At 37.9% G+C, this 72089-nt stretch overlaps 2 protein-coding genes, 1 long non-coding RNA gene and 1 pseudogene across 3 annotated transcripts in view; 3 read left to right on the top strand and 1 right to left on the bottom strand.

Moving 5' to 3' along the window:
• Positions 1 to 23301: 23301 nt before the first annotated feature.
• LOC126709978 (uncharacterized) lies at positions 23302 to 25603 on the top strand. The gene is made up of 3 exons (XR_007649545.1): positions 23302 to 23976; positions 24076 to 24544; positions 25394 to 25603. It is a non-coding gene; the product is annotated as an uncharacterized LOC126709978 (long non-coding RNA).
• A 1213-nt stretch (positions 25604 to 26816) lies between these two features.
• LOC126708405 (uncharacterized) lies at positions 26817 to 35041 on the bottom strand (annotated as a pseudogene).
• Positions 35042 to 57083: 22042 nt separating this feature from the next.
• LOC126710616 (uncharacterized) lies at positions 57084 to 58953 on the top strand. The gene is made up of 5 exons (XM_050411169.1): positions 57084 to 57263; positions 57428 to 57466; positions 57706 to 57828; positions 58031 to 58123; positions 58729 to 58953. Exons 1-5 carry the CDS (start codon positions 57120 to 57122, stop codon positions 58864 to 58866), a joined length of 537 nt encoding a protein of 178 aa, XP_050267126.1. The 5' UTR covers positions 57084 to 57119; the 3' UTR covers positions 58867 to 58953.
• A 7002-nt stretch (positions 58954 to 65955) lies between these two features.
• Positions 65956 to 72089, top strand: part of LOC126710615 (uncharacterized) — an 8777-nt gene continuing 2643 nt past the window's right edge. Inside the window, exons 1-7 of the mRNA XM_050411168.1 lie at positions 65956 to 66401; positions 67853 to 67937; positions 68943 to 68994; positions 69084 to 69104; positions 69203 to 69256; positions 70906 to 70956; positions 71868 to 71930. Of these exons, the coding sequence (XP_050267125.1) occupies positions 66308 to 66401; positions 67853 to 67937; positions 68943 to 68994; positions 69084 to 69104; positions 69203 to 69256; positions 70906 to 70956; positions 71868 to 71930 (420 nt within the window). The 5' untranslated portion in view covers positions 65956 to 66307. The remainder of the gene's footprint in view (positions 66402 to 67852; positions 67938 to 68942; positions 68995 to 69083; positions 69105 to 69202; positions 69257 to 70905; positions 70957 to 71867; positions 71931 to 72089) is intronic.

The raw sequence follows: 72089 nt of genomic DNA, 5'->3' as shown, positions 1-72089 counted from the left end.
AGGCTGCCCTCATCACCACGACGCAAGTCAAAGGTGTTACCTGTTGAAGATAAAAAAGAAGATAACACAGAATCACATGCAAAGCCAGGACCAAATTCACGAGGGGATCTCCAATATAAGCTCCCTGCTTGGTCAAACAACTCCACAAGATTAAGGCCACCACCCTTCAAGCTAATCCAGCGAAAAATAATGGGAAAAGCATCAGTAGAATTGCCACAAAGACCCTTCACTATGTCGGGGGATCCTTGGAATTTGTCCTTCACAAACTTCAAATTTCTACACTTAGCCAAGGTAGCTGCAGAACGGTCCCACATAAAAATTTGAAGAATGGCACAATGAAGAGATGAAGTAATCACATAGCAAGAGTCACCCTCACCCTCGTCTCCATGAAGCTGGTCCAGTTGAGAATAAACATGACCCAAAAACAGAGGGGCCAAAGGATACTGGGTACCCCGAGCCAACTTGATTGCCAGCGGAAAAAATGAAGACTTAACTCCGTACCCAGGGAACTCACTGAATAAGAATTTACTAAGCCAAAAAGCCAGGAAACCGGCCCACCTCACTTCCTTATCCTTTTCACGAGAGAGGGTCATCACCCATCTCCCCATCCTAGCCGGTTTACCACCAGGAGAGGCGGAGCGGCCACCAAAATGACCAAATAATTTCTCTTCCACCACGAGATCCTCACCAGAAAGATCAATATCAAAGGGATTTTCTTCACCAAACACCGGGAGGAGGAAGTTATTAACCACATCCTCCAAGGTGATTGTCAATTCACCAGTAGAAAAGAAAAAAGTATGAAGGGAAGGACACCAACGACGTACCAGATGCCTGAGCCCTTTGGCGTCTCTGAAACCCTCAAGGTTTCTGGAAATAGCCACTGCCTTTAGGATGCCGGCGCGCTCCAAACGACCCACGAACTCAGCATCAGACAGTTCTTTGTCTACCCATATAGGCCAACCCTGAATCTTGCCCGGAACAAAATCAAAGAAAATAGGAACCGCCTCTCGGATTCCTTGTCTGATCTGGAGATCAAAAATCTCTCTAGGGTCAGGAACCTGAGCGGAACCAGCGAAACCCGTTTGGCCAGAAAATAACCAAACGTGAGGGGATGGAGGAGCCTCACCATGAGATATATGGGGAAAAAATAAACTGAGAGAATACCAAGGATCCCGTAAAGGGAAGGCCGGACGTTCAGCAACCTCGCGGGAATCGCTCGGAGCAGAACCAGAAGAACCTTCCCCCTCAGAAGGACTGGGGGTGCGCTCTCTCCTCTTGCGAGAAGAAGAAGAAGCCATGGAAACAGCACACACTCTGAGAAGAAGAGAGATTGAAAGTGCGAAGAAGGGAAGACCAGAGTAACAGAGAAGAAAAAAACTCAGGGAATGGAAAAAAAGTTCAGAGAAGCAAAATGATAAGGTGAAACGGCTACAATAAAGGCGCAAGTAGCAGTTGGGAAAAACAGTTTATGAAAAGACGCGCCAGTTGCAAAAAATTTAATTTGAAGAGGGGGTTAATCAGCAGTTATTAATGAGAAGCAATGGGAAACGAGATAAGTGGGTAGAAGAGTTTTATCTCAAATACTCAACTGCCACGTCCCGTGTAAAGAGGAAGCTGTGAAAAGTAATAATTGTAAAAGAACACAACACGCAAAAAGGAGGCGACCAAAAGCAGCTTAAGAGAGCTGGGATCCCACAAAAACCTAAGGAAACCTAAATCACTCACGCGTGGGCTTCAGGCAACCCACGAGCTCGGGGGGCTAAATGTTGAGGTCTAAAAAAATCACAGCAAAAATAAGCCCAAGAAAGAATAAGCTAAGCCCAAGAAAGAGTGAGTTAAGCCCAGAAGAAAAAAAGACCAAGTCCAAAGGTATTATACTAAAGGCCCTGAGGATCCCGAAGCCCAGAAAAGGAAAAGCAACCAAAAAAGAAAAAGAGAAAACATCACAGCAAAGTATAAGGCGCAAGGATCCCCGGGCACCATTAATGAGCGCGAAGAAAAAAAAAGAAGACCAGGACAGATCGATAGAAAGAAAAACGAGAAAAAAAAGCAAAAGGGCGACCCTTCATGGCACAGACAGAAAAGGCGTCGGGGAACCAAAAACAAGGAAGAAGAATGTTAACAAAAACGATTTCAAAAGAGCAGAACAGGATTCCGCCCAAATAGGAAAGAAACGGAGAAGTAAAAGACACCAGAAGTGAGGATGCCGAGAAGGGCATACCTCAGCACACCCCAAAGAGGATGGCCAACCAGAAACTTTCGAAGGAATCAGAACCAAGAGAAGGAAAGAATGAGAAAAAACGGAAAAGGGGACTTACCGAGATGATGAGGACAGAACATACTCTGTTCACAAAAGACCAAAACAGGGGAACCAACGGTTCCCCAAGAAGCCCAGAAAAACTCCACTATAAAAAGGGGAGGAGGGGTTGTGAAGAGGGCAGCGAGAAAAAGAAAGGAACAATAGAATAGAGGAGATTCACCAGAAAAATCATCAGAAAGTTTAGGCAGAAAGAAAAATACTAAAGGGAAAGACAAATACTGCTTCCCGATATCCTGTAAAAGCAACTATGGCACATACTCGGATCCAACAAGAATCAAACTTCGCAAGTTTTGAAGGCTGAAATAGCCATTCAAGGCTGCAATTTTTGAGCTTGATTGGACCTTGTATCACGTCCTAGTAAGCTTGCTGTAATCAAAACAGATAATGTTTTAATGAAATATTGTCCCCAGGATCCCCACAGTACTTCTTTTTATTGCCTTGCTAATCCTGTTTGATCTTTCTTTCTGAACTTACGTTGTTAATTTTGGCACTCCTCGATATCCTTGTTTATTTGTTAGGAATATTTCTCTGTATTCGCTTGATTCTTAAACAGCCATTTAGCTGCGGTGAATCAAGGCCCAGTCCACCAAATCCCCCTTTTCTTTTTCACTCAGGCTCGGGATCCTTGGGCCTGAGTATCCCGAAAAAGACACTTTCACAATTACAGGCTCAACCTTGAAAATCTATGTATCACACAGTTTGCTGACTTGCTACAGAGAACCAGAAGGACGGTGCAAACCATGAGGACAAAAAGGCTGCCCGCATCCCAAGCTATGACAGCATCAGTAGGAGAAAAAAGGAAGAGACCAGATGGGAAGGTGTTCGAGGAACCACCAGTGATCCCATGTACAGCTGAAGAGTTAAGCCATGTCTTAGACAAATGGATCAGAGATGGGGTTGTTAGGCCATTCACTGTGTCCAGGCCACCAACTGAAGAAGAAAGGAAGAATCCTTTATTTTGCAGAATCCATAATTATGTCAAGCACTCCACCAAGGATTGCTGGACCCTTCGCAGACTCTTCCACAAAAAGTTGAGAGAAGGAACCCTGGAGCTTACTCAGAAGGAGCTAGAAGTGCAGAGGAACCCCTTGCCTAACCACAAAGGAAAAGGGGTGGTAGCAGTAGTAATACATGGGAACCCGGCAGAAGCAGGAGAATCTGAAGGATCCTTCCACCCGAGCACAGTCAGAACCCTCCAGAAGAATCCTAAGTTTAGGTCACTATTCAATCAATTAGGATTCGGACCAAAAGCAAGAAGAGTGGCCACAGAGTCTCTCATGAGCATAGCAGCAGATTCAGGGATGGAATGCTTTACAGCAGAGTCACATGCTAGTCGAGCTTTCCTGGAGACAACCAATGCAATAACCTTCACTGATGAAGACATGGAGATTGAGCACCCAGACCACCGTAGACCCCTTTATCTAATGGCCACCATAAACGGCGTTCAAGTCAGAAGAGCACTGGTGGATACGGGGGCATCACACAATCTCATAGCCATGAGTACCTTGGAAGCTGTTGGCTTAGTTGACAGAAGGATCCTGGGGGCTCCCATGGAAATAACAGGATTTGGAGGATCGGTGGAATCAACAGAAGGATACGTGCAGCTAGCCTTAAGGGTAGGGTCAATAGTAGCCCTGACAAGGTTTCATGTGATTAATGCAGAAGTTTCTTATCATGTGTTGCTGGGACGCCCGTGGCTTCATAAACATCACCCAATTCCATCCACGTTCCATCAATGCATTAAAGGGAGACTGAATGGGAGGCCCATAAGGATCCCTGCCAACCATAATCCTTTCAGTCAGGGAGAAGTGAACTTTGCAGAAACGATGTTTTATGATGAATTGGAGCCAGATGTTGAGGACCCCGCCCCGGGATCCCCAGGGGCACCTATCCTAGAAGAAGAAGAAGGAGGGAGGGGCACCCGTAACCTGAGGAACTTTCCGGAAAGAAAAAGACAAAAAAGGAAGCCCAGCTCTTCAGGATCCCAAGAATGTGTGGTGGTGCAGGAACCTGGGGGGAGGCTAATTTATCGTTTGTGAAGGTGCGCGGGACACGAATGCATTGTGCAAGAAGGTCCCGAACCACGAAGCTGCATGATGGCCCAAGAAGAAATTCCAGAAGAACCAGTTAAGGAGGCCCAGATTCAGCCTGAGGAAGAATTAAAGGAAATAGACTTGGGAACAGAACCGGGATCCCGAAAGCCTGTCTTCATTAGCAGTCAATTGGTGGCACAAGAAAGGGAACAACTGGTAACCTTGCTTCAAAAATACAGAGATGTGTTCGCATGGACCTATGATGAGATGCCTAGTTTAGACCCAGGATTGGTAGTCCATTCTCTTAATGTGGAACCAGGGATGAGGCCAGTAGTTCAACCGGCTAGGGTCTTCTATACTGAGGTAGAAGCTCAACTAGTTCAAGAGGTCAAAAAATTGCTAACAGCTGGTTTTATCAAACCCATCCAACACCCAAAATGGCTTTCCAACATTGTACCTGTGAAGAAGAAAAACGGTCAGATCCGTTGCTGTGTAGACTTTCGCAACTTGAACAAGGCATGTCCTAAAGATGAATTCCCCTTGCCTAATATCGACCTCCTTGTAGATTCAGTTGCAGGAAGCTCAATGTTCTCATTTATGGATGGGTATAGTGGGTACAACCAAATCCGCATGGCAGCCAAAGATGCAGAGAAAACGGCATTCAGAACTCCGATTGGGAACTTTTACTACACTGTAATGCCCTTTGGCCTCACAAATGCGGGGGCTACGTATCAGTGAACCATGACAGCCATTTTCCATGACATGATGCATGAGGAGATGGAAGATTATGTAGATGATATTGTGGTCAAGTCAAAAACCAGAACAGGACATTTCCAAGTACTTGAGCAAGTCTTTGAAAGATGCAGGAAGTATAAGTTACGTATGAACCCCATGAAGTGCGCCTTTGGAGTGTCTGCTGGAAAGTTCCTTGGGTTCCTAGTACATCACAAAGGCATAAGTGTGGATCCGGCCAAGGCCACAGCTATCGCAACAATGAGAAGACCAACTACTGTTAAGGAACTCAAAAGCTTCCTGGGAAGGGTCTCCTATATTAGGAGATTTGTGCCTGGTTTAGCCTCAGCTACAGTAGGCCTATCCAAACTGTTGAAAAAGGGGAACGAATTTACCTGGGGGACCGAGCAGCAGGAAGCTTTTCAAAGAATTCAGGGCATCATGAATCATCTGCCCACCCTCCAGGCACCAGTACGTGGGCGACCTCTATTGCTATACTTAGCATCAAACTCCCAGGCAATAGGAGCTTTGCTGGCACAAGAAGATGACCAAGGAAATGAGCAGCTTGTATATTATGTAAGCAGAACACTCAAGGATACCGAGACCAGGTACCCTAGAATAAAGAAAGCCTGCCTAGTTATCATTTATGCATCCCAAAGGCTAAAGAGGTACTTCTCAGCTCACCAAATCCTCTTGGTAACCAAGTCCCACCCCATAAAAGCACTCCTGCACCAGCCCCTTCTTACGGGAAGGGTAGCACAATGGCTAGTGTTGCTCTCTCAATATGATATAGGTATAAGAACTCCCAAGGCTGTCAAGAGCCAGGCCATAGCAGATTTGCTAGCTCAATTCCCAGGGAAGGAGGAAAGCCCGCTGAGCGAAGAAATCCCTGGTGAGGTAGCAGTGATGGAGATCCCAAGGAAGAAATGGACCATGAGGTTTGACGGGTCGGCTACAGCAATTTCAAATGGGATAGGAATTGTACTAAGCTATGAAAATGGGGATACCATGCCCTTGTCTTTCAAGCTTGGTTTCTCATGCTCTAATAATGCAGCTGAATATGAGGCATACTTAACTGGGTTGACTATAGCACTCAGCATAGGAGTGAAACATATGAGAGTGTTGGGAGATTCCAATCTTGTAGTCTCCTAAGTGAAAGGTGACTTCGCATTACGGGAACAAAACTTAGCAGCCTACAGGACTTGGGCACAAAGGCTGGAGATGGAATTTCAGACCTTCAGCATAGAATACACTCAAAGAAGTGAAAACAGGTTTGCTGATGCACTCGCCATCCTAGGATCCCAAATACCATTTAATGGGAGAGATACGCTAATAAAAATAGGAAGGCAGGAACATTCTATTGTAAGGATCCTCCAAGGGATGTACCCCGAAGAGTCCAAACAGTGGGACTGGAGGGACGAAATCAAAGAAAAGATGAAAGAGGCAGGGCCTATGGGGAACATCAAAGAACTAATGGATTACACTCAGATAGAAGGAGAATTGTATAGAAGACTGCCAGAAGGAATATTGTCCAGATGTATCACCGAGAAAGAAGGAAAGTTGAAACTAGAAGAATTACACGCCCAAGCATGTGGGGTTGCAGAAAATGTCAGCCTATATAGAAGGATGCAACACATGGAGTATTACTGGCCAGATATGGATAAGGAAGCAGCAATTATATAGGAGAAATGTCAGGAGTGTCGGTTGGCAATTGATAAAGAAGAAAGCTACGCGGTGTTTATTGCAAAAGATTGGCGGGTTCCTTTCATAGGATACCTGGCTCAGAGGATCCTGCCAACCGACAAGAAACTGACCCACAAGCTCAAAAAGCTAGCAGGCAGGTATTTCTTTCAGAACGACATTTTATTCAAAAAGGGATACCATGGGGATCCCCTCAGGTGCCTGGGACCAAAGGAAGCTAAAGAAGTAGTCAGAGAAGTACATTCTGGAGATTGTGGAAGTCACCCGGGGAAGAGAAGACTGTACAAGTAGTTACTGTTGTTGGGATATTACTGGCCAACGATGAAAAGAGACTCTGAGGAGCTGGTCAAAACATGTCATGCTTGCCAAATCCTGGGAGATGCAATTCACACTCACCCAAATGTCCTACAGGATATGACGACGCCATGGCCTTTTCATACTTGGGGGCTTGATCTCATAGGGCCTATAAACCCTCCATCCAACGGTTATATATGGATCCTGGCAGCCACAGAGTACTTTACAAAATGGGTAGAGGTCATCCCTTTGAAAAAAGCTACTAGAGCAGCTGTAGCAAATTTCATTCGAAACCACATCATTACAAGGTTCGGGATCCCCAAAAGATTGATCAGTGACAACGGAACCCCATTCATAAATAAGGATATAAAGGGGTTAACTGAAGCATATCACATCAAGCATGGGAGATCTACCCCATACTACCCACAAGGAAACAGCCAAGCTGAAGCTACTAATAGGGTAATGCTGAAGATCCTTAAGAAAATGAAGCATGAGTATGGAGGGAAATGGAGTGACCATCTGGCAGATGTACTTTGGGCATGTAGAAGCTCTGTAAAGACAGCCACAGGATTCTCCCCATTCTCCTTGGTCTATGGAACAGAAGCCATCAGCCCCGTGGAGTTAGTCATTCCTACACCAAGGGTAGTTCTGGAGGAAAATCAAGGAGAAAGTGAGGACACAAACAATGGAAGGAGGCTAGCAGATCTGGAAGGGGTAGAAGAAGAAAGAGAGCTGGCCAAGAAAAGGAGCCAGAGGTACCAGCAAAGAATAACCAGAGCATATGCACAAGCAGTACACCTAAGAGTGTTCACTGAAGGACAATTAGTACTAAGGATGGTGGAGCACGTGAAAAGGAACCTGCCAGGGCCTTCCAAGTTCACCCCAAAATGGGAAGGACCTTACATCATCAATGCAGCTCATGAGAGTGGATATTATTACCTTACCAAAGAAGATGGGACAGTCCTGACAGAACCCATAAACAGGAAATGGCTGAAGCAATACTATGCATAAGGACGAGGGGATCCCGGTACCTTAGGGTCCTTTTACCAGCTTCACTATCTGCTAAGTTTTTTTTATTTTATCTTTTTTTTTAAGCCTTTATCATGAATTCCGGTCTAAAATGATTTTGTTTAGGAACATATGATAGATTGACACTTTGTGGTCAATGCTACACCAAATGATTTTTCTTTGTTCCTTAAAAATGACCATATTTTAATGAAGTTCCTGTTTCTTCAACATTTAAGTCTTTCTTTAAATACTGCAAAGACCAAGTTTGGATAAATTTAAGGAAGGATACTTGAGTCAAAAAAAAAAAGGTATGTAATACCCTTTTACATATGGCCCAGGATCCACCTCACAGATAATTTCAGATATCCCACAGACAGTTCCAAGTGCATAGGTCTAGGATCACAGATAAAAGTAAAGTATCCAGGATACCTAGCCTAGCACTTGGCAAAAGGGAACCTGTCAAAGTTCATGAACTGGGACCGTATCTCAAAAAAATATACATAGGAAAGGATACCAGTGTACCCAGTTCAGTACTTGCATAATAGATTACCGGGTACCTGGACCAGAACTTACAGTGAAGCCTGTGGAAACCATGGTCCAGGACTCAAGAAAGAAAAGAGTCATAGGAAAGAAAAGGCAATATATCAAAGAAAAAGGCAGATTCACATACTAAGAAATGAGAAGCAGTTTTGAAACACAAAAAAAAAAAAAAAAAAGAAACAAAGAGTAGAGCAATGTTCAAAAAAAAAACTTATACAACCCCAAATTGTTTATGTAAATCTAAAATAAGCTAAGGAATGAGGCCGGCCAATAGGGAGGCATCCGGAGAAATAACAGGCACAGTCAAAGTAGAAAGGATCCTCTGCCGCTTGACCTTCAAGTCTTGTAAAACCTTGTGAGCATGAGCCAAAGCTTCCTCAGCAGCAGCTATTTCGGTGTCTATACTCTTGAATGATTGCCTCTGAAACAGCATATGAGCCAGCAGACGCAAGTGATCCAACAGAAAAGACAAATTGAACTTGGCCTCTAGAAGGTCTTGGACCACCCCTCTCCACTCCAGAAGCTTTTCTTCAGACAAAGAATCTACAGAAGAATTACTCAGGGAAACCAGCACAGCACATAGCAACTTCATCAAAATATTGCCCAGAAAAATGCCTCCCCTGAAGCCACTGGTGAAATCCCCGTGACTCTTGAGCAGACTCTCTAACAGCGGCAGGCCTTCAACAGGAACAGAGAAGCGTAGGAAGCTGCCATAAGAAGACCCAAAAACATGGAAATGGCTGGCAGGAAGACTGTTAAATTCCAAGAGATCAAAGCGAGCCAGGAAGGAGGAAAGCCTTGAATCAAAATCTGAGACAGCCACTTTCGAGGCGTCCCCCATCACAATGTCACCACTTGCAAAGACAGGAGGACTTGCAGTCTTTCGCTCTGGATGAAGGTCAGCAAGTTGAATGGGTCTCACAATTCCTTCAGGGATTCAGGCTCAGAATCTGCAAAGCCTGTATCAATATTCAAAAAAAAAAAAGAAAAGGAAGAAAAGATTTATTCTTAAAAAAAAAAGGGGGGGGGGGGAAAAGAAGGACAAACCAGTTCCGGCTTCTTGGGGCAGAGCCTCTTCTTCCTGATCCCCTGACTTCCCCGAGGATTCTGAGAAAGAACATAAGGCAAGTTGAAGAAAAGGTGAAGGACCAATGGCAAAGTGGCTAAAGGAAGGAATAGATGCAGGGGGCTTCGCCATAAAAAAAAAAAAAAAAAAAAAAAAAAAAAAAAAAAAAAAAAAAGGCCGAAGGGAAGGAAAGAAAAGAAAAGGAAACACAATGGGAGGCAGCTCGCACTCACCTTCTGAGCTTTCTGATTCTAAAGAAGAGGCAACACTGGGAGCGGATTTCTCACTGGTTTGACCTAAAAGGAGAAAGAAAATGAGGAACTCAAAAAAAAACTGGAAAAGAAAATAAAGATATAATGTTATTTCAAGGAAACAAGGCTCACCCGTCTGTTTGGATAAAGGAGTGTCTCCCAAAGCGCCTTTATCTAACAAGGTTTGAGGAAACACAGTCCTGATGGGACTAGGAGTGCGCTTAAGATGGGGACTTTGAGATGAAGGGATCCTAGAGGCTTTGGGATCCTAAGAATCCTGGGAACCCTACATCGGTTGCCCGGTTTCCTCAGCTGGACCACCAGTAGGGGGCTCCTCCCCCGCAGCAGTAAAAGCAACAGAAAGAGTTGTGAAGGTTTCCTCTCCCAGAGCCTTGCCAGTCATAGGAGGAGATACCTCCACCTAAAGGAAGAAGAAGAAGAAAAAGCAGTGCCAAGTAAAAAACAATGGGGTAATGCTAACAACACAATGTCAAAACAAAAAAAAAAGGGGGGGCACATACCACGTCGTCATCAGAAGATTGGCTTTTGCCCTTCTTGTAATCAGACTTGCGTTTGGACTGCAAAGGAAACCACCACTCGTCAGCAAAAATAGAAATAAGTGCAACAAGGTGAACAAATGAAAAAGAGAGAAGAAGGAAAGAGGTCTTGCCCTTCTCTTTCTCTCTACAAATTCTCTAGAAGTCTTTTGCTTATTACGAGTACGCCCAGAGGGTCCTAAAGGAGGCTGGGATACAAGACCAGAGGATCCTAAAGAACCATGGACTGAAGCAGTCACAGGAACCTGGGAAAAAGAAGACTCTACCTTGGTCTTCTTCCGGGTCCTTGAAGCCAAAGGTTCCCTGGCATCCTTGCCTTCCTAAGATGCCAAGTGTGTTTGAGATTTCCCAGTTTTTCTTCTTTTTGTCTCAAAACCTATCTCCACACTTTCATCGACATCAACAGCTTTCATTTTCTTCGGCCTGACATCCTTACCTTTACTCGGAGCAGTGGCAGCACTTATTGTCTCTATTGCACCTTTCTTGATGGGCACTCCAGAGGAAGCGCCAATAATGAGACTATAACCCAGCCAAGTCTTAGGAAAATCCTGTCCATAAGTCACCCAACCTCCCCTGGAGGCATGCCACTCTGCAAACCCAGTCTTGCTGCTTGCAGCAACGGAAACAATCCCAGCAGTAGGAAGGGATAAACGCCTATTGGATATCGAAGCAGAAACAATACTAGGATCTGGGGTTTCCCGAACTGTACCAGAGCCAACATAGTCAACAAAAGACTTTTGTACTCTTCTCCAATAACTGGTATAGCCACTTGAAGCAAAGACTCCTCTCTGGGAGCTAGGCACTGCAAATTGGGGGCTCCTCCGTGACCAATAAGAAAAGGCCTGCAGCCTCAGGAAAGGATCCAAAGAAGGAAGAGACGGCACCACGTCCTTAAAAACTGGAGGAATGTCCTGATCAAAACCAAACTGTCGGAGCACCCGGTGTGCTGAATAATGAGTATATTTTGGGCCACTTGAAGAAGGCACAAGAAGCCAAGAGGGGCTAATGCAGGCAAGATAAGCCAGACTGCCCTCATCACCACGATGCAAGTCAAAGGTATTACCTGTAGAAGATAAAAAAGAAGACAATACAAAATCACACGCAAAGCGAGGGCCAAACTCACGAGGGGATCTCCAATGTAAGCTCCCTGCTTGGTCAAATAACTCCACAAGATTGAGGCCACCACCTTTCAATCTAATCCAATGAAAGATGATGGGAAAGGCATCGGTAGAATTGCCACAAAGACCCTTCACTATGTCGGGGGATCCTTGGAACTTGTCCTTCACAAATTTCAAATTCCTACACTTGGCCAAAGTAGCTACAGAACGGTCCCACATGAAAATCTGAAGGATAGCACAGTGAAGAGATGAAGTGATCACATAACAAGAATCACCCTCAGTCTCATCTCCATGAAGCTGGTCCAATTGAGAGTAAACATGACCCAAAAACAGAGGGACCAAAGGATACTGGGTACCTCGAGCCAACTTGATTGCCAACAGAAAAAAGGAAGACTTAACTCTGTACCCAAGGAACTCACTAAACAAGAACTTACTAAGCCAAAAAGCCAGAAAACCGGCCCACCTCACTTCCTTATCTTTCTCACGAGAGAGGGTCATCACCCATCTCCCCATCCTAGCCGACTTACCACCAGAAGAGGCAGCACGACCACCAAAATGACCAAACAATTTATCTTCTACCACGAGATCCTCACCAGAAAGGTTAATATCAAAGGGGCTCTCGTCACCAAACACCGGGAGGAGGAAGTTATTAACCACATCTTCCAAGGTGATCGTCAATTCACCAGCAGAAAAGAAAAAAGTATGAAGGGAAGGGCACCAACGACGTACCAGATGCCTGAGCCCTTTGGCGTCTCTGAAGCCCTCAAGGTTTCTGGAAATAGCCACTGCCTTTAGGATACCGGCGCGCTCCAAGCGACCCACAAACTCAGCATCAGACAGTTCCTTGTCTACCCATATAGGCCAGCCCTGAATCTTTCCCGGAACAAAATCAAAGAAGATAGGAACCGCCTCTCGAATTCCTTGTCTAATCTGAAGATCAAAAATCTCTCTAGGGTCAGGAACTTGGGCGGAACCAGCGAAACCCGCTTGGCCAGAAAACATCCAAGCATGAGGGGATGGAGGAGCCTTACCATGAGATACATGAGGGAAAAATAAATTGAGAGAATACCAAGGATCCCGTAAAGGGAAGGCCGGACATTCGGTAATCTCACGAGAATCGCTCGGAGCAGAACTAGAAGAACCTTCACCCTCAGAAGGACTGGGGGTACGCTCTCTCCTCTTTCGGGAAGAAGAAGAAGCCATTGGAACAACACGTACAATGAGAAGAAAGGTGATTGAAAGTGCGAAAAGGGGGAAGACCGGAGTAACAAAGAAGAAGAGAAAAAGAAAGAGAAACTCAAAGAATGAAAAACTCAGAGAAGCAAAGTGATAAGATGAAACGGCTACAATAAAGGCGCAAATAGCAGTTGGGGAAGACAGTATATGGAAAGACGCGCCAGTTGCCAAAAAAATTTAATTTGAAGAAGGGATTAATCAACGGTTATTAATGAGAAGTAACGGGAAACGAGAAAAGTGGGTAGAGGAGTTTTACCTCAAATACTCAACTGCCACGTCCCGTGCAAAGAGGAAACTGCAAAAAAAAATAATGATTATAAGGGAACGCGACACGCAAAAAGGAGGTGACCAAAAGCAGCAGAAAATGGCTGGGATCCCAAGTAAAAAGGAAGGGAACCCAGTAGAAGTTGGAGAAGGGGATCCTACGAAAATCTTAGAAAATCTAAATCACTCACGCGTGGGCTTCAGGCAACCCACGAGCTCGGGGGGCTAAATGTTGAGGTCTAAAAAGGATCATAGTGAAGGAAGCCCAAAAGGATAAGGCAGGCCCAAAAGGAAAAATCAAGCTAAGCCCAAAGTAGCAGATGCAGGAAACCCACAAAGGAATAAAAAAGCCCAGGGGATCCTGAAGCCCAGACAAAGAAGCATCCAAAAAAAAGAGGATCACGGCAAGGGATAAGAAGCAAGGATCCTCAGGAACCATCAAGAGGCGTAGATCCCTTCAGGCACAAAGACGAAGGAAGATTAGGACAGCTCGATAGAAAAAGACAGAAGAAAAAAACAAGAAACAAAAGCAAAAAGAACACAAACGACCTCTCATAGCACAGATAGAAAAAGCCTCGAGGAACCAGGACAAGGAAGAAGAATGATAACAAACGAATTTCAAAAATGGCAGAACAGGATTCCGCTCAGATGGGAAAGAAAAGGGAAAAGTGGAAGACGCCAAAAATGGGGATGCCGAGAAGGGCATACCTCAGCACATCCCAAAGAAGATAGCCAACCAAGAACTTTCAAAAGAATCAGAGCTGAAAGAAGGAAAGAATGAGAAAAAACGAAAACGGGACTTACCGAGACGATGGGAACAGGACGTGCTCTGTTTGCAAAAGAGCAAAACAGGGGAACCAACGGTTCCCCGGGAAGACCAAGAACCCCATTATAAAAGGAGGGGATGGGTTGTGAAGAAGAGGTAGCAAAAAAAGAGAGAAACACAAGAAAGAAGAAATTCTCTAGAAAAACTGTCAGAAAAATCTAGAGTGAAGAAAAAATACTAAGGGAAAAACAAACATGGCTTCCCGGTATCCTGTAAAAGCCACTATTGCACATACTCGAATTCAACGAGAATCAAACTTTGCAAGTTTTGAAGGCTGAAATAGTCATTCAAGACTGCAATTTTTGAGCTTGATTGAACCTTATATCACGTCCTAGTGAGCTTTTCTGTAATCAAACAGATAATGTATTAATGAAACATTGCTTCATATTTCCCAGGATCCCCTCAGCATTAATTTCTTATCGCTTTGCTAATCCTGTTTCTTTCCTTTTGAATTTACCTTGTTTATCTTTGGCACTCTTCGATATCCTTGCTTGTCATTTTTCTTATATTGTCAGGAGGATCTTCTATATCCCACTTGATTCTTAAACAGCTCGTTAGCTGCGGTGAGTCAAGGCCCGGTTCATCAAATCCTCCTTTTCATTTAGGCCCGAGATCCTTGGGCCTGAGTGTCACGAAAAAGGCACTCTCACAAAAGGTTTATGTAATAATTTCATCTCGTTTAAGCAAATAAATAAACAACAAGTATGCCTTTAACAAAATTCAATATATATTGTTTTTTTTCTATAGCCCAAAAAAAAAAAAAAAAGTTGTTCTTTACCTAATAAAGTGAAAACACCATTTAAGTCCTTACATTTACATTTTGGAGTCATAGTTAATTTAGTCTCTATATTTTGATAGTAATCAATTTAGTCCTTGTTATTTTCAACTTATAATCAATTTGGTTCTTACTGCTAACTCACTAATGGAAAATGTCTACGTGGCAAACGGAGTGTACAGTTGGCACACTTGAATCTTACATGGCCAATAAAATAAGAGAGGTGCTATGTCCACAACATTTTTACAACATTTTCACAACTAATCATAGGTGGTTAGTTGTTATTTGTTCAAATTCAAACCTAACACTAATGGTCCGTTTGGATTGAGGGTGAGGGAGGGAGAATAGAGTAGAGTAGAGTAGAGTAAATTTAGCACAAAATTAGCTTATTTTTAGCCAACACTACTCTACTCCCCTCTACTCCCCCTCCTTCCCCCTTCCATCCAAATAAGCCATAAGATTACTTTTTTACCCCAACAATAACAACCAATAACAATCTACCACTTAGGATTTGTTGTAAAATCTAAGTGGCAGGTTATTACTAGTTGTTATTGTTGGAGCAAAAAAGTAATCTTAGTGCTAGGTTCAAATTTGAACCAATAACAACTAACCACCTATGATTTGTTGTGAAAATGTTGTAAACATAGCATTTGATTAACGGTAAAAAAGGTCCACATGAGCATTTGAATTACTGAAACTCTACATCAGAAAACAAAAACTTAAAATAATAAATTCATATCAAACTCATCAAAAAGAATAAGTCAAATAAAAATTAATTTAATCTTCAGGAAAACATAAATAAATAAATAGGAAAAACACAATTTGTAATCTTCAACAGTTGAACTCTTTGAGCTCTCTGTTTCTTCTCTTCTCAAACAGAGCTCATGGAGCTCTGTTCTTGGTAGGAGCTTTTCTTCTCACTCCGGGTGAGCTCTTTTTCTCTTTTTTCCTTGGCTTGTCTAAGGGTGAAAGAGTTGTGGTCATTCAAGTTGTTTCAGCCATAGGAGTGCCAATATGGACTCAAAGTTCTTGGAGCGTATTCAACAAACGAAGTTAACAGTAGATGAAGATGAGGCTATGACTATACGCCCAGTATGGAGACGAGATTCTGGAGGAGTACTCATTAAGTCTTATAGGACAGTTTTTTACTACTAGGTCTATCAACCTTAGGGCGGCGAAAAACTTATTACAGTCTATGTGGAAACTAGAAGACGATCTGAAGATAGTGGACGTCGACGATGGGCTTTTACAATTCAAGTTCTCAATGGAAAGCCAATTATCGTGGGTTTAGAACAATGGTCCTTGGTGTTTTGACAACCAAATCCTAGCTCTCCGGCGATGGGAAAAAGGCATGACTGCTAGGACAGTGAGTTTCACGCATATACCAATCTGGATTCAGGTATGGAGCTTGCCCTTTGATCTCATAAATGAAGAAGCTGGTCAGGATATTGGTCGGGGGTTAGGGAAGTTTATCGACTTGGACTGCAAGGCCTCCAAATCAGACCAGGCTCACTTTCTCAGGGTCCGCGTTGAGATTCTGTTGGACAAACCTTTACAGAGGGGGGACCGGTTATTAGCCCGAAGGGAGATGAAGTTTGAGTTGCATTTCGATACGAGCGATTGGTAGGGTGGTGTTTCACTTGTGGAAGAATTGGGCATGAATTAAAGGAATGTCGAAAAGTGAGTACACATGATACCGAAGACAGGCCATCCGGGGAATGGACGAAAGCAAGATTTCAGGGCAAAGCAGAGACTTCAAAAATTGACTAGCAAAGCCCACGCCAACAAGGAGATCTAAACGTCCAAACTAATATTGCGCCGATGACAGCTAGGCCTAAACGAAGCATGAGTACAGATAAGGAAATGGCGAAGTTTCAGGAAATTGGAACGGAAAGCTAGACAATTGCCCTACAGCATTTATTTCATAAAGATTCAATAATATCCTCTTCAAGTGCGTTACTGCCTGAATCTATAATCATGGTGGGACCAATTATTGAAGCATCAAAACCCATAAATGTGGAGGCCGAGAATCAAGGGAATGAACCACAGTGGCACCATCAAATTGATTCAGATTTTTCAAATTCAAAAGTGACTCCCATTGATAGCGTGATTTCCTCTAATTTGATTGAGGTGGTAGTCATGGATGAGGATACTGTCATCCTCAATCATGACTTAATGGGGAAACAAGGTGAGCAAATATCTCCACCGGGTTTTGAGGGATCAGAGATAGGTTTTAAGGTTGGTTGTGGTGACATGCAAGGAAACAAGAATAATGGTAAGGGCCGGCCCAAAAGAAGTGATAATCAAGATAAAGGTGTGAATCAATCTTTGTATAGCCCAAAAAAAATTGAGTCCGTGGAGGAGTCTACAATTAGAAGCCCAAAAACAATGAAGAATTGGAAGAGGCTTACCACAAGATCTCAGATTCTTATTAATGGATCAATTGTTGACGTGGAACCTGGGAATAAAAGGAAGCAAGAAGAAAATTCGATTAAGGAGACAACGGGTGTCATGAGAAAAAAAAACATAGAATTGTGAAGAATGAGCAAGGTGTTGTGCCAACTATGGGATCGATGAAGGTTGCAGGGCAGCCATGCCAGTTATGAACACAGTCCTAAGATGAAAAAAAACAAAAACAAAAAACAAAAAATAAAACAAAAACAAAAACAAAAAAGAAAAGAAAAAAGATAAAAATAAAAAATAAAAAAAAAACTCCTCATTTTGATGTCCATGTATATCAGAAAGATGTCATTTGGTAGTTTTTCAGGTTTCCTAGGCGTCCAAGAGAAGATTCGCTTTTCTTACAGTAGTTTGGTTTTTGAATTCTTTTTCTTTGTTTCTTTGTTTTCTTTCTTTGTTTTACGATGTAATCATGCTACTCCAGCATATGCTAGTGTTGCAAAAGAGAAAAAAAACGGGGTCATATGTCCCTCTTTCTCTTTCCCCATTGTATTTTATATTTCTTAATTAATAAAATCTACTATCGTTTCAGCTCACAAAAAAAAAAAAAAAAAAAATTGAACTCTTTAATCAAAATTCGTTATCTTAATACAAAAGTTCTGTACAAATTATTTTAAAAAAAAAAAAATCAACTACATCAATTCAACCAAAAATTTCTTTAAACATGTAATTCAACTAATGTACATATTTCAAATAATGTACAACCAAAACCCAGATTTGCAATAACCCATGTCTGGAAATGACAACCCAAATTCCCTAAACATTAACTTGATTTTCATTTTTGAGAATATTTGGAAAAATCACAACATCAATGTGCATCTAAATTTCAACGGCTTCACACATTCAATATTTGGAACAAGTGAAAAGGGAAATGAAAACCCAAATCTGGGCAATTGTTCTTCTTTTCCTAACCAACGACGGTGTGACTCAACCGAGAGAGACTTGCTGATCAATTCCCCGAAATCAAATCACACAAATCAACAAAGATCTAATCTTTTCTAACCTTCAATCTTCAACCCAAACCACAAAAATCCTTCATTTCATTTTTTTTTTCTTTTCTCCTATTCTTTGGTTTCTCTCATCTGTGCAAATCTGACAGAGCGAGCACCGCACCAGCACAATTAGATCCAAACCCACGAGTTATGTGATAGCATGAAGACTGAATCTAGGTTGCAACTGTACTGGGTTTGCCATATGGGTAGTTGGGTTAGTTTTAGTTGCGACGGATCTAATTTGTATGAAAAAATTTCGGGTTTGTTGGTGAGAACTCATTGAATAGAGAAGATATGAGTTTTGATTTTGATGCATATGGAATAATCTATTTCTAATGTTAATTCAAATTTTAAAAAATTATTTTATTGGCCATGTAAGATTCAAGTATGCCAACTGTGCACTCCATTTGCTACATAAACATTTTCTGTTAGTGAGTTAACGGTAGAGACCAAATTAATTGTGACCCCAAAATATAGGAACTAAAATAGTGTTTGTTAGGGTACTTTTTTTTTTTTACACCTAATTTTATTTGGGTAACACCTATTTGTTTTCAAACACCACTAATAAGTTATTGGGTTTTCCCAAATATTTTTTGCTCTATTATTATGTTAATCATAAATGTTTCATATCTCATTATCTAAATTGGGTTATGATATAAACTATCACAAAAAGCTCCAAAACTCATATTTTATCCAATTTTATTATCATATTCTATTTAAAACCCAAGAATACTTGTGCTTGGCAATATTTGAGAAGCCCATGATTCAAGTCCATGGCAAAACAATTTTATCAATGGAATTCAAATCCATGATCAAAGCTCATGATTTAAACACATGGCAATTTATTTATCCAAAGCCTAATTCTCATTGGCAACATCTAAGCCCAATTTTCATTGGTAACATCAAAGCCCAATTCTCATTGGCAATATCAAAAGCCCAACTTACGTTGGCACTATTTAAATCCCAATTTTCATTGGCAATATCAAAGCCCAATTCTCATTAGCAATATCAAAAACCCAACTTACGTTGGCACTATTAAAAACTCAAGCTAACTACTTAGCACTATTCTATCAAAAGCCCAAGGTTATTAAATACTCGGCAAAATACTATATCATAATTATTTCACTTAAAAGTCCAATAATAAACAATACTTTGAAATTCTTAAACATATTATTACGATATTACAAGCCCATGGAAAGTTATGATTGTTAGACCCATGACATATATTCATTGTTATAAAACCATGAAATACATAGACATCATTTGCATCGCGACATCCATAATATACGCCTTCGACACTCATGGTAAACATTCAAACCCGCAAGCTCATCAATTAAGTTATGATGCGATTATTAGAAACCATGAACATTATTGCAACATGGAATTCATCAAAGTAAATAGTATTTACAAAAGTATTTTGAAACTTGTCCTATTGTTTCAAACATTACAACTAATTGCTCAAAGGCCAATTGCAAGTATTTATGAAAAACCCCAAAAATATTTACTAATAAAATCCATGAGGAATGAAAGCCCATGGCAACATGTGCACACAACCCAGCCCATGTGAGTAAGCCCAAGCAAAAAACACAAGCAACTAACCAAAAGGCAACTAGAGACTCATACAAGGGAACCAAGCTTTTGAGAATGGACTAAGGGCTGTCCCATCAATTTTCTGCCACTCTCTACCTGACGTGAACAGTGCCCAAGGGCTGTCATATTAGCTGAAGTCAAAAGGATAAAGAGACTCCATGATCTTCCTTAAAACTGCACCTCCAGCAAAAGGGGAGTTGAAACCAAATTATCCAAACTTCAACAAATTGATGCTATAAATGTTAAAAAAAAACGATCAAGACATGATTCATGTACCAAGCCCATGAATCCTAAAGGGGAAAATTTGGGAACATGTGGTTTGGAGGGCATAAAGGGTTCTCCAGCGAAACCCCCTGAAGTAGACTAGAACTTGACACCTGGCTTGGGGTGTTGAAATCTTACTTCTTGGGGGACCAAATCTCAGTTTGCAGCATTAGGATTCATTCTTGATACACAATAATTAAGCTCAGCCCCGAAAATCTTGGCACTTAATGCAAAAAGCTCTAAAATCCCATCATTACCCAAAGAAGCAAGACAACCCCTCAAAGTGGATTTTCCTACTTCTAATCAAAATCTCAGGAAATTTAAACCTTGATTTCGTCATCCTTGATGAGTCATGCATTTTTGGATTCTTGTCAATCAATACTTCTCTAAAGCTCTATTATAAAAACATGCACACCCCAGCCCATAAGGGGAGGAAGCCTCTCTAAAAATTTTCTATCATTAACTAAACTCTGCAGAAATTCAATCCTTATTTGCTTTCTTTAAGCTTCCCCAAGCTCTCTTGAGCTCACTCACAACCTTTCTCAGCCTATAGTCACCATAACACCAACATTCACCACCTTGCTTACACTTTCCTACTCCATAAACGTCCCATAACTGACCAAGACAGCCACTCGCTCTGAAACCCTTGGTTTGTTTACTACTTTGTTCGTGGTTTAGCTTTCCACAAGCTCACCACTCACCATCTTTAGCCCACACTCATCCAATCTCAGACACTCTTTGCCCTTTTCACACAATCACAGCCCATAAATGTCTCTCAATTAGTCACAAACCGACCACTACTCACAAAAAGCCTTAACCTCAGAGTTAACCTCATCCCACTCACTCAAAACAGCCCATATTGTCTCATTCATGTCTTATGAACACACACTCACCAAAATCTTAGTCTAATGCTTGCTGCACTGAGCTGGGGATCTTTCTCTCCCTTCATTCCATCCTATTTTTCCTCTTTTATTTGTAACTGTGGAGCCTTTAATCATTGTTTATTTTTATTATGATGAAGAATATAATGTATTTGTAACAATTGAATTTTTCCCTCACATTAATGTAATGATGGTTGAAAGTACTATAATTTCTCTTGACCAAGACACACAAGGACCCCTAGGAGTGAAAACTTTCCTAAATTCATTTGATCATTGACTGCTGGACTCTAAGTATAATTTCACCTCCACCACTGGAGATAATACCGTACCACTAAAGGACTGATTTGAACTATGACGCCGTAAAAAGACTAATAATACAACAAACTAACAACACTAACGTGTTTATTATGCTTTATTGTTGTCTTCTTGTTAGGGTGTAGCCTCATTCTCTTGCTTGGGCGGACTTACACCATACCGATAGCCTTTGGGCTTTATTTCAAGGGCCCATCGTCGAGTTTCGGCTTGGCTACCCCATATTCTATTTGGGAACATCAGAAATTTTTCCCTCAACAGTATTTTCGCCTTTTATTAATTGAAGCTGCAAAATTTCAACTAATATTATAGAAGTATTTTAAATTAACTAATAATCAAGAGTTTAGCTAAATAATTTTGAAATTGCAAAATTAGAGGTAACGAAACATGTAAGAAAGTCAATTAATTTCAGACCACCTAGATAATAAACATCATTTTATCTACACAATAAGAGCAACATATTTTTATCCTCTCTCTCTCTCTCTCTCTCATGCATTTTTTTTGGCAAAAATACAAAACTGAACCTCTAACTTTCAATTGTTGTCAATTTAGTACTTCATTAAACTCCAGTTATGTCCTGTCGTTAAATAAGCCAAAACGATGTCGTTTTGGCTCTTTTTAAAATAAAAAATAAAAAAAATCCGGAATTATAAAGAAAAAAAAAAAACATTTAGGGGACTGAAATCAAAACCCACCAAAAGAACAATCTGAGTAAGAAAAGAAAGGCACAGAGAAAAAGGTAATAATAAGTGGTGTTTTGCGTTTGTTGTTGTAATTATGAGAGATACGAGAGTTGAGAGTTGGTTTTAAGGATTTATTATACGTGTCAGAATTGAGGGTCATCCTCGTTGTTGACGGCGTTTTGGTGGGAGAGGTAATTACCAAAAGTTCCTACAGGAACACAATTCAGTCGGCATCGGTTTTCATTGATTGATTTGATTTAAGGTAGCCGCGTGCGTGTGAGTGTGTTAGTTCGTTGCGTGGGTTTTGATTTCAAGTAAGGGGAACGATGACATCGGCGTTCCCCTAAATGTTTTCCCTTTTTTATCTTTTTAATATCAGTTTTTTTTTTTTTTTTTAATTTTGAAATTTTTTTTAAAAAAAAAAAGAGTCAAAACGACGTTTTGGCTCAATTAACGGTAGAACATAACTGGAGTTTAACGGAGTATCTAATTGACAACAATTGAAAGTTAGAGGACTGAAATGACAAAACTGAAAGTTAAAGGACTGAAATAAATAAATAAAACTGAAAGTTAGAGGGTCAATTTCGCATCTTTACCTTTTTTTTTTTTTTTTTGAAAATACTAAGTATTTTTAACACACACACGGGAAAAGAGGTAGAAGATTTTTTTTAAAAGAAACTTATAGTAATGTATATCCAAAAGGGTCTCTCTCTCATGCATTAATCAAACAGAAACAATATTAATCATTATAGTACATATAGATTAGCTTATTTGTGTTTAGGATATATACTTTGAATTTTTGTCTTAATGAATTATATATTATTCATGATAGGAAAAAGTACTAAAAAAAGCTGAAATCAAATGCAGTAGCCCGGAGGCTTATAGGCAGCATCATTTGATCTCCTTCATATGGAAAACCATGATCCAAATCCTCTTCTCCTACTTGAGTTAATTATTGAATAATCAAAAAATAAAAATCTACATAGTAGCCCCTGCCCTCAGCTCCCCCCTTCCATATTGGTCAATCAAATGAGTATAAAAATATTACAGGGACCATTAATTAGGTAAATTAACATATATCTAAAAATTCGATAAATTAAAACTATACCTCCCATTAGTTTGGGGTGATTTGAAATTAAATTTTTTATTTAAAAGAGTTCTCATTATAGTCCTAAAATTTTAAATTATTTAATATATTCACTCACTTAGAGAGTTATAATATTAACTAGAAGTATTGGGGAAAATAATAAAACAAGTAAATAAATTGCAAGTGCCACTTATCGAGCACTATTATAAGACTTGATATATGTAAGGTCCATTTGGGAACAGTTTATCTATATCTATCTATCTATATATATATATATATATATATATAAATAATAGCAGAAACTGAGAGAAAGTGGGTTCCTACATTTAAGGAGAGGGTGACAAATAGGAAAAAAGACTCCTTTAAAAACTGACACATACACAACTTTAAGTTAAAATACTCGCACGGTACACCGTTTCAGGATTCTAAAGATTTTGACTTTTACTTCTACGGCCTTTGAAAGCCTCTCCGCTGTTTCCATTTGTTTTGCAAGGGTAAGACCGTCTGACAGTGATAGTGTATATTTTAAAATAAAAAAGGGGTTAAAAATAAGATTAAAAAAAATGTCACAACTAAAAAAATCTAGCCCCTTCACATCAGTCTTCTTAACATTTTCTCTCTCTAAAAAAACCCTGGCGATACTGTGATAGAGAGAAAGACTAGGAGAAAAAAGAAAAGAAAAGAGAGACAGAGAAATAGAGAGGCAGAGAACGGAGAAGGAGAGAGAGATCGAGAGATCAAAAACTACAGTTTGCAAACAAGAATGAAAAGATGTCTCTCACTTCCTGTCAAATTTCTTCATCTAACTGTCCGCTAATTTCTTTCCCTGGAATAAGAAGAAGTAAGGAAGATGAAGCGTCAAGAACGAAGAGGAGTCAAGAATGAAATAGAGGGGCAGAGATGGAGAGAAGGGCACCACCCAGATCTTCGGCCATCACCGTAAGCCTCCACTCACTACCCGATTATCAGAATCGGAATCGCTACTGGTATAGCTCAATTTTAAATTTAAAAATTTAGGGTTTTTGGTTTTTATTTGGAGAACCAATTGGGTGTTGATTATGATTTAAATTGGTATTTTGGGTTAGATTCGGTTTTGATTAAGGGATACGGAGATTGAAGAAGCAAGCAGAGTTTGTAGGCGCCAAGAGAGAAGAAATATCAATGGCTGGCCATTGCCTGTTCCCTCGCCAGGCTTGGGCCATCAGAACCGCAAGCACACACGAAGGAAAAACTATGACCATACGCCACCCAGATCGTCGAAATTGGCACCGGTACAATATTTTTTCCCATTTTTTAGATTTGGCCATTTGGGTTTTTTTTGTTGATATGTTTAGAGTTGATTCGTTTTTGTTTCGGGTTTTTGGGTGCTTCTATTTCTAATCTTTATGAAAACATTGAGATTAAATAAGTATAGGATTGAAATCATTGGGTATTTCCGTTTCTAATATTTATTTTCCTTTTTCAATCTTATTTTAGGTCTTTCTATCGGAACATCATACACCCAGATAGAGTCCGTAAGGCACAGAGAGACAGGCCGCCATATACCTGTAACCGGTAAAGTTATTGTTTTTGGTTTTTTTCCTTTTCGTTTTCAAATCTGGGGTTTGAATATGATTTAGGTTTGAATTTCTTGGTTGGATTGGTTTAGATTTAGCTATTTCAATTAGATTTGGTTTTGAGTTAGGCTTCCATTAGCATGGCACTGATAGGTAATTTGGCCAGTTGTTAATTTTTAACATTTTAAATTATTGCTGTGTTAGTTCTGGCTTGAATTAGATTGGTTTGGTTTTGAGTGATCATTTACGAAATCCATTACAGTTAGTATTTTTCCTCTTTTGAAAATTGAGACTGCTAAGTTTTTGAAATTGACAGCACTGATCAGCTTTGCTATGCCTAAGATATAATCAATATATACATTTTATTATATGCTTACAAATTGTTTGATAAAATTCTGCTGTTTTTTAATTCAAAAATTTATTTTTATTGTTTATAATTTAAGTTTTATGATGTGTATAATTCTCCCAATAGTACCTAAATGATTCAAATCATTGGCTTCTTTCTCCCTCAGGTTTGTATCAGTTTATTTTATAGTTTCTTTTTGTTTGTATGGAATCAATAATTTACTTCTTATTACATAATAATTGTGTTAATTTTATAATCATTGTGAAATTGAGGGTGGGAGAGAGGGACTTACTTTTAATGTGATATAAATCAAAGCTTAATGAAAGTTTGGGCAATGATGGAGTTATTTTTAGGAGAAGCATGTAATTCAGCAACATAAATATACCTCTGTTTGGAAGAATCTCAACATTTCAGTTAAAATAGAGTGACAATATTTTGAATATGATGATTGTTTTTGTAATATCTCCTGTTTAAGGTTCTATTTTTCTTTTTCTCATACAGGTGGTGTGTACATGGGAAAAAGGGATTTTGACTCTGATATAGAATGCTTCAGGTTTTTTCTAAATCTGGTGTTATTAATGGCAAGGCACTGTTGACAGGCTTGATTGTTCTGTTTCTAAACATAATAATAGCTGTTTGTTCAGGAGGCATTCTATACTGTTGGTATTGGAGTTTGGATAAGGAATGCAACTGATGTCTATTTTTCTTAAATGGCACTCTGTTTTTGTTAGAGAGGTTCTGAGGGTCCCATGGTCTAGATTTTTTATGATTATGTGGAAATACGATATTGTTTTCTCTACAAGATTCCAGAAATTATCATGTGGCTTTCTATTTCTGTTGTTGCACTTGATGTGATTAATCAGTGCTTACCTTTGGAATCCTGATGTGTTGTTGCATTGTTATCCTTCATCTCTATATTTTGTGTGTATATATATATATATATATATATATATAGTAAATTCATTATTTAGTTTTTTTTTTTTTTTTGGTTGGTTGTAATTTCAACACTCTTTTTGCTATAACATACAGCTATTTAGACAATTAATTCATTTGGTTTCCTTATATGTTCTGTGTTGATTTCTCAGTTTATGCAGTTACTTCTTTCCATTTGTAACATGACTTAATAATGTAGTCACAAGAGCAAGCCTATTTAGGTCCTTATTCATGTGATCAATGCTACTTTGTTGTTGCTTTTCTACTTCTTAATTTTGCATATTGAAAACAAATTTGGGAATGTTGAGTGAACTTCCATTATAAAAAAAAAAAAAATAAGGAAGAAAAAATAAACAAAAGAGAGATCCAGAAGAAGTGGATGAACATTATAAATGTTGGCTAATTTTGTTTTAATTAGATTTTTTTTTTTTTTTTTGATTGGGGAGCTGTATTAGTGATTGGGTTCTACAGGGTTATTAAAATGAGTACTAGGTGTTCGATGAAATCCTGCAAAGAACTTGGGATAGAAAAGGTTACGTTTGGGTTATTCTAAAACAAAATTAGAGGAACTGGATTGAGTTTATTAAAAATTAAAAATTATCCCGCGCATTGCGCGGGTTAAATACTAGTTTAATTAAAACTGAAAACTTTTTGCTAAAAGTATTGTAGATAAAGCTAAAAAATAGCTGAAATATTACCGTGGAACTCATGAATAGTACCAAAAAGTGCAATAAGGCTTATAAATAGTAGCAAAAATAAGCTAAATAGTAAAAAAGCTGCCCAATATAAGGTTATTTCAAACACAACCATAGTCTTTAGTTGAAAAAAAAAAAAGGAAAAAAAAATAAGCACAAAGAAGAATACAACAATGATAACAATACCAATGCAACACTAACAAATTAAACACTGATTGATCAAGGAATCGGTTTACATGGTGGCACAGAACCCATTTTATTATTTCTCATAGATAACAAGACCAATATATAGAACACTGATTCAACTACTTACCCACAATCAGTTTTGCCCTAGCATGGCCCTCATTGATTTGGAATTGCTCCCCTAAGCCAAAATGAGCCATGAGTAACCAAACAAAAGAAATAAGTTGTCCACCTTTACTTGTTGTGCATGGGTAGCTGGCCTGCAATGAGTAGCGGCATAGGACAACATTTCCACCCAAACTTTGCTTATTATCTTCCATTTGTCATCATTGTCATTGTTATTGTTATCCAGTTTGTTCAGCTCTTTGGCCAGCATACATGCATCAAACAATATAGATTTGCTTCTATCTCCCTTTACATGAACAGGCTTAACTTTTGTATCCACATCAAGGATTTTCTCACAGGCTTCCTTTACCAGACCTTGTTCTAAAGCCCTTCTACTAAAGAATTTTTCAGCCTCGGCACAGGTATCCCGAAATCTTATTTGCCCTATACCAGCCACAGCGGACATCATAGTAGGCCGCATCACTAAAAGATATATCATGTAATCTGATAGGAGCTTGCTGAAATGAATGTAATCTATTCCTTTGAAACTAACAGAACTGCCAAGTCTGCCATCTCCGCTTTCGTGGGCGCCCTCTTTGCAGAGTTCAGTAGCAACGTGCCACAACAGAAGGCTCTCTTCAAAAGTAACGTTTTCAATATATATAGTCCTCTGTTATCTTTTGATACACTTCGGCCACCTGGCCCTCCCATTGTCCCTCTTGGATTACATAAGCACCTCGAGCTGAGCATATCCTCTTGGTAGTTTCGGTATCCTCGGCATCTTCTGATTTCCTCTTCAGCTCTTCAGAGATAAATTTCCATAGCTTTCTAGGGAGTCGGTGGCTAGACACATACCTCCACTCGGTTACTAACTCCCTAGCACCCAAATAATCAATGACCTTATCGATGTAAGGCAAACAACACTCAAAGATAGAGCTCAAATAATGAATGCCTTTCTTAATGAGGCTAGGATTGTTTTTGAGTGGATATGGACGTAGCCTGAGGCAATATTTTATCAAATTAAAACTTGACACAGATTCAGACCACCTTCGAATTAGAATACACGTACCCAATACTTCCTCCTCCTTGTATTCGGGGTCTTTAAACCACCTCATCTTCTTGAATTTAAGATATGTTTCGGCAATCGAAACTAATATTCCCGCTCCCTTCTTGTTGCTACTGATAGCAGCCATAGTCCAATCAGAGAAAATGAGCATGATGAGAGCAATAAAATCCAGGCAAATGGCGCCACCTAACAAAGCGTAGGTAACATTTATATTGAAGAGGAAAAATTATGCATGACGAAGCTATCTGGACGGAGGTGGCACAGACAGACGTGGCATGTACAGACCGAACGGCCACGTGGCATCCAACCCATTATTATGTGGTCTCCAAGGAACCTTAAATGGAAAATACTTGCGACACACAATTAGCCCTGGTTTGTAGAATCCCAACATGAATAGAATTCTAGAATATACACGTATTAATGAGTATCTTCCCCATAAGGAAAAGACTTGTTCCGCAAGCAAAAGAGTCTGGCCCTATGCGACTATAAAAACCCAAAGACTCTCAAGAAAAAGGTACGCACAATTTCGCTAAAGCTCATACTCTCTAACATTGTTGAGGCTCTCTTCTGACTTAACCTTCGGAGGGTCTTTGGCCGATACCACACCGGTACTCTCTATAAGGTCTTTTTCTGTATTGGGCAGGTTTGGTATCGAGCGTGTTGGAACCGTATGACTCACTGGTGATTTTTTCGGCATCATCAGTTGGCGCCGTCTGTGGGAAATACGAGTAATCAGTCATTGCTTTATCCCTGAGATAAAAGGTCGTACGGTCCAAACTCGATCGATGGCATCAGCCAACCAAGAAACTGGAAATCCCCCCACTATTGTAGAATGACAACTGCAGACACTCTCGACTGCGATCGAGAGACTTACTCAACAAAATAAAGCTCTTATGCTACAAAACCAAGTGTTGGAAGTGCAAATTAAGCATTCGCAAGAACATCAAGTCTTATCGCATGATCAACGTAGAAGTGGTCATAATCACTATCCACCCCTTCGAAATATTACAGAAGGGAACAATAAATAGAAGAGAAGACTGATGACTACAATACTGTAGGACGACGAACGATTGGCCAAAGAGAAGGCAAGAGGCCTAGACACTCTAATAGCCGACTCGTTCGCTCCACTCCACTAAACGCTCCTATTGACCATATACTTACACTTATCAAAGATGACCCCATGTTGGAATGGCCGAGGAGGATGAATGGGGATCCAAGCAAGCGATCAAAGCACCAAATATTGACATTACCACCATGAACATGGACATGACACAAAGGAGTGTTATGATCTGAAACAACAAATAGAGATCCTCGTAGGCCAAGGGAAGTTGCAGTGAACTGAAACAACCCAGCAAGAGAGACTTGATGGGCAGAAGCTACCCACCCTTAGAATACCGAATGCCTGAAGAATATTTACTCTACTTGTGATTAAAAAAAAAATGCGAATAACCAATACCGCCTACCCTTCTAAAATATCTCCGAGGTAGTACCGATCATCAAAGTCGCCAAGGTGACGAACAATCTGAGAGATGATCAACTCAAGTAGCGAAGGCAAACATGGAAGGGGGGGCAATAGACGAGGAATATTTGTACAATGCATTGGGTGGACGGTCACTATACTAAGTTACCTACGGGTAGAAGTATGGCCATAGTCACCTACGAGTGGACAACCACTACACTAAGTTACCTACGGGTAGACGCATGGCCAAAGTCGCTTACAGGTGGACGGTCACTACGCTAAGTCACCTACAGGTAGACGCATGCCCAAAGTCGACTTTGGGTGGACGGTCGCCACACTTAGTCAACCCAAAGTGGACGACCAAAAAGGTGACGAGGTAACACTTAGTCACCTCCACAAGTCCACGACCCAAGGTGGACGTCCAACAAGGTGACGAGGTAACACATAGTCACCTCAATAAGTCCACGACCCCAAGTGGATGACCAAAAAGGTGACGAGGTAACACTTAGTCACCTCAACAAGTCCACAACCCAAGGTGGACGTCCAACAAGGTGACGAGGTAACACTTAGTCACCTTAATAAGTCCACGACCCCAAGTGGACGACCAAAAAGGTGACGAGGTAACACTTAGTCACCTCAACAAGTCCACGACCGAAGGTAGACGTCCAACAAGGTGACGAGGTAACACTTAGTCACCTCAATAAGTCCAGACCCGAAGTGGACGACCAAAAAGGTGACGAGGTAACACTTAAGCGCCTCAACAAATCCACGACCTAAGGTGGACGACTAACAAGGTGACGAGTTAACACTTAGTCGCCGACCCAAAGTGGACAACCAAAAAGGTGACGAGGTAACACTTAGTCACCTCAACAAGTCCACGACCCCAAGTGGACGACCAAAAAGGTGACGAGGTAACAATCAACTCAACAAATCCATAACCCAAGGTGGACGACTAATAAGGTGATAAGGTAACACAGTCACCATAACAAGTCCACGACCCAAGGTGGACGTCCAACAAGGTGACCAATAAGGTGACGAGGTAACACAGTCACCACAACAAGTTCACGACCCAAGGTGGACGTCCAACAAGGTGACGAGGTAACACTTAGTCACCTCAATAAGTCCACGACCCCAATTGGACGACCAAAAAGGTGACGAGGTAACACTTAGTCACCTCAACAAGTCCACAACCCAAGGTGGACGTCCAACAAGGTGACGAGGTAACACTTAGTCACCTCAATAAGTCCACGACCCCAAATGGACGACCAAAAAGGTGACGAGGTAACACTTAATCACCTCAACAAATCCACGACCCATAGTGGATGACCAATAAGGTGACGAGGTAACACAGTCACCATAATAAGTCCACGACCCAAGGTGGACGTCCAACAAGGTGACCAATAAGGTAACGAGGTAACACAGTCACCACAACAAGTTCACGACCCAAGGTGGACGTCCAACAAGGTGACGAGGTAACACTTAGTCACCTCAATAAGTCCACGACCCCAAGTGGACGACCAAAAAGGTGACGAGGTAACACTTAATCACCTCAACAAATCCACGACCCATAGTGGATGACCAATAAGGTGACGAGGTAACACAGTCACCATAACAAGTCCACGACCCAAGGTGGACGTCCAACAAGGTGACCAATAAGGTGACGAGGTAACACAGTCACCACAACAAGTTCACGACCCAAGGTGGACGTCCAACAAGGTGACGAGGTAACACTTAGTCACCTCAATAAGTCCACGACCCCAAGTGGACGACCAAAAAGGTGACGAGGTAACAGTTAGTCACCTTAAAAAGTCCACGACCCTAGGTGGATGTCCAACAAGGTGATGAGGTAACACTTAGTCACCTCAAGAAGTCCACGACCCAAGGTGGACGCCCAACAAGGTGACGAGGTAACACTTAGTCACCTCAATAAGTCCACGACCCCAAGTGGACGACCAAAAAGGTGATGAGGTAACACTTAATCACCTCAACAAATCCACGACCCAAGGTGGACGACTAACAAGTTGACGAGGTAACACTTAGTCTCCTCAACAAGTCTATGACCCCAAGTGGATGACTAACAAGGTGACGAGGTAACACTTAGTCACCGACCCAAGGTGGACGACAAATAAGGTGACGAGGTAACACTTAGTCACCTCAACAAGTTCACGACCCCAAGCAAACGACCAACAAGGTGACGAGGTAACACTTAGTAACCTCAACAAATCCACGACCAAAAAATGACAACACAAAAAGTGGACGGACACCAAAAAAAAAAAAAAAAAAAAAAAAGGGGACGGATGCATGTCCATGAAGAAAAAGGTGGACGGACAAAAAAAAAAGAGAATTGAACGGATGCATGTCCAAAAAAGTGGACATGCATGTCCATGAAAAAAACATGGCTGGATGCATGTCCATGAAAAAAAAAAAAAAAAAAGGGACGGATGCATGTCCAAGAAAAAAAGTGGACGGATGCTTGTCCAAAAAAGTGGACATGCATGTCCTTGAAAAAAAAAAAAAAAAGGGTGGACGGATGTATGTCCATGAAAAAAGGTGGACGGACAAAAAAAAAAAAAAAAAAAAAAAAGAAATGGACGGATGCATGTCCATGAAAAAAAGGTGGACAAAAAAAAAAAATGATGACAAGGTAACACTCAGTCACGTCGGCAAGTCCACGACCTAAAGTAGACGGACAAAATACCTTAAGAATGGGACGCTAATAGAGGACTACAACGCATCCCGAAGGTTGAAAGTTCGGGCATCACACGTCCCAAGGGTAGTGTATCAATGGCCTACCGTGCAGAAGGATGCCCAATCATACGTATAAGCATACGACAAATGCCAACACTGCAATAAGACCTCAGGGCTAAACACTATAAAAGGAAGCCGATGGATACCTAATCCTCATCCTAATGGGATGGATCGACAACCAAGAGTACCGACGACCAAGGATGCCAACAGCACCTGATTCTCATTTAAAATTTAAGTCTTTTTCCCTACGGGTGGAAGGACGAACTAAGTCACTCACGAGTGCCTTGGTCAAAATTTAAGTCTTCCTACCTTCGGGTGGAATTACGAACCAAGCCACCAGCAAGTGCCTTGGTACGAAATTTAAGTCCTTCTACCTACGGGTGGAAGGACGAACCAAGTCACTTACGAGTGTCTTGGTCGAAATTTAAGTCCTACCTACAGGTGGAAGGACGAAGGAAGGATGAACCAAGTCACTTACGGGTGCCTTGGTCGAAGTTTAAAGTCCTACTACCTACGGGTGGAAGGACTAACCAAGCCACCAGCAAATGCCTTGGTACAAAATTTAAGTCCTTCTACCTACGGGTGGAAGGACGAACCCAAGTCACTCACGAGTGTCTTGGTCGAAATTTAAGTCCTTCTACCTACGGGTGGAAGGACAAACCAAGTCACTCACGAGTGTCTTGGTTGAAATTTAAGTCCTTCTACCTACGGGTGGAATGTCGAACCAAGTCACTCATGAGTGCCTTGGTCAAAATTTAAGTCTTCCTACCTTTGGGTGGAAGGACGAACCAAGCCACCAGTAAGTGCCTTGGTATGAAATTTAAGTCCTTCTACCTACGGGTGGAAAGACGAACCAAGTCACTCACGAGTGCCTTGGTCAAAATTTAAGTCTTCTTACCTTCGGGTGGAAGGACGAACCAAGCCACCAGTAAGTGTCTTGGTACGAAATTTAAGTCCTTCTACCTATGGGTGGAAGGACAAACTAAGTCACTCACGAGTGCCTTGGTCAAAATTTAAGTCTTCCTACCTTCAGGTGGAAAGACGAACCAAGCCACTAGCAAGTGCCTTGGTACGAAATTTAAGTCCTTCTACCTATAGGTGGAAGGACGAACCAAGTCACTCACAAGTGTCTTGGTCGAAATTTAAGTCCTTCTACCTACCTACGGGTGGAAGGACGAACTAAGTCACTCACGAGTGCCTTGGTGAAAATTTTAAGTCCTACTACCTATGGGTGGAAGGACCAACCAAGTCGCCCACGAGTGCCTTGGTGAAAATTCGAAGTCTTCCTACCTATAGGAGGACAGACGAGCCATGTCACCCAAAAGGGTCTTGGTCAAAATTTAAGTCCCCTGTGCCATAAATAATATTAGGCCAGCCTGTCAAAGACTGATAAGTCTCTCAGGATCCAAATCGAACCGTCACCCCACGGGTCCTTCCACTCCGAGATCACGGACCCATAGGGTAAAGGGGGCAACTGAAGAGAAAAAATTATGCATGACGAAGCTATCTGGACGGAGGTGGCACGGACAAACATGGCATGTACAAACCGAACAGCCACGTGGCATCCAACCCATTATTATGTGGTCTCCAAGGAACCTTAAATGGAAAATACTTGCGACACACAATTAGCCCTGGTTTGTAGAATCCTAACATGAATAGAATTCTAGAATATACACGCATTAATGAGTATCTTCCCCATAAGAAAAAGATTTGTTCCGCAAGCAAAAGAGTCTGGCCCTACGCGACTATAAAAATCCAAAGACCCTCAAGAAAAAGGTACGCACAATTTCGCTAAAATTCATACTCTCTAACATTGTTGAGGCTCTCTTCTGACTTAACCTTCGGAGGGTCTTTGGCCAGTACCACACCAGTACTCTCTGTAAGGTCTTTTTCTGTGTTGGGCAGGTTTGGTATCGAGCGTGTTGGAACCGTATGACTCACTGGTGATTTTTTCGGCATCATCATATGTCAAACTTCGTGAAACAAATCTTGTTCAAGTGAGCGAAGATTACAAAGGCCACCACAACTGAACCAACGGATACAGCTCGGAATGCATATCCAATTTCGTTATGCATCACAACCACCTTGGTATAGAGAGCTTCATAGATGAAGTTGAGTTCTAAATCTATTATTTTAAGCGCGTCTTCTTCGTTTATCCTTTGGAAAAACTCTCGGCTTTCATTGCGCTCACGGAAGCTGAAGATAAGCTCAACGATGAGTCCCTTGAATATGTCGAAGTACTTGTAAGCATACTTCACCACATCAAGTTCCTCTAGCTGTTCTTCCTTCCCAGTAGTTGCAAGCTTTGAGTCTTTCCCAGGCTCTGGTGTCATTTCTATTCTTGTTGGCAGTCCTGCTTCCTTCTTCGAAGAGTATTCCTCCATGAGCTTTGCGTAGTTGGGCCCCGCATCAGGTGCTTTAAGCACGGATTCTCGGAACCTATCCAAGCTTGCAAGAAACAATGCGCGTGTCCTCTCAAAATATTTGATTATTCCTGCCACAAACATGAGCAATGTTGGGACCAATAGCTTGTTTTCATGAAGTGTGAGCAAGAACACGTAACCAATCACAATAACTTGGACCAGTAGGCTGAACAGGTGCCTAAGACAGAGCTCATTATCCTCAAGGGCAAATGCACTTATGGGGTCTGGTCCACCCAGGTGTAGCAAAAGGAAGGGAGACCAAAATGCCAGAAGATCAGCATTCTCAGAGGACTTGTGTCCCTTATTACCACTGGCATGAGAGATTTTGCCTTGACAGATCATCGAGTTTTTACCAACAAGGTGGCATCCCTTATCATCAGTAATGGGATTCGCGGAGTCTGGGACTTGACTATTGGCGATGTGTCCAATAGCAAAGCTTGCAGCCCAGTCAGCAAGCAAGTAAGATGACTAGATGAGCAAGATCACTGGTTTTTTAGGTATGCGTTTTCTGAAGGGAGCAAACAAAATCAATACGGTTTGCAGTCAACAAATTACTTCGAATGAGATTCAGGAAGCATGAAGTAATTCTAAAAAAAAAAAGGGAGAGCCATTAAGGCATATTGCAAGAGCAAAGTTTAAATTGGTAAGGATTATGTCGTAATACAACTCATATCACAAAAGCCCACCCAATCAAACTTTAAATCAAATAAAAATTAAATCAAGCCTCAAAGAAAGTAATGGAGAAACAAAGACATTAAAAAATTATAGATTCAAACAGTGTAAGAACTATCACATTTATCCAACATATCCATATATGTCTGACCAGTTAATTAAAAAACCTAGCAATCGAAAATTCAACATCCTAAAAAAAATCAAGCAGAAAGAAAAAGCAACATAATTGTTCAAAACTAATAAGTGCATTACAAATGAAAATATTAAAGGTCTACAAAATAGCATGTTGTTCAATAATACATGAAGGCTATATTATATCCTTTACTAAACTTGAAAGCATAAATATTGGAAGATCAATTATCATCTGAGTCAGTGTCGTCCTCCATCTAAGAGTCATCTTCCTCCTCGTAGTCATCTTGTATCATTATTTACATTGTGATCTCCTCCTCTAGCATTGGTGTGCAATATTTTAAATTAAACTGAATAAATATATAAGAACAATGTAGTGCTCCAGTTAATGAGAACTTAAAAGAATACATCTACCACCAATAACCATATTAATAGTACATCTCCATCACCCTTAACAATATATCCATCACCACAACAAGTCACATGAAATCACATATGTACCAACAATAGCAATTAATTGAAAATTATAATGAGCAAATTTATCACTTATTTCGACGACCTAAATAAAATAGCAAAAAAAATTTAATGTTGATTATACTGAGAAAATATATATGTGTAGTAGTTGCTTGCATATTATTAAAGCCCATCGATTTCAAAACATTTTTTATAATAAAAGCTATCACCTTTTTCAATTGACTGATTGTTCGTTCCAATAACCACTTATCATATCATAAGTTTATAGAAAATATTGGAGAAAAAGTTTAGAACTTTAGTATTTTTCTTTTTTAATATAAATATAAATATAATAATATAACTTTAGAGATTGTTAAAGTTAATAAGTCTTCTATATATATATATATATATATATATGTCTAAACTACATGTATTCGTTAGTCTAATATGATCTATCAATAGATATTGCACATAAATAATAAAAGAATAATATAGTCACCAATCCTATTATATAACTATAAGCTACTTTTGTCTTTTCTTGGAACTTTACTAACAAAGAAGAGGCAAACTCAAATAGGGAAAATTCTAAAAGGCTAAAACACAAATTGAACAAAGCACTATTATCAAGTGAAAAATGCTTCCCATGAATCAACAGATTGGTTGAGGCACCCAATACACACAAACATTACACTATGGGCTAGTATCAAACTATCATGAACTTGGCCTACAATACTAAATGATATATTATGAAAGAGGTATATCTAAACCAAACCTAAAATTTAGATAAATGAAATAAACAAGCAAATACATTTACTAAACCACAATACATTAACAAAACAAAAAAATCAAAAAATAAGGATCTAAGAAGACCAACCTTTTGGGTTTGATTATGATTGGGAGAAAGAGAGAGAGAGAGAATGAACAATAGATGGAGATAAGGGCTTTTTTTTTTTCTTTTTTCTTTTTTAAGTGAAATAGGAGTGTTAATTTAGTGAGGGGGCAAGGGAGGGCGGGGGATTGAAAAAGAAAAAGAAAAGAAGGTGGAGGCGCTTGTTTTTTAGTGAAAGGGAGAGGGTGAGTGCTAGGGAGCTAGGGTTTTGTCTTTTCCTTTTCCTTTTCCTTTTTTTTTCTTTTTTTTTTTTTACGTAAAGATAAAAATGATATTGTTGGGTTTTCTTTTTTATATAATAATAATAATAATAATAAGGCATGGCTGGGTTTGTTTTAAATCAATGTAACTTTATTTATTTTTATAACAAAACTATGTATTTCATTTATGACAACCATGCCACTTTTTTTTTTGGTTGTTGTCACCTTGAAATATCACTTTTTATTAATTATTATTAATGAAAGATAGAAACACTATAAAATCTCACTTCTTGCAATTTTTTTTTACATCAAGTTTTCTTTTTTGATAAAAGAAGATATATTATTTATTTATTCAATGTCTCGATTTAAAATAGGAAAGATGGATGAGAGACATTCTTCACATTGGCCAAAGCTTGAATGTGAATGTGACCTGTGGATGATTTAAGAAATGAAGATGTGGATGTAGTGAAGGGATTACTTACCATGTACCCACAATTTTTCAGTTTACCAATGGGTCATAGACCCAACTTTAATGTTGACCATGTTTGACCAAATATTGACCAATTTTGATCAAGTTTTGCAAACTTTGACTACTCATTCTTCATAATCCGATCATCTGATTTTTGTCATACTTTACAAACACCAATTTATCACTGCATTCTTCCAATCCAACGGTTAGATTTTGAATTTAAGTCTAGAACATTATGGACATGTGTCATTGTACCAGCACATCAAGAAATTTTGATTGGTCACATTCTCACAATCCAACCGTTTGATTGAGCTCAAAGTTCATCAAAACAAATATTTTATCACACTCTTTCAATCCAATGGTCAAATTTTAAATCTAATTATGGCATAAGATGGAAGCATGTTGTTATATCCACCAATCATGAAACTTCAATCACTAAAAATATTCAATACTCTTTCAAGAGAGTTATATACTATATAAACATTACTAAGAATTGAGAAAATGATCTAAAAAACACAACCCAAAATCTACAAAATGACCATAATGGTTTTGTATGTGACTTTTGACTACCTTGTTTTGCTATTTTAAAACTTGAAACTGATAAAAACATTAAAATCAAGAAAACCTTAAAACACTAACTAATACCCAAAACCCACTTAAAACCTCCCTGATCAACCTAATTTGATCAAATCTAGTGGTCCTGGAACCAACTTCGAAATTTGACCAAAGATTGAACAAGTTTAATAGACTTTGATGAATTTTTGCAAGATTTGACTACTCTGTTCTCACAATCTAACCATCTAATTGTCACTGTAATTTATAAATACAAATATTTTACCACATTCTTCCAATCCAACGGTCAGATTTTGGATCTCTATCTAGTTGCATGATGGACACATATTGTTGTACCCATCTAATGAGAAACTTTGATTAACCCTGTTGACACAATCTGACCATCCAAAATGGCTGAAATACGCCATCAAAGCTAGGAGATGACCGAAATACTTATAAACTTCTAAAATAACCAAAACACAACCCAAAACCCACAAAATGACCAAAGTGCCCCTCAAAGCTTTAAGATGATCAAAATACTTTTTACCTCTAAAATGACCAAAATAGCCCTCAAGTACTTGGAGAGTTTTGAAAGATGTTTTTGTGCAGCTTTTAAAATTAAGAAAAATTTCTATATCTTTAAGAAATAATTGAGGAAAATTCACCATTCAAAGAAAATAACCATTTTTTATGGCCATATGTATGTTGGAAATCACCTTTATTATGACGGATTTAAATTAACGTCACTAATACTTTCTTTTCTTAAGAAAATTTTAACTATTAATGACAACCAACATGTTCATTGCAAATAATAAATGCAATATATAGTGATGGAAAAAAAAAATTAAACACATGAAAAATAAGGGCACAAATTGCCCCTTTGAAAACAATTACCATTGTTGACGGCTTAGGTCCATCGCAAATCTTATTTATTGAGAGGGGTCCAAGTCCATCACTAATACATTCTTTCTTTTAAAACAAATTAACTACTTACGATGGTCAACATGTTCGTCGCAAATACAAACTCAATTAGAAAAACAAAAAATAATAATTGTGATGGATAAATATCATCACAAATGTGAAAACTAAGGGGAAATTTTCCCTCCAAAATATTTTACCAGTTTCGATGACTTTATGTCTATCGCTAATATTCTCTTTTATATTTACAATGGAAGAATGTTTGTCACAAATACTAACATCATAAAAAAAAAAAAAAATTATTAGTATTTTTGACACATGAAAGCCGTCACAAGTGCTAATAGTTCCGACAGTTTTTCTTCAGTCGTCATAAATAATACTTTATTAGCGATGAATATTTTTATTCTGTCACAAAAAGTAAGGCGGGAACACTTCCCTCCAAAAAAAATCATATTTTCAAAAAAAATAATAGGCATTTTCGACAGACTTATTTTACCGTTACAAATGTTTTAATATTTGACGAGTAATTGTCAACAAAAGAGACTTGCCGTCAAAAAAACTAGTTTTTCCAACGGCTTTTTTAGTCGTCAAAAAAGTTTCATCGCAAATAGCAATCTTTTTTGTAGTGCCATTAATTGTTAATACTTGTGTCTATTTGCCAAATGGGGAACAAGCCTTAGTCACACATGTGGACATTGTGCATATTTCTTCTACTCTTGTTTTAACTGATGTGTTGTGTGTTCCATCCTTTGGTTTTCATCAGATTTCAGTTAGCAAACTTACCAAAACTTTGTTTTGTTGTCTCATTTTTCTTGGTAATTGTTGCTTCATTCAGGACCTTGCTCAATGGAGCATGATTGGTCAGGGTAGAGAAAGGGTTGATAATGTAAGAAATTCAATATCTATGAGTTGCTGAGGAAAAGGAGAAGAAAATGGCATATAGAGAAAAGAGGGTAGGTACAGATTGCAGAATGGTACCACAAATGATAAAATGCAAAAGAGAATGAGTACTAATTGCAGGGTGATATAAAATGTCATTTCTCACTTGGATACACCACACTACACCCTACTTGACTAATCTGATTTGCAACAGCTTGCAAACATATACATGTTGATTGTAGGCAAATTAAAGGGTCCCATAATCTCCATATTTCTCTCACGATTTATGCAAAGTAGTTGTTTGCTTTCGGAAGCAGAACAAAAAATAAGCCAAAAGGAACGATAATGCTTGTTTTATTTACAACTGTGCTTATCGTGTGATTATTTATCTTAGCAGACAAGTTGAACTTGGTATAGGTACAAACTTTGTTAATCTTATAGTATAAAGAAGATTTCTAGAGTCCCAGCATCTACAAAAGTTTTCTTGGTTAAATAATGTGATTCAACAATCAAAGAGGGTAAAAAATCATTAATGATGTTCTAATGAGTACATAAGTGGTTTCATATTTTACAAGAAGTTTCAATATTTTCAGTCTTGAGAATTTGTACATGTCACGCCCCAAACCCCAAATGGTCCAAAGCATGAGAAAGACGTCTCTCATGTACCTGTAAAATTTTCCTTTTTGACAATTCAATCCACATAAATTATATCAAGTACCAACATCAAGAATTATCATAATAATTCCATTGGATATACTCTCAAAGTAAGTCAAAGCTCTAAGCAATAATTACAATGACCATTGGCCACAAAAGAATAGAGGTCTGAGTAATTACATATCATCAACTTGTCCCATTAGTGAAAATAACGTCACAACCACTATAATATACAAAAGAATGAGTCAAGCCTATTCTAAAATGTACATCATCTAATATCTCCATTACAAAAGTTCAGCCTACATCAATAGTTAGTCTAATTACTGTTAGCCTTCAAAAAGTTGTCTCAAAAGATTGTTGCCTACTTTGAAAAGTTTATAAAATAATGGGATGAGACAGAGCCCAGTAAGTAGCTTAATTAATGGGGGTGGGGGAAATGCAAGTTCCATTTTCAATAATAGTAATATGACATAACAAGAATGATTTAATAATGAAACACAAAGTTTCTCAAAGTAAATACCTTGAAACTATATATTAGAATCTATGAGCACCAACAATATAATTTCTAAGGCCATAATATCTAACATAAGGTAAATTATCACAAATATACCACACTACCACATAGACCGGTCAAGGGATCCACCTATTCACAACTAGATTGATATTGTCCTCTCTGATATACAGACTCTTGGCCCTATGGACAGCAGCCTCACCTATACCCTCAAGGTTTTTCTCTCCTCCCATAGGTAGCAGAGAGAGCGCATCAAATAGGACCTCTCTTGCATGTGGTCTCTTGACCCTATAGGCAGCAACCTCACCCACACACAATCAAGGAACCTCTTCCCCCCGTGAGCAACAGGGAAGAACGCGTCATCCAAAGTGAAAGAGCACTGACCTAGATTTGATTCCATTGTCACAAAGACTATGGAAACCAAATTGGGTAATCACCGGGAAATCACACATGGCATGGTGTTAAAACTACATAAAGTTCACAGGTTACATTACTTTGAAACACATAGTTCATATCCAAGTAGTTTCAAAAAAACCTTAAATAATCTAACTTCTATAAAGTTTGTAAGTTTTTCAACCTCATTCTTGTCAAGAAATTTTCTATCAATTTCCCAAATAATACAAGACAAGATAAGCATCTTTAAATTTTTCAATATACCATAAAATTAATGATTTTCTTATCAAAGATTAAATAAAAGATGTTCATTTTTCCATATCAACAATTCATGCTCATTAAGGTTACGACACGATAGTTTTTAGGAAAAATATAGTTTCCATAAGTAGTTTCCAAAAGCGTGTCTAACCCAAAAACAACATTTATGCAACATGGTTATTTTTCAAAAATCCCATTAAAAAGCTACTTACCTCGCAACCGCAAAATCCTAATTCTCCAAGCTCCAAGGAGATTAGCTAGAACCTAAACAATATCAAGTAAACCTATCATAATAAGCATAGAACTTGAAATTGCATCTAGCTACAATTTAGGAATTGCCAAATAAGCACTTAATTAGGCAAGCCTAGTATTTAACCTCATCAATAATAATATATTCCACTTCCAAAATTTCTCAACAAATTGATTCACAAGGCATAAACTCCAATTTATAAAGTTAACCCATTTAATATCATTTCCAACATCATGATTAGCTTCCATAAAATTTACACTACATCATTAAGAGACCCATGAAAGCAAAATCAAAATATCCTCCAAGACAAGAAATTTAGGACTTCAACTAACTCCAAAGAAACCCAATGGCAATGGAAAAATTAAATTTACCAACCATCATATGTTATAACTCAAAACCCCTAAACTTTCCACCATACATAAACCTTATGTAGTCATCATTAGCACAAATTATATACCCACTCATCAAATAATTCCACCAATGCAAAATCCATACATATAAACACATAAATATCACTTCCAATGCTCATAAATCACATGGGTATCATTATTAAATCTTAGATAGAAATATAACCTCAAGAAAAATATAAAACCCACCAAAAACATTAGAAATTTTTACCTTAAAAAAAGGATGTGAAGGTGCTTACAGGTTCATAACAATTTTCCGGTGATCTTGCCGGAAAAACTATGGTGGAAATCGTGGTGGTGGTGTGGGAGTGCCGGTGGAGAGGATGAGAGTGATAGAGAGGAGTGTGTATAAGTGAAAAGAAAAGAGGACTCAAAAAGGCTCTCTGAGACAACTCATTCAGGGTCCCATTACTCAGGAAGCTAGTCTCTTGGAGATGAAGGATTTTATGTTGGACACGGGTTGGGCTTGGGAAAAAATCCCATTTAAGCTTCCTCATGATATTAAGATGTTGATTCAAGCTACTCCCATTGCCTTCACTAGCAGAGGAGTTGATAAATTGGCATGGGCAAATTCTTCAAAAGGCATATTTGAGTTAAAGAGTGCTTACAAGATTGCTATGGGTATCATGGATGCACCTCCTTTCTCAGCCAAATGGCTGTGGAAAGCTGACACTCTTCCGAGAATCAAAACCTTCTTATGGATGTGTGCTCATAACAATATTCGGGTCAAGGTGTGTCTTGAAAAAAGGGGGTAGTTCATGACAACACATGCACTATCTGTCTAAGAGGTTTGGAGACCATTTTGCACGCTCTCCGTGATTGCCCGCATATCAAGCAGGTGTGGAATCAATTAGGAATCACACCCTCAAATCATGCCTTTTGGAGAAGTGATTTGCAGGTGTGGTTGTCTATTAATGATAGGAATAATTGTAGTTTGCTTGCTGCCAATCCCTCTTGGTGGTTTATTTTTCCCTTTATTGTGTGGAATATTTGGAAGAGTAGGAATCGTTTTGTTTTCAGCAGTAAAAGCAGAAATCCAAAGTTGGCTGGGGATATTCTGAATCAAGCTTGGGAGTTCATTCATTGTGGGGCAACGCCAAGAGCTTCTGTGCAGAAGGTGATGAGAAGGATTTGTTGGGTGAAGTCACTTGAAGGATAGTTGAAGCTGAATACAGATGGCTCAGTGGAGGGTGGAAGTGGTTTGGCTTTCTGTGGAGGGGTTATTAGAGATGCTAATGGGCAGTGGGTAAGAGGCTTCAACAGAAGGATTGGCGTCACTACCATTTTTGTTGCTAAACTATGGGGTTTGAGGAAGGGGCTATTGCTGTGTAGAAATCTTAATCTTTCATCCCTTGTGATCGAGCTAGATGCTAAATCCATTGTGCTTGCTCTCAATAATCCTTCCTATGCTAACAATTTTATCTCCCCTATTTTGGATGATTGCAGATTGCTAGTTTCTCACATGCCTCAGATTCAGATTAAATATTGCTTCCGCCAAGCTAACCGCTGTGCTGACAGACTTGCTAGATTGAGCTTTAGTCAGATTCCTAAGTTTTCTTTATTTGATAGTCCGCCTGTGGACATGATTGATGTGTATTAGGATGACCTCAATGGGATGTATTTCGATAGATTATGTCCTGAACTTTGTGTTTCCTCTTAGTTTGTTTTAATGAATCGGCGTTCACCCAAAAAAAAAAAGAAGCAAAATGAGAGATATGGCCGGATATAAGAGGGTGAGGTAGATTGAAATGAGTGGTGGGTAGTGGAGTTAGGTGGGGCACGTGGGAACCCAAAAATCTGATCTTACACCTTAAAAAAAATTTAAAAAATTAAAAAAAAAAAAAAAAAAAGAGAGAGAGACTAGGATGTTATAGTACATCTATTCATTAGATTTTACAATTCCTCTCACATTTCTTGACTGCTAGATCAGAATCAAACTTAAAACATTTCTTTAAGGGGATTTTAGTCTCTCTTTTTTTCCCCTATGTTAGTTTTCAAAAATATTGTCTTAGTGCTTTAATGGATTAGCTGATTAGTGTAAATGATGTTATATGTTGATTTCTTATTGTTGTTAATATGGTTTCTTTGTAAAGTAATTATTCTATTCTAATTTTCATGACAGGCTTTGGAGGTCAGTTCTCCGGTGAAGAGCTCACTGAGCAACTGAGCTATCAATCTGGTGCTGAAGGATATTGCATGTATGCGCTCACAACATCATATATTCATAATGTTAAAAGAAAATTCTTTATGTTATTCTCTCAAAACAACTTTTGCTGATCATGGATCAAATTGTATCCAAAAAAATAGTTTGTTAGTTCAATATAGGCAAAAGATCCCTCTATCGTGTTTATAGCCGAAACATGGGCAGATGAAGCAAGGCTAGATCGTACTTTGAGCAAGATTAATTTTGACAAGAAGTGGGTGGTTCCAAGGTTGAATAGAGGTGGTGGACTGGTATTATTTTGGAAAAATTCTATCAACATTGAGGTGGTTGATTCCCACAGGTATTTTATTGATACGATCATCAATGGGAACACTGAAAATGCATGGTGTTTCACTGGCTTTTATGGAGAGCCTGAAACCCACAGAAGGAATGAAGCATGGAGCAAATTGAGAAGTTTAAAGGCTAGAATGAATATCCCTTGGATTTGTGGTGGTGATTTTAATGAAATAGTTCACCAAGAGGAAAAATGGGGTGGGTGCCTAGAGATCATAATCAAATGCAACTATTTTGTGACGTGATCGATGAATGCCAATTCATGGATTTGGGATATGTGGGGCCTAAATTCACGTGAGCAAAACATTATGTGGATGGGCATTCCATAAGAATAAGATTGGATCGATGCATGGCTACTAATTCTTGGTTCCAAAAATTTCTAGGAACTAGGGTACATCACCTTAGTTGTATGTCATCGAATCACTCTCCTCTACTGATAAATTTTTCGGGGATGCCTGAACCTAGAAAGAAGAGATGTTTCAAATTCGAAGAAATGTGGATATTGGATCCAACTTGTGGGGAAATGGTTGAGGAAGTGTGGAGTAGTACAAGGGAACCAAATCCAAGCATAGCCATTCTAAAAAAGTGGCTAACTGTGAACGAGAATTAACATGGTGGAATAAACACAATTTTGGGCACGTGAGAAGAGAATTAGAGATCAAAAAGAACCTACTTGTTTTGGCCGAGAATGAGGCTATGGTGAATGGGAACAATACTCGGGTTAGGAGCATAAGAATGGAGATTAATTTGTTACAAGACTGGGAATCAAGGATGTGGTGTCAAAGGTCTAGGGTGTTGTGGTTAAGCAAAGGGGACAACAATACAGCATTCTTTCATAGTAGGGCTACAAAGAGATTTAGGAAGAATTTGATCAAAGGTATAAGAGACCAAAATGGTGCTTGGTTGACCGAACATGAGGAAATTGGGCATGTGATGGAGAATTACTACAAAGAACTTTTTTCCACCTCCAATCCAATCCTTGAAACTGATTCTCTTGAGAAAATTCCATGCGTGGTGACTGATGAGATGAATGCATATTTGATGAAGGAATTTTCAGAAATGGAAGTGAAGGAAGCCTTGAATCATATGGCACCTTTAAAAGCACCGGGTCCTAATGGTATGCCACCATTGTTCTATCAACACTTTTGGTCAACGATGCAGCATGATGTTACTTCAGCCATTCTCTCATGGTTGAATTTAGGTATCCTACCCGAACCCATTAACCATACACTCATTACTTTCATTCCTAAGATAGCTAACCTTGAACATATGTCTGAATTTTGCCCTATTAATTTGTGCAATGTCCTATATAAGATCTACTCTAAGGTCCTAGCAAATATGTTGAAGAAATTTTTACCTTCCCTAATTTCTAAACATCAATCTGCCTTTGCTAAATAAAGACTTATTTCAGACAATATTATGGTTGCATTTGAAACCCTTCATCATATGAAGAATCATAATTCAAGAAAACATGGGTTTATGGCTATCAAGTTAGACATGAGTAAAGCCTACGATAGGATAGAGTGGGTTTATTTGGAGAGGCTTATGGAGAAAATGGGTTTTTGTGCTAGATGGGTCGCTCTCATGATGAGTTGTGTGAAAACAGTGTCGTATTTTATCATGGTGAATGGTGAACCAATTGGAATTATCTACCCTAAGAGAGGAATTAGACAAGGAGACCCCCTTTCTCCTTTCCTGTTCCTTTTATGTACGGAAGGCCTTCATGCTCTCATTAAACATTCGGTGAGGAATGGGGACATTAAGGGCTTTTCCTTGTGCAAACGTAGCCCTAAGCTAACCCACTTGTTTTTTGCAGATGATAGCTTGCTTTTTTGTAGGTCTATCTCTAAGGATTGCAATAATGTGTTGAAGATTTTGGGTAAATATGAGTCTTGGTCAGGGAAAAAAATAAACAAAAATAAGACTGCAATCTTCTTTAGTAAATCCACCATAGATGAAGCAAAATCAAGCATAAAGAATCTCTTCCAAGTCCAAGAAGTGAAGTCTTATGAAAAATATTTGGGGCTACCATCCTTTGTAGGAAAGGGAAAAAAGGCTAGCTTCAATTATATAAAAGAGAGGGTTTGGTGAAAACTCCAAGGATGGGAGGGAAAATTGCTTTCACAAGTCAAGAGAGAGGTTTTAGTCAAATCCGTGATCCAAGCTATACCTACTTATGTGATGGGATGCTTCAAATTGCCATTGGGGCTTTGTGATGACATTGAAATAATAATAAGGAAGTTTTGGTGGGGGCAAAGGGGAAATAGAAGGAAAATTCATTGGATTCGGTGGAATGAATTGACTAAATCCAAAATGGTGGGTGGTACGGGTTTTCACGACTTAACTCATTTTAATGACGCCCTTTTGGCGAAACAAGCATGGCAGCTTTTGCACAAGGAAACTCTCTTCTACAAAGTTTTCAAGGCAAAGTTCTTCCCTAATCATTCTCTTTTAGAAGCTAAGGAAACAAGTTCGGGGTCCTATGCTTGGAAGAGTATACTACATGGTCAAGATGTTATCCTAGATGGTGCTTGCTGGAGGGTAGGAAATGGAAAATCCATAAAAATCTGGCAACACTATTGGCTGCCCTGAAAACACCCAACTAAGGTGCTCTCCCCAATGGTGGAAACAATGGAAGAAGCCACAGTGGATTGCTTAATTGATGAGGGAATTAGAACGTGGAACGTTGCAATGATAGATGGAATTTTTGCTCCATAAGAAGCTGAAGAAATAAAGAATATTCCATTGGCTAGAAAAGATACGGAAGACTCTTTATTTTGGCCATTGGAGAATGATGGGAGGTATAGTTGCAAGACGGGATACCAATTCTTGAAGGAAGATGAAGTTGGTCATCAGATGGTTGTGCAGCAAGATCATGAGAAAGGGCTTTGGAAGAAGATTTGGGCTCTTGAATGCCCAAATAAAGTTAGAAATTTAATTTGGAGGACCTGCCATAATTCCCTCCATTCGAAGTGCAATCTATTCCGGCGGAGACTTATTTCAGAGCAATGCTGTGATCATTGCAAGGCAGAAAATGAAGACGCGTTGCACGCGGTGTGGAGTTGCAAAATGTTGGACGGCGTTTGGGGTGCGAATAGCTCATGTAATTTTCGGAACCAACAACACTTTTCAAGTTTCAGTGAGCTCATGGCTTGGATTTTCAATCATCAAAGGAATCCGGCACTATTCGCATTTACCGTTTAGTCCATTTGGTATCAAAAAAACCAGTCACGAACTCAATTAGCCCATCGACCCCTGAACCTCATTTCGCAGTGGGCTCACGACAGTTGGGCAGAATTCAAGGTACTGAAAATTGCACCATCTCTGAGTAGACCGGCGAGAAGAACACTGTGGAAACCTCCAGTCCAGGAAATGCTGAAAATTAATTTTGATGGTGCATCTTCGCCAAGGAAAAGAGCTCTGGTCTGGGTGTTATCATTCGTGACAAGAAGGGTCTCGTAATTGCGTCTATGGCCACTCGGATCCCTCAACAGTTCCGGCTGGTAGAGATTGAAGCACTGGCTGCTAGCAAAGCTCTTAAGTTTGCTAGAGAGTTGGGTAGAGTAGATGCCGTACTGGAGGGAGACTCTCAAGTAGTGATGACGGCTTTGAAATCAAAGAACACCGGTTTAGCTCCGTTTGGTTCACTGATGCAGGACTCCTTAACTTTATCTGCTGGTTTTTCAAAATTGTCCTACTCTCACACTAAGAGAGAGGACAACACAGTTGCACACAATTTGGCTAAGTTAGCAGTGAATTTTACAAATTGTGTAATATGGATGGAAGAAGTTCCATTCGATGTATTGTCTTCTTACCATGCTGATTTAGTTGGTATTGCGTAATTTAATTCACCACAGTGCTGTGGTCCTCATGTAGTAGTTGCATTTATTTGATAATAACTAAAGATCTTGCATGTATACAAATCATGACCCAACCTAACCCATTTATTTAATTTTTTTTAACTTTTATAATCTAAATTCTAAAAGAAAAAAAAATTCTAAACCCTAAAACTAAACTTATAGCTCTCTCTCTCTCTCTCTCTCTCTCTCTTCATTTTTCCTTCATCTTCCTATCAAAATTTTCTTCTCCTCCAAACACCGCTTAACCTCTCAGATTGTACCAGCAATAAACGAGATAGATCGAGCTCCACGACTTGGCCTTTTAGTCGTTCTTCTTCTTCTAATTCTCTGTGAGTGGGTCTCCTTCGCTTGTCATCAGACTGGGTCGGCAGCAGCGTTCTCGACGGACTGGCTGGACAATGGCCTTGTACTTGTGGAGATCAATTGAGCCAGATCACGATGGACTTGTTCGTCTTTGTAAAGAATCTAAAATTTTTCTTTTTTGTTTTGTAAAAGTTGTGTTTGGTTGCAGAGAAAACTTCTACTTAGGAAAAGAAAATACAAGAAATGGTATGGAGGAAGATGTTCTTCACTTTCAGTATTTTTCATGCTATTTTTTGTTTTAATTTTTAATTATTTTAGCAATTTTTAAGACAAAGATTTTTTTTTTTTTTTTGAGGAAATTTAAGACAAAGATTATAGTGATTTTTTCTCTTAAAAAACACCATTTAATGTATTATTGTGTTAGGCTTTATTATTTTGTTTTCTAGCATGAGAATGAGAAATTTTAAGTCATTCATTTTTTTTTAAGTTCTGCTTGGATGCCAAGAAACTAAAGAGAGATTGTAGGAAATTTCAAGTCTTTAATTTTAATGAGTTAAATGGATGAATTGGATTATTAAATGGGTTGGGCGGGTAGTAGGTTAAACAATATAAATGGGTAATAAATGGGTTGGGCGGGTATGGGTAATAAATGGGTTAATGGGTAATTATATACCCAACGCATTTAAGATTCAACTCAAAATCTATCCAATCCACACAGTTGTCACCCATAATCATGACTTATCCAAATTAGGTGGGTCATGATTAGATTCTCACCTCAACCTAGCACCAACTCATTTTCTAGTGTGCAACTAAATTTTAAAGTATTCAATTAATGGGTGTCCTTAGAACACTTGTTAATGAATTATTTTAAGAAAGTTTTAATATTACTTTTGTGGGAAATTAAAAAAAAAATTTGTCAATAATTAAGTTTTTTTTATTATTTTTCAATAACCATTTGCATTTTTTTTTTTTTTTGCTAAATAAAATTGCGTTATTCCTTTTTTATTTTATATATCATTTTTACTTTTTGGATTTACTCATAAAATTTCAAATTGGTCTATGATTTAATAGACAAAATGTAGTGCGCACGCACAAACACATTATATGTGTTCTAGGAATTTTCAAAAAAAATTTGGAAACGTTTTTTTTTATCTTAAAAGTCATTGATCAAGTATCTGTTTAGAAATAACTTATTTAACTGAAACTAAAAATTTTTTACTGAAAATATTGTAGATAAAAGTAAAAACTAATTGTAACAGTATAATGGAACCCATAAATAGTATCAAAAAGTGTAGTAAAACTCATGAATAGTAACTGTGGGGCCCAATAGTCTATGGGCCCGGCTCGCTCGCTAATAGGGAGTCCACAGGCCCCAAACTAAAGGAGGCCGGGGCCCAAGCCCAAAAATAGTGAGCCCGATGTGATTCAAAGATGCGTCCGAGGACCGCTCAGTCCTCGGACAACCCAGAACCCCATTGACGAAAATGGGATACAGGCAAACTTGAAAGATCAGAAAATATCTCAGGGAAATAGTCCTTAATACCCTTCATTGACATGACACCGCACCTAACAGAGCCGGATTTTTAGGCTTTATGGACCATCTCCCACAATTCAGGGATTAGACTGATGGGACAGGTATCTGTCCTGGAAAGATCGACCCTACACGTGGACGAAGGACAACGAACGTAGGCTAGTATAAAAGAGACTGTTATGTGACCAAGAAGGGGGGCCCCCGGAGAGCTTCTGGAGAAAGACTTGAAGAAAGAGAATGTCTGGATAATATACGCCGGACACCACATAAACACCCATCGACGGGTAACCGGGGACAGCACCATCGCTCCTCGGACATGATCCGAGGAGCCAAATCCTCCTGGATACAAGATTGAAGGGCCTGAACGTCCAGCCCAAAGCTCGTTCTCATATTGGTTCACCTGTAGTCCGGCCCGAAATGTCGCCCTGTGATCCAACGCTGGCCTTTCAAGCCCACTCTCTACAAATATTATTGTGAGGGACTTTCCGTGTGCGAGCCCAACATCATTGTTGGGCCGCTAAAGATTTTGTGTCCTTACAATTGGCGCCGTCTGTGGGAAAGCTTGCGCGTTGGTACGAGTGGCACATGAGTCAGCCCTCTCGCAAACAGAGATTCACGAGTTTTTCTCATCTCCGGCGACGTGCAGTTGTTGCTCCGCCGTAAGCTTCGTCTAGGGGCTACGCCTTGCACTGCCAACGGAGCGTATAGCTCTAGGGGCTTGCGGCCTCAAGCCAACTCCTCCCTCCCTGGCCCAGGGGCTGACCCTCGAAAAATAAATCAGTATAGAGAAAAGACTACTAAAGAAGACATCTTAAAAGTAATGGACAGAACCAAGGCCTTGCATGGTCCTCGGACCCAAGCCTATGGGGAAACCAAGTACAAAGAAGACATCTTAAAAGTAATGGACAGAACCAAGGCCTTGCATGGTCCTCGGACCCAAGCCTATGGGGAAACCAAGTACAAAGAAGACATCTTAAAAGTAATGGACAGAACCAAGGCCTTGCATGGTCCTCGGACCCAAGCCTATGGGGAAACCAAGTACAAAGAAGACATCTTAAAAGTAATGGACAGAACCAAGGCCTTGCATGGTCCTCGGACCCAAGCCTATGGGGAAACCAAGTACAAAGAAGACATCTTAAAAGTAATGGACAGAACCAAGGCCTTGCATGGTCCTCGGACCCAAGCCTATGGGGAAACCAAGTACAAGGAAGACATCTTAAAAGTAATGGACAGAACCAAGGCCTTGCATGGTCCTCGGACCCAAGCCTATGGGGAAACCAAGTACAAAGAAGACATCTTAAAAGTAATGGGCAGAACCAAGGCCTTGCATGGTCCTCGGACCCAAGCCTATGGGGAAACCAAGTACAAGGAAGACATCTTAAAAGTAATGGACAGAACCAAGGCCTTGCATGGTCCTCGGACCCAAGCCTATGGGGAAACCAAGTACAAAGAAGACATCTTAAAAGTAATGGACAGAACCAAGGCCTTGCATGGTCCTCGAACCCAAGCCTATGGGGAAACCAAGTACAAAGAAGACATCTTAAAAGTAATGGACAGAACCAAGGCCTTGCGTGGTCCTCGGACCCAAGCCTAGGGGGAAACCAAGTACAAAGAAGACATCTTAAAAATAATGGACAGAACCAAGGCCTTGCATGGTCCTCGGACCCAAGCCTATGGGGAAACCAAACACAAAAAAGCGTTATCGGAGTCCCCTATATCCCAGTCGATTGCTCAGATGGATTGCTTAGAAATCATCAGCCTTGGACGATATTCACGCGCTTATCACAGAATATCCAACTGGTATCTCGGTTAGTTTTTCTTAAGTTTGATTTATTATGAATTATCGATATAATGCCTGGTAGTGTTGGTAAATTGGAGTTAGTTGAATTATGCTTCAAGCCATTCTGCTCTAAATATTCTTGAAGAAATGCACACATAGGGCACACCCATTCAAAAAACATTGTTGTCAAAGAAACAGTGCTCAAAACAAGTAAAGAAATTTCCATTTTTTATTACAACGAAGAAATAGTACAGTGTACAATGAAAAGCTGGAATCAGCCTACGTCAAAGCTTACTGCATAAGCAAGAAAAAGAAAAATACAAGAAAGCTGGAGAAAGCCGAGGAGGTATGTCGGAGGAAAGGTTGGCTACAGCTCCGAGACCTTATCCTTCCCCCGCGCTCTTACATGCCCATAACTCAGGCAGCCAAAGAAACCCAACTTGAGCCTGGCACCATTGAAGGAAAGATGCAGGGAGTGGGAAACTGAGGGGTTTTCTCTAAATATTCGCCTGCTGCTAAGCAGAGGCGCTGATGGCGGAGAATCTTTCTTCTGACATACCAAAGTGTTGGCATGAACAGAGCCTGCTTCGGATTTTGACTAAAAGAGGGAGAGACGCCGTTCCCCCTCGGTGGAGATGGAGTACTCCCCTGAACTTGTGCTTCCTGTGCCCATACCTTACTGTTATAAACCTCATGAAAACACGGCGCTTCTGCGGCGGAAAAAGTTCTTTCTTCCCAACCCTCGCTTTCAGCATGTTATGCCAAGAAAGGAGAACTCCGGATATGGGAAGCGTGATGTGAGAGAAAACTAAAGGGAGGGGTGTATATATAAAGCAACCCTCTCTCCCTCCTATTTATTTGAAAAGACAAGATAATGACAGTCAACTCACGCGGCGTCCCAAAGAGCACTACAGACAAAGTAGTCTTGGCTCAACTTCCAACGTCACCTGCAGCCAAGATACTCAAGGAGCCTCGTAAAGACGCGCCTCGATCCTTGGGGCGTCAGAGATGCACTGCGCGGCCAGAGGTTGCAGAAATATCTCTTAATCCACGGGTTCATGGAATTCGCGGCCCAAGCCCGCTTTGCGTGAAGGCCCAGAGACACCCTGTTTGGCACCTCGGGAAATGCTCAATGAAAGGAAAAATCTGAACTCAAAGTCTGGGACGGAACCTAAGGCTTGCATGGTCCTCGGACTCAAGCTAAAAGGGAAAACCAAGTACTGATGCAGACATTGGTCTTGGACAGAACCTAAGGCTTGCATGGTCCTCGGACTCAAGCTAAAAGGGAAAACCAAGTACTGATGCAGACATTGGTCTCGGACAGAACCTAAGGCTTGCATGGTCCTCGGACTCAAGCTAAAAGGGAAAACCAAGTACTGATGCAGACATTGGTCTCGGACAGAACCTAAGGCTTGCATGGTCCTCGGATTCAAGCTAAAAGGGAAAACCAAGTACCGATAAAGACACAAGTATTGGACTCAAGCCTAAAGGAAAAATCAAGTACATAAGATAAAACGTATAAGCCGTGAACAAAACCCAAGTTTTGCAAAGTCCTCGGACCCAGGCTTCTTGGGAAATCAACTGCCCGATTGAAGAAATTTTTCGGCTTAAACACTGGAAAGGGTTAAGTCTCGCGTATCATGGAGATGGCAGAACAACCTAATGATCGTCAACCTAAGGAGGCCATTCACCCGGTGGGTAACACGTCCTCGGATAGTTACTTCTTACATCTTATCGAAGCATTTAATGCCCACACTCGCTAAGAGGACAAAACCGTGCGGGTGTCAAGCCAAAATCCAATATCGGCTACAAGGTAAGCCCTTGGCCTGAGGTGAGGTGAAAATCCCCAAAGCGGACAAAAATATTGTGTTCCCACAGTAACAAAAATAAGCTAAATAGTATATAAAAAAAAAAAAAAAAGTTAAATAATAAAATAAGTTAACTTTGAACTCTAATCCCAAACTTTAATCCCAAACGCAACTCAAGTATATTTTAATTTTGGGACATTTTATGCCAAGACTCTCTAAAATAGTTCACCCATGTGGTTGTTTCATTATTTGTCAACTTTTTTTCCAAGTAAAGTTGCAAATGTCAGTTTATTACCTCCATGTGTTCATTTCTTTCCTTACTGCAGAGATGTTGGAGCTGAAACATGGGATTCCATTTTCAAGCCTCTTGAGGAACAGGCATGTGCATAATAGAACTAGACCCATCTTATTGGAAGTCATGTTTTACATTGTATGGTTGTAATTTGAATTATTCTACATTTTTTTGCCGGTTGCAACTGTTTGCGACAAGGTGATATATCTCTGTTGGTTAGATTGGCTGTTTAGTGTTTACCTCTCCTGGATCTTGAGGTTTGTTTTTCGTTTCCCCTTCAATTAATTCATGGTCACTATTATACTACAGGTGAAGGAAATGAACAAACTGAGTCAGGGTTACAACATCGTTGGTGTCTCCCAGGTGATTTGAGAATCAAGTTTTTCCTGTTTTAAATGTATTTGTAATGTAGCATGATATTCATAATGATCATTTGATTACTCATTAACAGTGTCTTCATTGTTTCTTATGACATAGTAACAAACTCTTAAAAGTCATCCAATTTTAACATGATATGTTACGATCCAAGTGTCCCACATGGCTTAAATGCAAACTTAATCATGTGTATATAAATTCTTTAGCACCCTTTCCTTGTAAGCCGGTTTTCAAGGGTGATTTTTACCCATGAGTTTGTATGTAAGAAATGAGTTGTGTATATAGGTTCTTTGAATGCTTCCACAAAACCATACCCCTCCAGCAAATAATATATCATCTTGCCTTTTTTTAGCCGCCTCTAGCACATCTCATTTTAGCTTCCTCTTGAACTTCTGGTGGTTCCAATCTCAATTGTAGCACCCGCAAATAATATATCATCTTGCGTTTTTTTCACCACCTCTAGCACATCTCATTTCAGCTTCCTCTTGAACTTCTGTTGATTCCAACCTCAATTGTACCACTTGGGTGCGTTCAATGTTCTTCCTTGATCTGCTTGATCTACGTAACTATGCTTATTGTTTAGTTTTTCTTATTGTGCTAGGTAATCTGTCTTAACTTCAATTTTATTCCTTTATTGAAATTACAGAACAACTTATGTTCAAGCTTTAGGGGATGATATTTTGAATTTGCTGTTGGTCAAGGATGATTGATGCAGTGAAGCTCTCCTTGTCATTTTATGTGTCTAGGTGGTCCTAATACATGATAAATAAATGAAAAGGTTAAATACATGTTAGTTTGCATTTTGTGGTTTTAGGCAGGATGCTCTCTAATCATGCTTGGTATCCTCAGAAACAGGTTTACTGTTTCTCTGATCTCATCGGAGGAAAATCATGTTAGTATAGAATGTGCTATTCTACTTCTCAAGTTGCATTAAATTTTCATTTCATTGCTGTCTATTAGTAAATTAATGGTTAAAATCATTTTTGTCCTTGTAATTTGGTCCAAATTCAATTTTTTTACCTCAAATTTAGAAAGTTGAGATTTACTTAGTCCCTGAAAATTGTAAAAGGTATTAATTTCGGAGCACTGTTTATTTCACACAAAATCTTGACTTCAAGTCACGTTTTCTCTTGTATTTTCTGTGTACTGTGCATGTGATAGTGTGTGTGTGATAGTATTTTCCTTTAATTTCAACTAACAGTTAGTTTGAAATTAAATAAATTGCATATGTAGCAAATAGAGTGTTGACATGGCACATTGAAAAGCTAATATGGCCTGGAATAAATTTAATTGAATAAAGACAGAAAGTCATAATTGTTAATTGCTACCTTTGAAAATTTCATAGAAATTGCAACTAATATTGGCTTTTGATCCTCAGCAGGCAGCCTCTATTTACTGGTTCCCATTCCTAACTTTCATTTGATTTAACAGGGTTGTTTAATAGGTCGAGGTGTTTTGGAATTTTGCGATGGAGGACCTCCTGTAAGAACCAGTCTTTATGATAAACTTTGCTAGTTTAGTGTTTTTAATTCATTGTTCAACCCATTGCATGAACTTTGTTACGATGAAATTTTAGTTTTTTTTTTTTTTGAACATTCATTTATATGCCTAAATTGTGTGAAATCAGCATAATGAATTGTGTTCTTAAGTTCATTATTTAGCTGAATAACATTTTTTAGATATCAATCTGTAAGATTTATGTGTATATTTTTTGAAAGCATTTTGACTTGATAAACTGTACTGCTTTTCTTTGCATTCCTTCACTTTGGGTTCTTTTTCTATTCCCTATTTGGTAACGAGGGATGGAAATGTGAGGTTATAACCATTGATTCTGCCTGAAATATAACAGACAATTGAAGCTTAGAGTAACAACTGTGTAATTTGAAATGATGATAAAATAAATTTGTGATAGATGAATCAAATTATCTCTCTGAGTTCATGTGCAAGATTTATTTTTTTTTCCTTCAAAATGTTAAATACTCTAAATAACTATGGTATCATCTATATTCCGCTGTTAATGCCATCCCACGTTCTAGTCAACCATACTTGAGTAATTCACCTGTAGTTTTTTTTTTTTTTTCTCCATTTTCAGCTATGGAATTCCATTATTTTGTTCTCTCATTAAGCTGTGTATGTAGGAAATTGGAATTCCTTATTTAATGTAAATTTGTGCTGTCTCATCACTTCATACTCTGACCGTATGTTGCATAGGTTCATAAATCTGTCTACAGAACATTGATTTATTCATTTTTTTTAAATTAGTGTATATCCTCTATATAATGCTGTTCTTAGTCTTCTTTGAGAACTTGTTTCCTCATAATTTTAAGATTCATTGTTGTTATCGTCTACCACTTTTCTGCATATTGTCAATGAAGCCTATTCTGGAGACTTCAAATTTTCATTTTTTTTTTGGGTTTATGGCTAGTGCTGCGTATTATATATTGTTAAATTTTGAGAACCATTAATTTAAATGTTAATGCTTGTTTTTGATAATGATCACCTAGGACTAGTGGCAAAAGACATGGTAAGGAATAGATGTATTCTTATATAAATTTTACAATTTGTTTTCTTGAGCTCTATCTAATATTCTTTTATGGCTTTTCGCTTTTATGGTCTGGTTTTAAATGCATTCTTGTGGACAAATTAATCAAGTCATTGCTCTACACTGACCTTTTCCAAGTATAAATCTCTCTCTCTCTCTCTCTCTCTCTCTCTCTCAACTTCTATAACATTTGAACTCCTTTATTGAAGTTGGTTAATTTCATCTTGTCACTCTTTTTCTGTCAAATTATGTTATCTTAGATGTTTCTACAAAGCATGACCTTTGATTTCTTGAATGGCAGGATCACTTTGCTCCCAGCAGTTATTTCAAATTACCAAATGTGAGTAGTATAACCTGATGAACCCTTACAGATATTGCAGTGATCTTCATTTCATTTGCTTTTGGCTCGGTGTTCTTTTTTTAAATTACTCTGTAGTCACAGAGGGCGAAACTGATTTTTTGGCCTTTGTCATATAGCCGTCCATCTACATGCATTGATAATTTAACACCTTATCATATTTCCATCTTTTCTGAAATAGATGAAAACCAAAACATCAGAATTTACTATTACATTTCCAGGCTATTCCCAACTATTTAGAGAATTGCAGTTTTCTTCCAAAGCTTAACAGTGAACTCCCTGACGAGAGAAACTCCACTTATAAGGAATGGTTCATTAGCTTACAGAACTTGGTGCTTATCATGGTAAACTCTCTCTCTCTCTCTCTCTCTCTCTCTCTCTCTCTAACAGGCTAATCATTGCAAGTTGGTGAGGTATATTTCCATTTAGTAACATTCTTGGTCCTCTCAGATTGCTTAAATTTTCTCAGAATAAGAAAATTTAAAGTTGAAGCGTCTCTCAATCTTCTCTGTTCTTTTTTTTTTTTTTTTTTTTAATGCTCAACAGTTTGAGAATGATACTCTTTTGACACCTAAGGAAACCTCCTGGTTTGGATATTACCCAGATGGGGCCTTCAAGCCCATTTTACCTCCACAACAGGTATTGTGTTTAGCTTGAAACCTAGTTTACTTTCCAAATTTGAATGATTTGCTGACACAGTCATCATTTAGCTGAAATGCTAAGACATTTAAATTACCAATATGAGCACTTTCACTTACAGTAAATGATGGCTGCAAGCCTGCAACTTTTGTATCATGAAAAAAGCATGACTGCAGAAAGAATACAATGCTAATAGTTCATTTCCATGAAGCAAGGGAAGATTTTGATTGACCATTTCTTGGGTGAATTTGAGAATGTGAAGGAAACAATCAGATTATTTGTAACAATAAATTGATGATCCATTTCATTAAATCTCAAGCTGGAATATTAATTAAGGCTTGTCTAAATTTTTAGAGGAAATTTATAGCAGACAATGCAAACCATTGGCTATGAGAGTTATGTGGCATGATAAAGGGCCTGGGCATAGTTCTGCAGTGTATAACACGAGTTAGCATGATAAAACATCAGTTGTTTTTTCCTTGGAACAAAAAGAATTTATGTCACCTTAATTTAGCGCTATAATCTACAACTTCATATGTACTACAACATAGTTTTTTGTGTTTTGAGCCTAAGTGGTATCTTAGTTTTTCTCACTCGTTGTGCAGACACAGCTTTACATTGAGGATTGGATTGGTTTGAAAACCTTAGATGAAGCAGGAAGGGTAAAGTACGTAAGTGTTCCTGGATATCATCTTGACATCTCCCAAAGTGATATTGAAGAGTATGTTCTGCCTTATTTGTAGGGTAAGAACACTTGCATCAATGCTTGTATAATATAACAAGGACCACATTTTAGCCAATCAAGCTCAAAATTCACCCACGTGATCAGACCATGCAAAATTATGTAAAAATACATAGTTGTTATAGTAACCATAAATATATACACAAGCATTGTTCACATTGTATTTCAATATTTTATTTTATTTTCTCTCTCCTCTTGCTCTTATGTCTCATTAGATTCTCTCTCTATTTATGAAGATAATAATAATAATAATGAAATATGATTAATTAAATAAAATAGAATGTAGAATAAATAATCTGATGTTGTTTTTGAAAAGAAGTTGCATAAAATAAAAAATAAAAAATAAAATAACGAGTAGATTCTTATGTTAAAATAAACCCAAATTTTTGAACGAGTTAATTCTAAGGCATCAAGAAATAACAGCACTGAAAGAGAGGGCAAACTGTGCCTCAATTTGAGGAGAGCGTATCATATAAACTGATTCTCAAAGGATCATCAACTTATTGGTGGCCCTCATCAATTAAGAGTTTCATCAGTGAACTTCTTGGGCTTGCAGAGTCATTGCCTCACACTTGATTTATACCCTGTTTTATACGTTTGGGGGGGATTATCTTCATGTACAGTTTTATTTTCTTTTTCTTTTTCTTTTTTCGGCCTCACCATCCTTGCTATTCGGCTGAAAAAAAAAAGAGTAAATAATCCTTTTCCACTTTCGGCCTGCCTATTTGCTATTGGGCCGAGTTTACTCATAATTCAAATATTCACTTTTATTTTATAGCAACTCAATTTTCTTTTCTTTTCTTTTTTTAATAAAAAATTCGATATTCATATTTTAAAACTAGTTAAATTGTCAATTCGGTCCACTAACTAAGGTCTTTGCAAAATGGGTTCAAAATGATTCTCAATCCATTTAAAACGAAGTGGTGATCCCTACTCTCCACCGTGACCCATGAGGCCATGAGGCATGTGGCTTACTCTCCAAACCATGTGTAGGCGGGACAAACTCTGGGCAACCTAGTCCGCTTTATCGCAATCCATCATTGGAGACCCTTGTTGAAATTAATGGAACCTGAACCAAGATACTTACATCTTTAAGAATGGTTGTCCTTATCTTTAAGCAAATCTCTACATTTTGAATCCTAACTTTCATTGTATATAATTTATCCATCTTAACATTCTCTTTTAGTTACACTCATTTTATAAATAATATTTTTAAAATATATATATTTTATACCATAGAACATAACTAATCTTCTAGCACTCTTATGTTTTTTTTTTCTTAAACTTGACTTCACTCATCTTACTCTCCAATTTCAAAGATAAAATAAATCCTAAGTAGTTGACATGGGGGCGTGGGAGTCAAGCAGTTGGAGCCGAGAAAACCATGCCTCCAAAGGTGTGAAACACACAAAGAAGGGGGGCCATTAATCATCAATGTGACGTCTCATAAGGGCCTTCACGAGGCCTCTTCACAACAAGAGCATGCTGAGGTCGAGTAGGAGATAGCTGACGTCCCTTACTTCATTTTGTTGTATGAGATATTCCAACTCAATCCGACTTCTCAAAAGTTGTTTGACAATTGACATATGAAAGGAGTCCAAGAAGTCTGACGAGATCAAGTTAAGTTATAGATTTCGTGGTTGCACCAAATGATTACTATTTAATAAAGAAATTAGTAAATTATATATTTCTTATATAATTTGAGGTGGTTTCGAATTAAACCCTAAATTGAAATATGTATTATATAATAAATTTTTCATTCTTGTATTTAGGGGGTGTGTTCATTTTAATCCTTGTGTTTTTATATATTTCATTTTAGTCCTTGAATTTTTTTATCATATTTCATTTTGGTAATTGCCGTTATCTCACCTACAAAATTCAATGACTTAGCTAAGGACTAAGGGAATGTTAACATGGCAAACCTAATAATAACATGGTTAAAAGAATAATATGAAAACAAATATTTAATTAACAAAAAAAAAATCCCACATTAGTATCTTAATGCAAATTATATATATATATATATATGGGTTCAAGTTATACCAAGTGTAACTTTAAACAATATTACACCACTCAATAATTTTGTTTATTGGATGCAAATTTTGACAAATCCACATCTAGATTACATCTTATCTTTATGTCCTTCACGCTTGAAAAATTTTAAGATAATTAGAGATCAATAACTATCTTATGTATAAAATGTTTAAAATTCTACCTTTTATATTATAAATTATGCATAAAACATGAATTTATCTATCGAATATTAAATAATATTTGATTGATATGAAATCTGGTATGCGTATTAAACATATATAACATGTGATTCAACAATAGAATTTTCAAAATATTAACATCATTTAAAGTTATTGAATGGAGTAAAAGTTACACCTTGTATAACTTGATCCTAACCACCAAACACACCACATGGTTCCTTCACTCTCTTTCTCAAGATTAGCCATCACTAGAAGGAAGTTGTTTCCTGCGGCTTGTGATTATACCAAATGAATGTGTTCTCCATGTGTCAAGTGAATGTACTAATAATTAAAAAATTACACATTCTCTCTTAGTCATTGCCAAAATTTCTAAATGTATAAAAATGCTATTTCATTAAAATTCTACTAACGAGAATTTTTTTTAAGTTGAAAGAAATCATGCTTGCACTATGTAGTTCAATCTAGTACTACAAGTTTTTTTTTTTAGAAAAAAAAAAAAGTACTACAAGTTAAATTATTAACATAGTCTACTTCATTTGAAACTCTATTGCAAAAATTTTATTAAGAAAATTAAAATACTACTTTGATTAAAACTCATTTATCAAAGGTTTCAATATATTTAAAAAAAATTTCATTATTTATATTATATTTTTAAAAAAATTATTATATTTAGTTTTTTTATCAAAAGATTCAAAACTTAGACTTACACTATGTGCATTTATCATGTGACTTAAAAATATTTTATTATTATTTATATTTACTATCTATTTATTATTCAATTTTAATATATTATTGAAATATTTTTCTTTTGTTTACAAGCATTGCACGGGCATAATATTAGTTCCCACCAAAATTGGTTCCAACTAAAGTCTAAATACACTAAATATAAAATAAAAACAGTTCAAAGTTGAACTAATTTTATTATTTGTTAAACTTTTATCAAATTTGAACCAATTTTATAGTTTATCAAGCATTCCCATAAAAATGCATAGTTGTGCTAAAATTAGAATATGCTCATTCTTTACGCACAACAAAGTGCAAGGTCAAATAAATAAAGCGGCAGGAGAAGAAATCAAGTTTAGTGTCTCTTCATGAATCAGTTAGACTCTAATTTATTGTGTCAACGCATCAACCGACTCGATCACATCGAGTTTGAAGAATTTGAAATCATTGCCGACCAATTTGATGAGCTTAAAGAAGTGGTTGGATCGGTTGAACTCAAGGGTCATCTCAAAAATTTGTGATTTGGATGGTGGCACCATGTGATGGTGGTGGATTTAGTAGATGATGATGCACAACAATTGTCAGTGAGTTGATCGTCCACACACATGCCAATGGGTGTACTTGAAGAACAAAATAGAAGAACCAATCAAAGAGCATCGATGGGGTGCTGGCCAAAGATCTCTCAAAAGGTTTAGTCAATGATAGAAGAATCTCCAAGAACTCAAGAGTGTCAGAGCTAAGGAGAATTCACATACCTCAAGAAGGTTAGGGTTTGTGGTTTATATAGTGGTGGAGAGCTGACCCGAATCCATTGATACGGGAGAATTTCCTCATAGAGAGAAGAATCCCAAGATATTTGGGATCACCTTCCCACATATACGAAATCTAATTGTAAGGTAGGATCTTTGATCGTGATGTGCAAGTAATTTCCATGTTAGTTCATATGAGCAAATCCCACTCAAATTCCATGGGAAACCCTAAGGTGATGGGTCGTTGGAATTGGGGGTTGGATCGTCAACCCGACTCAACGGCCCATGGGGTTGGTCATCCCTTTAGGATCAGTTTAGGTGTAAGGCCGATGATCATACGAGGAAGGTTTGGCACACGAGGAAGGTTTGGCACCCTGTGTCAATCAATCAAAAATTATCCTCATCAGTAGAGATCTTTGTCAAAGAGAAATGGCAACATGCAAAAATTAGGCCATGCATAGAGGAACAACGATACACAAAGATCAAGTTATAAAGGAACAATTGCACGTGAAGTTGATACTTGACACAAGGAGAAGATGGTGACAAAAGAAGTTGATACTAGCTAGGTAAAGCTCTTTAGACAAGTTAGGTTTGTTGAATTTCCATATGGAAAACTCGATACTCTACCCAATCTGATTGGGGTTATCAATGGTCAACCCTCTGTCAATCGAACCAAATTTTGGAGAAAATAGATTTTTTTTTTAATACTTAATAGAAATTCTACTATGGCTTACTCTAAGTGTATATGTGTGTAAACCTCTCTCATGAAGACTTGAACCCCAATCTTTACCCCCCACACCCCACAAGTACTTATACTTGTGAAGTGACTATCGCACGTGGTAGTGAGAAAACAGATTTCAAATACTATGGCTCTGGTTCAGGTAATTCTTGCCGATTGTGGGTATAATTGTTGTATAATTGTTTAGTCCCTCTTAACAACATAGTAGAACTCCAACCTTTAGCTTATACCTAATTTTCACCTTAAAGTTAGGAAAAAAAATCTTTAACAGAATTGAAAAACAAGTGGCAAATTATGCAAAAAGCTTCATGGGAGCTAAAGCTTTTTAATTCCACTAAAAGTAGAGCTAGACGGTGTATTTACACATACATCTCAGTTCTCACATCTTTATTTTTATTTTTTCACAATTTACTAAAGTGAAAAGTTCTAATTATGTAAAGAAAGTGTGGTAGTAGTGGTGATGTGTGATTGTGATGTTAGACCAATCTTACTTGATATAATGATACTTCAATAAATTTAAAAAATAAAAAGTGTGTGTTTGTAACTAACAATTTTATCAATAACTAACAACACAAGTTGTGTGATGTACTCATACGGTTGATTGCTTGTTATTATCAACCTAAGACGATACTACGTTTTATTCTCATATATGCAAGGTTCATATTTGAAGACAATAAACTCTATTAAATTAAGCTAATTGGAACTCATAATGAATATGTACATATAATTTTTAAAATTTTTTTTTTAAGTAACTAAAAATAAGTTGTTTTTTTTCTAATATAGAAGAACTAAAAATAAATCAAAGAAAATGTTTCGACATTAACATTTTTCTAGAAATTGAATTATTTTATAAATAAAAAATTCTAAAAAACTATCTAATTTTCCTATATTTGGTAGCAATCTTAAAATAAATTTAAAAAAAAAAAAACTATCTCTTAATTTCCCTTATATAATTTTGTGTTAGATATAGTTGTCTTCCTTATTTAGCTTTGTGTGAGATTGAGTTGTTTTCTAGAAAATTTTAGCGATAAACAATTCTATCTCATATCAAGTTAAATAAGGAAAGTTAGAAGATAATTTTCTGTTGCCACATTTTTATTTGATACTATTAGGAAAAAAAAAAACAAAAAACTATTTTCACATGAGCATTGAAACAAGCCAATTGTAAATAAAGATTTTTTTTTTTAAATGGCAAATTGTAAAGTACATCCCTAAAGTTTGATGTTTCTTGGATTTTATACCTTGAAGTTTGAAAATTTGGATTTTACATCCTGAAGTTTGGTTTTGTTAGCAAAACCTCACACTCCGTTGGTTTTGATTGTTAAGTGATATGTTGGCGTGTTAATGTGTTTTTTTTTTGGCCAAATCAGTCTTTTAAAATGACGTCGATTCACTTAAAACAAAGAGTATTGTTGGTGCTTCCAAAACAGAGTTGTATTAGAGCATTCTCATTAAGAGTGTCAAATGCCAAATATTTGACATTTGACACTCAAAACTCTAAAAAACAACCTTTATCAAAAGTTCTAAATGTTAAAATTTTTGCAATTGATGAACAGTGCGGTCTCAAATTTGAGACCGCACTGTTCACCTATTGTAAAACTTAAATTATTTTTTTAATTCAGATGGGGCCCATTTCTTTTCTTCTTATTATTTTTCTTTCTCTTTCCTATCACTTCTCTCCTTCCTCTTCTCTCTTCTCTGTACCATGGTTCGGCGTGGTCCGATGGTCAAGGTCGTGGTATGATGGGTTTGAGTCCAATTGGATGGTTCGATGGTCGTGGGTGGTGGCGGAGATGATTCGTGGTCGGCGATTGTGGTCTGATGGGCATGGGTCGTGGGTTCGATGGTCCAATGGTCATGGTGGAGGTTCGGCGATGGAGGTTTCTTTTTTTTTTTTTTTTTTTTTTTTTTTTGCTGTGGTTTGTGGTCGTGGTTTTGGTTCGGCGTGGGTCGTGGGTCACCGATCCTGGGTTTATGTGTGTGTGATGGGTTTTGGTTCCTGTGGGTTTTGGTTTGGCGTGATGGGTTTGCTAGTTGTTTTTGTGGTGGTTGGGTGGTGGTTGGTTGTGATTTTGGTGGATGGTTGTGGTTATGCTTTGGTTTTTTTCTTTTTCTTCTGTTCTTCCTACAGGGGGTTGCGGCAATGGTGGGTGGATATGGCCGACAGCGGCGCTGGGTTGTGAAAGAGAGACATAGAGGACAGAGAGTCAGCGAAAGAGACTGGAAAAATAAAAAAGAATAAAAAATGAAAAAGAAAGAATATTTAAATGAAGTGTTAAAAAAAATAGAAGTTTTGATGAAAAGGATGTTGTAAAGTGGTGTATTATATGTTATAAAAATGGGTTTTGAGATGGTAAATATTAAATTTTTTGCAATCCTTGATAAGAATGCTCATAGGAGGCTAATTTGGAAGGGGGGGGAGGGGGACAAACAAACACATCAGTACGCCAACATTCAAAACTAAGGAATGTGAGGTTTTGCTAACAGCACCAAATTTTAGAATGTAAAATTTTATTTCTCAAGTTTTAAGGTTTAAAATTTAAATAATTTTAAACTTTAGGGTAACTTGCAATTAAAAAATGATAATAAATAATAAATTAAAAAAAATAAAAACTGACATGCCAAGCCACATAGTAACAAACAGGAACAAAGCCGCAGAGAATCCAAAGTTGCCACAATCCGACACTCAAATCCGACCCCAAGTGATTACCCATTGGTGACTTGAAGGAGGAAACTGATGAGTGATGATGACAATAAATGCTACAGCAACCGTAACAGTATCTCTGTCTCATTATCCCATTCGTCCCTCCCTCCCAGATTCCATGTTTTGCGTTTTTCTTCACCAATCACTCACCACCACCACACCAACTACCTTAACACTCCAAGCCAACCTACCAAAACAACCAAACCTTAAAACCTAAAAAAAAAATCCTTCAAAAGTTCCTGGAGTCATTATTATATATTTATTCCCTTGGATCTTATTGTTCACTTCTCTTATAACAAAAACCCATAAATTTCATGGCTTTTCATTCATCAATGATTGCCTCCATCTCCATCTTGGTCTTCATGACCTTCCAACTTTCATACTCCATTCCCTTCATAGTACTTCATGGTAAATTTTTCATTTTTTTTTTCTACGTGTTTCTCTTTAATTAGATTGTTTGTTGAATATGTTTTTGTATTTGGGTATTATTGGATTTTCTGTTTCAATTTTTTTTTTTTTGGGTTTACTGGGTATGAACAAATTGATGTCTTTGTTGCTATGAAGGAAGGTTCTTTGTTGTGATAGTAGTTTTTGTTATATAGAATCTGCAATCTAAAATTCTATCATTAATCGGTGTTTACACGTGTGTGTATATGCGTGTCTGTAAGTGTGAAGCTGAATGTTGAGGCAAGAAATCAAGTGGTTCTTCATTTTATTTGATCATTTAGGAGTCTTCCAGTTTCCATGTGAATTAAACTGTAATAGGATCGGTCGGGATATGATTATTTGTTTTTGATAAATTAAACTAGTAAAGTCAATTCAAAATCATGTTTCAACAAGTGTCTTACGAAGGTAACTAACAAATAGGTTTTGCAAGTCTTTTTTTTGTGGGTGTACTAAAAATCTCCAAAATAGTAGGAAGATAGTGGAGCATAGAGAATTAGAGATATTAGCTCAATAGAACTTGAGGATGTATTAACAAAAATCTTAATTCAGGGGTTTGATAATGTAGCAAATTCAATATTTGTGAGTTGCTGAGGAATAGGAGAAGAAAATGGCATATAGAGAAAAGAGGGTATGTACTGAACTACTGATTGCAGAATGGTATCATAACTGATAAAATTTCTTTTCTCACTTGGATACACCACACAACACCCTACTTGACTGATCTACTTTGCAAAAGCTTGAAAACATACATGTTGGTTGTGGCGGAGGGTCCCATAATCTCCATATTTCTCTTACAATTTATGCAAATTAGTTTTTAGTTATATAAAGTAAGCTTTGCTTTTGGAAGCAGAAGAAAAAATTAGCCAAAAGGAACGATAATGCTTGTTTTATTTACAATTGTGCTTATTGTGTGATTATTCATCTTAGCAGACAAGTACAAGCTCTGTTAATCTTTTAGTATAAAGCAGATTTTTAGAGTTGCAGTTAGCTGCATCTACAAAATTTTTGTTGGTTTATTAATGTGCTTCACCAAACAAAGAGGGTAAAAATCATTAACATGAGTACATAATTGTACTCATCTTAATGATGCTCTAACCAGTACATAATTTTTGTCGTATTTTATACGAAGTTTCAGTATTTTCAGTCCTGAGTTTCATACGTCTATTCATTAGATTTTACAATTCCTCTCTTAAAATTTCTGGATGGGTATCAGAATCAAACTTAAAACATTTCTTTACGGGGATTTTAGTATTTTAGATTTATTTTTCCCTTGTTAGTTTTCAGAAATATTGCCTAATTTAGTGCTTTAATGGATTAGCTGATCATTTTAAATGATGTTATATATTGATTCGTATTGTTGTTAATACTTTATGCTCTGTGAAGTCGTTATTCTATACTAATTTTCATGACAGGCATTGGAGATCAGTGCTCCAATCGAGGAGTTAAACAGTTCACTGAGCTACTGAGCAACTATTCTGGCACTGAAGGATATTGCTTGTAAGTGCCCACAACATCATACATTCATAATGTTAAAAGAAATTCTCTATGTTATCCTCTTGAACAATTTTTGCTGAGGATGGGTCAAATTGTATCCAAGAAAATAGTTTGTTATATATGATTGTGATTCAGTTCTTGTGGTCCTTGTGTAGCTGCTCCATTTATTTGATAATAAACCAAGAACTTATATGCATAAAATGTTATCCTCTTAAAGCCTTGTTGTAGGTGTTCAATCTGCACATAGGCTAGTCTTATTCTCATCTAGTTGAAGGAGGTTAAAGGGATATTTATATTTAATGTTTGTCCATTTTTACATTAATCTAACTCCTTTAACCTTCTGAGTTTGGATACTTCCCTTGCGGTGATACATGCTTGAAATTGGACAGTAAAAAAGTAAATTATGCTTCAAAATGTCAAATTGACTTAGTTTTCAGTGTTTAAGATAGTACTTGGGGAATCATTAATGTCATAGAGGGTCAAAGGAGGCATGATTTTTCCCTCTTAATTCATTATATCATTGTAGATGATTATGTATCTACATAAGGAGTCTATGACTCCTAGCATCCAAATTGACTGGAATACAAAATCTATAGGGCATAGAAAACAACATATGCAGAATGTCATAGAAAAACTACCCATTACTTCATCAACTAGTTTTTGCTAAATAAAATTGTGTTATTCCTTTTTTATTTTAATATCCTTTTTACTTTTTGGATTTACTCATAAAATTTCAAATTGGTATTTAAGGGACAAAAAGTAATCGTGTGCACATGCACACGCACACACGCACAAATATATCGTATGTGTTCTGGGAATTTTCAAAATTTTCTAGAACCATTTTTATCTTAAAAGTCATTAAGTATATTTTACTTTTGGGACATTTTATTCCAGGACTCTGTATAATAGTTCACCCAAGTGGTTGTTTCATTATTTGTCAATTTTTTTGAAGTAAAGTTGCAAATGTAGTGTATTACCTCCATATGTTCATTTCTTTCCATACTGCAGAGAAGTTGGAGATGGAACATGGGATTCCTGGTTTATGCCTCTTGATGAACAGGCATGTGCTTAATAGAACTAGGCCCATCTTTTTGGAAGTTATGTTTTACATTGCACGGTTGTAATTTAAATTATTTTACATTTTTGCAGGCTAAAACTGTTTGTGACAAGGTGATATCTCTCTCTTGGTTAGAGTGGCTGTTTACCTGTCGTGGATCTTGAGGTTTGTATTTCCCTTCAACTAATTCAAGGTCATTATTATACTACAGGTGATGGAAATGAATGAACTGAAACAGGGTTACAACATCGTTGGTCTCTCCCAGGTGATTTGAGAATCAGATTTTCCCGTTTCAAATGTATTTGTAAAGTAACATGATTTATGTAATGATCATTTGTTTACTTATTTAATAGTGTATTCATTTTTTCTTACGACATAGTATCAAACTCTTAAAAGTCATCCAATTTTTACATAATACAATCAATTGGAACTGAAACTCAGTACTTATGGAACTTATTAAATAGAACCACTCCTTAATCTCGCCCCTCTCAATAAAAGAGATGTCACTATATACTTTCATTAATCGCTTGAACATAACATGTTTAAAGTCATTATCCCTTTTTTCATTTGATAATTCAAAATAAATTTGCTTCTTTTAAGTAATTCTCTCTCTCTGGTTTGTTTGTCTGTTCCTATATGTTGGTTGTACTTGTGCATCCTCTGTTTTGCTTGGTGATTCATTAATCAACATAACCTTGTACATATAATGTATTTTAGCATGTAAGAAATGAGTTGTATATAGCTTCTTTGAATGCACCTTAATTAAAAAGCCCACTCAGATTTTCAAAGTCCTCTCAGGGATCCTTTCTTGCAGTTTTACATATCTCAAAAAATGAGAAACTAACAGTGACAAATGACCTTGAGGATTTGAGGCAAATTACCTTGGCTACTAGACATTGAATAAATGAGTCATTGCTCATAAACTCAACTCAAATCAACTCAACTGTAAAATATTAATTCCCAACAACAGGATCAGCATCTCGATTTCCTTCTTTACCATCTTATTCCATGAAAATCATACCTCTCCAGTAAATAATATATCATCTTGTCTTTTTCCACCACCTCTAGCATGTTTCATTTTAGCTTCCTCTTGAACTTCTGGTGATTCCAACCCAAATTGTATCACTCAGGTGAACTCAATGTTATTCCTTGATCTGCTTGATCTACATAACTACACTTGTTGTTTAGTTTGTCTTATTGTGCTAGGTAGCCTGTCTTAACTTTTATTATATACCTTTATTGGATTTACAGAACAACTTACATTCAAGCTTTAGGGGATGATTTTTTGAATTTGCTGTTATTCAAGGATAATTGCTGTGGTTGAGGTCTCCTTGTCATTTTTATGTGTTAAGGTGATCCTAATACATACTAAATAAATCAAAATGTTAAATACATGTTAGTTTGCACCTTATGGTTTTAGGTGGGATGCTCTCTAATCATGCTTGGTACAGTCAGAAACAGTTTCTGTTTCTCTGATCTTATCAGGGGAAAAATATATTGTTTTAGAATGTGCTAATCTACTTATCATGTTGCATTAATTTTTCATTTCATTGCTATCTAGTAGTAAATTAATGGTTAAATTCACTTTTTGACCTTGAAATTTGGTCGTTCAATTTTCTTACCCCAAATTAAGAAAGTTGAAATCAGCTTAGTCCCAGAATTTTGTAATAGGTATTAAGTTCGACCTTCAGTTAGTTTGACATTAAAGAAATTGCATACATGGAAAATTGAGTGTTGACATGGCACATTAAAAGGCTTATATGGCCTGGCACAAATTTAATGGAATAATGAAAGAAATTTGAAATTGATACCTTTAAAATATTTCATAGAAATTGCAACGTATATTGGCTTTTGATTCTCAGCAGGCAGCCTCTATGTACTTGTTCTCATTCTTCACTTTATTTGATTTAACAGGGTAATTTAATAGGTCGAGGTGTTTTGGAATTTTGCAGTGGAGGACCTCCTGTAAGAACCAGTCTTTATGATAATCTGTGCTAGTTTAGTGTTTCAAATCATTGTTCAACCCATTGTATGAACTTTTTAATAATCACCTTTTACATTTTTTATTTTTGTTGACTATACATTTGTATGCCTAATAATGAATGGTGGTCAAAAGTTCATTATTCTGCTGGATAACTTTTTTTTAATTTTTATAAGATAATAATCTGTTAGATTTATGTATAAATTTTTTGAAAGCATTTTGACTTGATAAACTGTACTGCTTTTCCTTATATATATATATATATATATATATAAATATATATTTTTTTTTTTTGGGGTTCTTCTTTTCTTCCCTGTTCAGTAGTGGGAGATGGAAATGTGAGGTTATAACCATTGATTCTGCCTGAAATATAAATCAATAAACAGACAGTTGTAGCTTAGAGTTAACACCTGTGTAATTTGAAATGACGATGAAATAAATTTGTGATAGATGAAGCACAAAATCAATCCAAGTCTCTGTGCAAGATTTTTTTTTTCTTGAAAATTTTGAATACTCTATAAATAACTATCATGTCATCTATATTCTGCTGTTAAATGCCATCCCAAGTTCTAGTCAACCCTTCTTGAGTAATTGACCAATAGGTTTTTTCTTCATTTTCAGCCATGAAATTACATCATTTTGTTCTTGCATTAAGCTGTGTATATGGGAAATTGTTATTCCTTCGCTAATGAAATAAGGGCTATCTCATCCTTGCATACTCCGAGCATATGTTGCATAGGTTCATAAACTATCTACAGAACATTGCTTTTTTAAATTAACAAAAAAATAGTGGATATCCTCTATATAATATTGTTTGTAGTATTCAATGAGATTTTTTTCCTCATACATGTTTGGACTAAAGTAATGGGATTGTCCCTATTAATTCTGAAAACAGGTTAAAAATTTTATATCTCTAGGAGGACCTCATGCTGGTACTGCTTCCGTTCCTCTATGTGGTGTAAGTATTACTGAAGTTGGGTTGTTATAAAATATAATGTAAATAATTTTATCTAGAGATCATTGTTATTGTTCTTTGTATGCACTTCTAATGGTCCAACCAAATTAGCAGTGTCCCTGTGCTTATTGTGAATATCTACGTCTCACCAGATGTCCTACA

Source organism: Quercus robur, chromosome 12, assembly GCF_932294415.1.
Source record: "Quercus robur chromosome 12, dhQueRobu3.1, whole genome shotgun sequence".
Lineage (NCBI taxonomy): Eukaryota > Viridiplantae > Streptophyta > Magnoliopsida > Fagales > Fagaceae > Quercus > Quercus robur.
This window is presented reverse-complemented; position numbering and strand designations above follow the sequence as displayed.

Coding starts and splice junctions, on each gene's coding strand:
- LOC126710616 (XM_050411169.1), top strand. CDS start 57,120: ATGTATTCTTATATAAATTTTACAATTTGTTTTCTTGAGCTCTATCTA. Junction 57,264..57,427: donor TCTACACTGACCTTTTCCAA/GTATAAATCTCT, acceptor CTTGAATGGCAG/GATCACTTTGCTCCCAGCAG. Junction 58,124..58,728: donor CCATTTTACCTCCACAACAG/GTATTGTGTTTA, acceptor CTCGTTGTGCAG/ACACAGCTTTACATTGAGGA.